At 44.0% G+C, this 72,089-nt stretch overlaps 2 protein-coding genes across 2 annotated transcripts; one reads left to right on the plus strand and one right to left on the minus strand.

Moving 5' to 3' along the window:
- Positions 1-1,337: 1,337 nt before the first annotated feature.
- On the plus strand, positions 1,338-15,846 carry LOC141264876 (anterior gradient protein 2-A-like). Its single transcript, XM_073677266.1, has 8 exons — positions 1,338-1,493; positions 4,494-4,619; positions 6,653-6,716; positions 6,987-7,039; positions 7,503-7,576; positions 10,466-10,529; positions 14,193-14,276; positions 15,607-15,846. The coding sequence occupies exons 2-8, from the start codon at positions 4,502-4,504 to the stop codon at positions 15,654-15,656; spliced, it is 507 nt and encodes a 168-aa protein (XP_073533367.1). The 5' UTR covers positions 1,338-1,493; positions 4,494-4,501; the 3' UTR covers positions 15,657-15,846.
- A 3,288-nt stretch (positions 15,847-19,134) lies between these two features.
- On the minus strand, positions 19,135-51,060 carry TSPAN13 (tetraspanin 13). The gene is made up of 6 exons (XM_073677265.1): positions 50,841-51,060; positions 28,176-28,343; positions 23,781-23,861; positions 23,509-23,622; positions 23,297-23,407; positions 19,135-22,940 (listed from the first exon to the last, which is right to left on the minus strand). Exons 1-6 carry the CDS (start codon positions 50,901-50,903, stop codon positions 22,866-22,868), a joined length of 612 nt encoding a protein of 203 aa, XP_073533366.1. The 5' UTR covers positions 50,904-51,060; the 3' UTR covers positions 19,135-22,865.
- Between the last annotated feature and the right edge of the window lie 21,029 nt (positions 51,061-72,089).

Here is a 72,089-nt window from a genome sequence, read left to right on the forward strand (position 1 = left end):
TTGGTACTGAGATGTGGTCTGTGGACACCACCTGCAGAACCACTCCTTTATTGAGGGTGTCTTGATAATTGCCAATAATTTCCATCTATTGTCTATTCCATTTGCACAACAGCATGTGAAATTGATTGTCAATCAGTGTTGCTTCCTAAGTGGACAGTTTGATTTCACAGAAGTTTGATTCACTTGGAGTTATATTCTGTTGTTTTAGTGTTCCCTTTATTTTTTTGAGCAGTGTATAATGTCCTCCATGTTGCTACTTTTGAACATGCTCTACATAGAGACAGGAGAGCAGGAATCTCTCATGTCTGTGTGCTGTGTATTTGAGACATCATAGTAGCCAGTCTCTTCCCACCAGCTCAGAGACAACTGAAAATTAGAGATCGAGACTGCAGAGAGGAAAACTGGTGAAAAATGCAGAATACAAGTCATATAATGACCAGATCTAGTGTTATCCCTCATGTACACACAGTTTATTCTGGAAAGTAACCTGAAACTACAGGTATGCGGTAAAGTAACGTAACATTACACAGGTTGAATCATCCTCTTTCAGATCGCAGCAGCAGGTGCCAACCAAACATTTACCCACTAGCGGCCACTATAGGAGAAATGCAGTATTACGGGGTAGCTCTTATTCCAGCTTATAATTGGGAGTCCCAAGTAGGGAATGAATTGATGATTATATGCTCTAATAGGACACACACATGGCTTGTCAGGATTATCCACTTTCCATGTACAGTTCTAGGGACTTCCATGTTATTAGAGGGGGGTCTTATGTTCACACTCCTCATCTTTTTGGCCAAAGTAGACAGCGGATCGAGAGAGAGAGAGAGAGAGATAAAGAGGGCGCCTCTCGTTCTGGAGGACCTGTCCTGTCCGGTCAGCATTAGGGTTTGTGCTCACTGAGATTTCTGCAGAAACTCCAAGTTTTCAAGGAGGATTTGGAGAATTTCAGCAAAAAGACTCGGTGTGCGCACAAACCATAACACAGTTATCACATAGATATGATGGGGCACGGTGTAATACTTCATCTCCCCTGTGGAGGCGCTGCAGGAAAATTGAACTCTTACTGATTAGATTGCGGCTGATCTCTGGGGGTCTTTGCAATCATCACTCTGTGATCATCTCATTGTATCCGGACCCCTCTGACAATCGGCGCCAGACAGTAGCCAATATATTAATCAGTGTAGTGGCGGCAGTATACGGCAGTATACAGCTACTACGCTCACAGTCCTGTATCCAATCGCACAAGGACAAATCAGCCTTAGGGCAAACCTCTCTCCTGTCTACCTGCCGCCTGCCTATAACCCTCCCTGCAGAGATTCCTGGGCTTCGAGGGAGTGTCCATCCCCCTGTTATAGTGAGATTAGTGTACACAGCGTTCATATGGAGATGAGGGGTGGGGACAGGTGTGCCCAGGTGAGTATATATAGCGCAGGTGAGCTCCGCAGGTAACTGACTCCTCGCTGTAACCCATCCCTGGCACCGGAGAGCAGGTGAGTCGCTGCCATTGTATTGTCTCATTCTTTCGGCTACTTAGTATTAAGTTACCGCAATTAATGGAGAAACTGCTGGAAGTAACAGACGTTTACTGTCCCGGGAATCAGATCTGATACAAAGAAGCAATTATAGTTCTCTCCTGGATACATTAATTCCAAGTTGCCATGGAGACTGGCATTTAATTAGAACCATATTAAGTTTACTCAGCAGCAGGTGCGCTCACGGATCGGGACGTCCGGAATTCACTGCTCGCGCCAAGAGGGAACTTGTGCATGGCATAAAGTCCTGGCGGCTGACAGATTTAGGAGTTAAAAATAATCTTTAGTCTTATCAGTTTGTAAGAAAGCTGGGTGACAACCGATACTGTCGTCAGCAAGGGTTGTCAGCTGATGGTAAAGTCCCATTTCACTGGGCAGATTTGCCATTTTTAGGGTCTTGTAAAGGTGGGTATCGATGTAATGGTCGTTATGACTGACAAATTTGCCATTCAGGGATGTAAAAAAGCTGAGTAGCCATCTCTATTGGAGTTGCGATAGTTGACTTGTCACCAAACTTTAGGAAAATCCATCGTTTAAGTATATGTTCTTATTTTACTGTATAACTCGAAAGATTTCCCATTCAGGGGTATGGAAAAGTTAGGTGATAATCTTTATGATCAAAGTAATGACGGTCACTCAGTTTTTCTGGGCTCCTGACTATCCATTATACAAGGAAACACTGTCATATCGCTGAATAACTAGACAAGTTTACTATTATAAACATCTAGGAAAGCTGGGTGACAATCCCTATGGAAGCTGTTTTAGTTGTCACCCAACTTTTCTAAGTTTCTGACAATACATTGTAAAGTTATATACATTCATTTACTGTATACCAGACGGATTTTCCATTCAGAAGTCTAGAAAAGTTGTCTGACAATGCTTATGTTATATGTGACGGTTGTCACCCAGCTTCCTTAGACTCCTGACTGTCTATTGCACAGGGATCCATTCTTATTTCACTCTATAACTAGACCAATTTTTCATTCAAAGTTTTGGAACAGTTGGGTGACTATCCCTATGTTAGTTGTAATGGTTGTCACCCAGCTTTCCTAGGTTCCTTACTTTCCATGACACAGTGATAAATTCTAATATTACTGTATAATTCGAGAGATTTACTATTCATGAGTCTAAAAAGGTGAACAGAAATCTTTATAGGAGTTGTATTAGTTGTCACCCAGCTTTTCTAGGCTCCCCACTGTCCGTTATAAAGTGATATACCTTCATTTTAATGTATAACTTTACATATTTACTATTCAGAGTCCTGGAAAAGTTGAGTGACTATCCTTATGTGAGTTGTAATGGTTGTTACCCAGCTTTCCTACAATTCTCATTGCCCATTGTACAATGTTACATTCTGATTTTACTGTATAACAAGACATTTAGGAGTTTGGTCACAATCTTTTGGGCAGATATAACGGTGGTCACCCAGCTTTCCTTGCTTCCTGAACAATGTATAGTTCATGTCTCTCTATATCTGAGCAGACTGTCTATTCTGAGTTCAGAGAGAGCTGGATCGCTGTCCTCTGTGACTGGTTATCGAATACAGATTAGTACAGGGGGCTTTCTGTTTTGTAAGCAGTTTTTGCTGTTTAGTTACATTGTATCACTTTAGTTCCTGATTTGGGTTCTATGGTGGAATCATTGTGTAATGGGTAAAGAACGGCTGCTCTGAGGCGGAGGATCACTGCTCTGGGGCAGAGCATCACAGCTCTGGGGAGGAGCATCACAGCTCTGGGGCGGAGCATTGCATCTCTGGGTCGGGGCATTGCATCTCTGGGTCGGGGCATTGCAGCTCTGGGGCGGGGCATTGCAGCTCTGGGGCAGGGCATTGCAGCTCTGGGGCGGGGCATTGCAGTTCTGGGGCAGAGCATTGCAGCTCTGGGGCAGAGCATTGCAGCTCTGGGGCAGGGCATTGCAGTTCTGGGGTGGAGCATTGCTGTTCTGGGGCAGAGCATCGCAGCTCTAGGGTGGAGTATTGCAGCTCTGGGGCAGGGCATTGCAGCTCTGGGGTGGGGCATTGCAGCTCTGGGGCAGGGCATTGCAGTTCTGAGGCAGAGCATTGCAGTTCTGGGGCAGGGCATTGCAGCTCTGGGGCAGGGCATTGCAGTTCTGGGGTGGAGCATTGCTGTTCTGGGGTGGAGCATCGCAGCTCTGGGGTGGAGCATTGCATCTCTGGGGTGGAGCATTGCAGCTCTGGGGCGGGGCATTGCAGCTCTGGGGCGGGGCATTGCAGTTCTGGGGTGGAGCATTGAAGTTCTGGGGTGGAGCATTGCACTTCTGGGGCGGGGCATTGCACTTCTGGGGCGGGGCATTGCAGCTCTGGGGCGGGGCATTGCAGCTCTGGGGCGGGGCATTGCAGCTCTGGGGCGGGGCATTGCACTTCTGGGGCGGGGCATTGCAGCTCTGGGGCGGGGCATTACAGCTCTGGGGCGGAGCATTGCAGCTCTGGGGCGGGGCATTGCAGCTCTGGAGTGGGTCATTACAGCTCTGGGGTGGGTCATTGCAGCTCTGGGGTGGGGCATCACAGCTCTGGGGCAGAGTATCGCAGCTCCATTCCTCATGGGCGGGGTAAAGTGGTGAAAATGAACCTTTCTTATGGAGCTCTGTGTTGTCTATGACTCTGAGCTCATTAATATCGGAATTACCATCTTTCCCAGTGCAGTCTCCCAAAATGGCAGCTTCAACTTAGGCAACTATAAAATATTGGATGAAACAGGGGCAAAAAATATAAAGATCTTGTGGTCCTAAACAGAAATCCAGATGTGGCTTCCTTAATCCCTCCTTGCCCCTTTTTTGAGGAGGGAGAAGGGGACCTGTTCCTCAGAGCTGCCTCTTTTTCTCCGCCCATGAGGAGCAGTAGGAGACTCTTCCCATGTATTAGATGCCGCAGGGCACAGATGTGACCCCACAAGCCCCCGGACACCACCAGGCTGACTGTACATCTGCTTTTCTTCTCAGCAATCATCATGAAGACTGCACTGAAGTCCGCGGTTCTTGTCATCGTCGCTACCTCACTGTCTCTGGCTAAGGATGTGCCCCCCAAAACCAAACCCGAAGTGACCAAACCTCAGACTCTCTCCAGAGGTAAATACATGAGCATTACAATGCCTCAGATTGCAGATTGTCTCATGTCCACGCAGATGAAGCAGAGCTGAAGTTGTTATTCAGTGTACACAGTGTCTGGACCTCCATCAATCAGGGGATTCTGCTGGTCCTCCGGGGCAGAGCGCCATGTCTGATGCCTTCCCTGGCACACAGAGGGGTTGGTAACAGAGCCGCCTGGACATTGCTGTCTGTGTGCTCTATATGTTTAGGTTATACAGAACCCCTTTAAGATAAGGTATTAGGTTTGCAGTCCCATGTAAAGCCACAAATTAACAAATAACACATGATGATATTACAATGACTTTGTTCTGTTCTTGCAAATTTGACACCATTACATTTGACAAACTCATCTTTACTGCATTTTACAAGCTTAAAGGAGCAGTCCAAGCAACCAAATATGCATTTATGTTATGCTTAGTGCAGGGCTACAGAGGGACAAGCGCAGTGAAATGCAATCCCCATCCCACGTCCCTCCTCAAAACCTGCACCCGGAATAACAGAACTGGGATTCATCTGACAAATGTAACTCTGCTGCATCTAACAATCTCAACTCTGCTTTATCTGACGGATTCAGCACTGATACATTTAAAATTCAAACATTACGCTGCTGACAATCTCAGCTCTGCTGCATTTACCAAGTTTAAAGGAGAACTGAAGCTAAATGTTCATCTTTTAGACAGGAAACAAAGTGAGGCAATGCCGTGCACCCCAGAACCTGCACTAGGCATAGCACAATATTTCATGATGTTTGTTCCTAACAAATTTAATGCTGCTGCACCTGAAAATCCACTATATTGCTCTTGACACATTCAGCTCTGCTACATCTATATGTTTGTTTTAAAGTGTGTGACTCGCAAGTTATTCTGATAGATGAAGCTGCCAAGGATGCACCCATAATCCAGGGCTGGGACCCAGGCAGTGCCATAACTAAAGTCTGATGGGCCCTGGTGCAAAATTTGGACCTGACCCCCACCTTCGTGTTGGTCAGATATACAGGCCTTTGTAGCCTATAAAGACATATATGTTCACCCACCATGTAACAGTGTCCCCTTCCTGTAACAATGTCCCTCAACATGGGCCCTTTTCTGTAATAATGTCCCCCGTCCTGACTTCTTTCGGTAATAATGTCTGCCTGTCCTCGCCCCCCATCCTGTATTAATGTCTCTTGTCCTAGGCCCCTTCCTGGAATAATGTTCCCTGTCCTGGACCTCTTCCTGTTATAATGTCCCCCATCATGGGCCCCTTACTGGTATAATGTCCCTAACCTGAGCCCCTTTCAGTAATAATGTACCCTGCCATCATGGACACCTTCCTGCTATAATATCACCTGTCCTGGGCCCCTTCCTGTAACAATGTCCCTCATCCTGGTATAATGTCCCCCCCATCATGGGTTCCTTCCTAGTATAATGTCTCCCATCCAATAGCAATGTCCCCCATCCTGAAATAATATCTCTTATTCTTGGCCCCTTCCTGTTATTATGTCCCCATCCTGGGCCTCTTTCAGTAATAATTTTCCCACCATCCTGGACCGCTTCCTGGTATAATATCACCTGCCCTGGGCCCCTTCTGTTACAATGTCCCCCATCCTGAGCCCCTTCCTGGTATAATGTCCCCCATCCTATATCAATGTCCCTCATCATAATAATCTGATCCTGGGCGCCTTCCTCCCATCCTGAGTGCCTTCCCGAAATAATGACCCCCATATAATCCAGGTTTGGGATCCAGGTGGGCTGGTGGCATCACTATACTATGGTGTCCCCCTAACCACTGACAATACCAACTTGATGGTCCACTGCTGGATAAATGGGACTGAGCTGCAATACCAAATACAGCCTATAGGCAAGGGTGGAGCTGTTTCTGGAAAAAAAAAAAACTTTTCTAATCTCATTAACCCTTTCAATGATGAATTCTATAGAAACGTTCATCTCATTTACGTCAGTGTCCACTTCCCTGCGCATAATGCAGGCGCTAAGTACACAATCTGTCAGATAACTTTCTACCTCTCCCTGCAGGGTGGGGCGACAACCTTGACTGGGTTCAGACATATGAGGAAGCTCTGTTTAAAGCCAAGAGCGGGTGAGTATCCGGCCAGCCGCGCGAGATGACTACATAGGTCTTGGATCTAGGGCGCCACCTAGCGCCACATTGTCATAGTACTAATCACATAGAGCTCCGAATACGAGAAGACGTAGGAGTCCTGCCTTATCCTATATGGCACCTAATGTACAACTACATTTTTCCTAATTGTAAAGCTATATTTATAGATATTTTTATTATTTTAATTTTTTTTTATTAATTAGCATTTTTCTTTCTGAAAATGAACTTAATATCTCCCTCTACTCACAGAAACAAACCTCTGATGGTCATTAACCACCGAGAAGATTGCCCACACTCTCAAGGTAAGTCGGATGCTGCCATGTGCCCATGTGCCAGTAATATACAGTACTGTGCAAAAGTATTAGGCAGGCGTGGAATAAAATCTGCAAAGGAAGAAAGTCAGTAGAAGTCTTAGTAGTTTATTTGTTTTTATCAGTTAAGCTCCGGGTCTAATAGTTATATGTGATATGATATACAAGTAAAAAAATGAGGAGCGATAAACTTCCCGCATACGGGGTTAATATTGCGTTCAATGGGAATTCAGTATGCAGTCAGCTCCTGAGCTCCCCCTGGTGGTGACTGCACACAGACAGACATGTAATATTTCCCTCTATATGTTTGCAGGAGACACTTTAGCTGTACAAGATACTTTGTGATAATTCCTTGTGACTGTGTTATAGAAATATTGAATCCAGTAATTATATGTATAAGACGTCCCTATATGATATCAATTATTACATTAGGAAATCTGATTATTTCTTACAGCCCTGAAGAAAGTATTTTCCGAACACAAGGGAATTCAGAAAATTGCAGAAAACTTTGTACTCCTCAATGTTATTGTAAGAAAAAAAAGCAGCCTAAATTAATTTATGTATGTGTGTGTGTGTGTGTGTGTGTGTGTGTGTGTGTGTGTGCATATATATATATATATATATATATATATATATATATATATATATATATATATATATATATATATACAGTACAGACCAAAAGTTTGGACACACCTTCTCATTTAAAGATTTTTCTGTATTTTCATGACTATGAAAATTGTACATTCACACTGAAGGCATCAAAACTATGAATTAACACATGTGGAATTATATACTTAACAAAAAAGTGTGAAACAACTGAAAATATGTCTTATATTCTAGGTTCTTCAAAGAAGCCACCTTTTGCTTTGATGACTGCTTTGCACACTCTTGGCATTCTCTTGATGAGCTTCAAGAGGTAGTCGCCGGAAATGGTTTTCACTTCACAGGTGTGCCCTGTCAGGTTTAATAAGTGGGATTTCTTGCCTTATAAATGGGGTTGGGACCATCAGTTGTGTTGTGCAGAAGTCAGGTGGATACACAGCTGATAGTCCTACTGAATAGACTGTTAGAATTTGTATTATGGCAAGAAAAAAGCAGCTAAGCAAAGAAAAACAAGTGGCCATCATTACTTTAAGAAATGAAGGTCAGTCAGTCCGAAAAATTGGGAAAACTTTGAAAGTGTCCCCAAGTGCAGTTGCAAAAACCATCAAGCGCTACAAAGAAACTGGCTCACATGAGGACTGCCCCAGGAAAGGAAGACCAAGAGTCACCTCTGCTTCTGAGGATAAGTTTATCCGAGTCACCAGCCTCAGAAATCGCAGGTTAGCAGCAGCTCAGATTAGAGACCAGGTCAATGCCACACAGAGTTCTAGCAGCAGACACATCTCTACAACAACTGTTAAGAGGAGACTTTGTGCAGCAGGCCTTCATTGTAAAATAGCTGCTAGGAAACCACTGCTAAGGACAGGCAACAAGCAGAAGACACTTGTTTGGGCTAAAGAACACAAGGAATGGACATTAGACCAGTGGAAATCTGTGCTTTGGTCTGATGAGTCCAAATTTGAGATCTTTGGTTCCAACCACCGTCTCTTTGTGCGACGCAGAAAAGGTGAATGGATGGACTCTACATGCCTGGTTCCCACCGTGAAGCATGGAGGAGGAGGTGTGATGGTGTGGGGGTGCTTTGCTGGTGACACTGTTGGGGACTTATTCAAAATTGAAGCATACTGAACCAGCATGGCTACCACAGAATCTTGCAGCGGCATGCTATTCCATCCGGTTTGCGTTTAGTTGGACCATCATTTATTTTTCAACAGGACAATGACCCCAAACACACCTCCAGGCTGTGTAAGGGCTATTTGACCAAGAAGGAGAGTGATGGGGGGCTACGCCAGATGACCTGGCCTCCACAGTCACCAGACCTGAACCCAATCGAGATGGTTTGGGGTGAGCTGGACCGCAGAGTGAAGGCAAAAGGGCCAACAAGTGCTAAGCATCTCTGGGAACTCCTTCAAGATTGTTGGAAGACCATTTCCGGTGACTACCTCTTGAAGCTCATCAAGAGAATGCCAAGAGTGTGCAAAGCAGTCATCAAAGCAAAAGGTGGCTACTTTGAAGAACCTAGAATATAAGACATATTTTCGGTTGTTTCACACTTTTTTGTTAAGTATATAATTCCACATGTGGTAATTCATAGTTTTGATGCCTTCAGTGTGAATGTACAATTTTCATAGTCAGGAAAATACAGAAAAATCTGTAAATGAGAAGGTGTGTCCAAACTTTTGGTCTGTACTATATATATATAATATATATGTATATATATATATATATACACACATACATACAGTGTGTGAAATAAATATTGATTTCTTTGCCTGTGTGGATTATATGGGTTGTTATCAACATCTGTTCAATATTTATCTCACCTGCTGTGATAGATAGATATATATATAAACTGTCTTGCATGTAGACTGTTACTTAGTACATAAAACTATTATCTTAACAATGAACATTAATAAAATAAACAAGGGAAGATGGAAAGTGAGAAAGAAAATTTTAGATGGGAATGTGAAATATAATTAATAAAAAAAAAATGCAAAAATAACATTTTAATAAATAAATAAAATTTTTTAATGATGCAACAGAGAAAAGTAAAGAAAATATTCGCTTTAGGATCCTCTCAATGCCTGAAATCCCTGAACCTGGATTATAGGAGATGGCACAGAGCTCGGCGTGCGTTGGGGTGTAGTATCCGGACTCTTTTGTAGGGTCGTCCTGACACTACACACATTGTAGTCCCTTCCTCAGCCCCAGATAAGGATCGTTTTCTCTCCTGCGTATTATTGGAGCAGGTGGACTGTGAGAAAGGGACAAGGACTCACTTGTGCCCCTTAGACCGAGACGCCATGGAAGCCTCTTGCTCTTTGATCTTGCAAGGAAAGCTTTTTTTCCCACAAGACCATAAAATTTTGAAAACTTTCAAGTCTGACTTAATGTTTAGAGGGTGTGTTTTTACTTTTGCAAAATCCTTTTAAATTGCTGCAATAACTAAATACAAGCTATTTTAATGTTGGCCTTGATTAAAAAAAAAAGTGACTGTTTTACGTTTACAGCTCCTACACAGAGTTATATGTATCCGTAGTTACAGACAAAAAACAAACCCTGTAGTCATGTGTCACACTGCTACATCTGCTAACTATTTCCGATTACAGAAGGTAGAAGAGGCCCAGACAGGGGATTACAGAGGGTAAAGGCAGCGAAGATACATAGTTCTGCATAGGAGCTGTATACACAAAATAGTAGGAGATTCTCAGTCAAGACTTTTTGCATTTTTTTTTCTTTTAGAAAAAAATATTCAACCTCTATAATAACAATGTGCGTGTTAGTAAATTTATTGATATATCTGTCTTTTAGTACGACCCCACAGATAAAAACCTCTTTCTCGATGGACAGTATGTGCCAAAGATTGTATTTGTGGGTAAGTAGATTGTAATGAAAAATGTAAAGTGACCGCGAACCCCCATAATATCATAGGGCAGGATCACTATATGTGCATCTGATCTGAGTATCTTTGTCAATACATTACATTACTGATCCTGAGTTACATCCTGTATTATACTCCAGAGCTGCACTCACTATTCTGCTGGTGCAGTCACTGTGTACATACATTACATTACTGATTCTGTACTGATCCTGAGTTACATCCTGTATTATACTCCAGAGCTGCACTCACTATTCTGCTGGTGCAGTCACTGTGTACATACATTACATTACTGATTCTGTACTGATCCTGAGTTACATCCTGTATTATACTCCAGAGCTGCACTCACTATTCTGCTGGTGCAGTCACTGTGTACATACATTACATTACTGATCCTGAGTTACCTCCTGTATTATACTCCAGAGCTGCACTCACTATTCTGCTGGTGCAGTCACTGTGTACATACATTACATTACTGATCCTGAGTTACATCCTGTATTATACTCCAGAGCTGCACTCACTATTTTGCTGGTGCAGTCACTGTGTACATACATTACATTACTGATCCTGAGTTACATCCTGTATTATACTCCAGAGCTGCACTCACTATTCTGCTGGTGCAGTCACTGTGTACATACATTACATTACTGATCCTGAGTTACATCCTGTATTATACTCCAGAGCTGCACTCACTATTCTGCTGGTGCAGTCACTGTGTACATACATTACATTACTTATCCTGTACTGATCATTAGTTACCTCCTGTATTATACTCCAGAGCTGCACTCACTATTCTGTTGGTGCAGTCACTGTGCACATACATTACATTACTGATCCTGAGTTACATCCTGCATTATACCCCAGAGCTGCACTCACTATTCTGCTGGTGGAGTCATTGTGTACATACATTACATTACTGATCCTGAGTTACATCCTGTATTATACTCCAGAGCTGCACTCACTATTCTGCTGGTGTAGTCACTGTGTACACACATTACATTACTGATCCCTAGTTACATCCAGTATTATACCCCAGAGCTGCACTCACTATTCTGCTGGTGCAGTCAGTGTACATACATTACATTACTGATCCTGAGTTACATCCTGTATTATACTCCAGAGCTTCACTCACTATTCTGCTGATGCAGTCACTGTATACATACATTACATTACTGATCCTGAGTTACATCCAGTATTATACCCCAGAGCTGCACTCATTATTCTGCTGGTGCAGTCAGTGTGTACATACATTACATTACTGATCCTGAGTTACCTCCTGTATTATACCCCAGAGCTGCACTCACTATTCTGCTGGTGCAGTCACTGTGTACATACATTACATTACTGATCCTGAGTTACATCCTGTATTACACTCCAGAGCTGCACTCACTATTCTGCTGGTGCAGTCACTGTGTACATACATTACATTACTGATCCTGTATTAGACTCCAGAGCTGCACTCACTATTCTGCTGGTGCAGTCACTGTGTACATACATTACATTACTGATCCTGAGTTACATCCTGTATTATGCTCCAGAGCTGCACTCACTATTCTGCTGGTGCAGTCCTGTGTACATACATTACATTACTGATCCTGAGTTACATCCTGTATTATACCCCAGAGCTGCACTCACTATTCTGCTGGTGTAGTCACTGTGTACACACATTACATTACTGATCCCTAGTTACATCCAGTATTATACCCCAGAGCTGCACTCACTATTCTGCTGGTGCAGTCACTGTGTACATACATTACATTACTGATCCTGAGTTACATCCTGTATTATACTCCAGAGCTGCACTCACTATTCTGCTGGTGCAGTCAGTGTACATACATTACATTACTGATCCTGAGTTACATCCTGTATTATACTCCAGAGCTGCACTCACTATTCTGCTGATGCAGTCACTGTATACATACATTACATTACTGATCCTGAGTTACATCCTGTATTATACTCCAGAGCGGCACTCACTATTCTGCTGGTGCAGTCACTGCGTACATACATTACATTACTGATCCTGTATTATACTCCAGAGCTGCACTCACTATTCTGCTGGTGCAGTCACTGCGTACATACATTACATTACTGATCCTGTATTAGACTCCAGAGCTGCACTCACTATTCTGCTGGTGCAGTCACTGTGTACATACATTACATTACTGATCCTGAGTTACCTCCTGTATTATACTCCAGAGCTGCACTCACTATTCTGCTGGTGCAGTCACTATGTACATACATTACATTACTGATCCTGAGTTACATCCAGTATTCTACCCCAGAGCTGCACTCATTATTCTGCTGGTGCAGTAAGTGTACATACATTACATTACTGATCCTGAGTTACATCCTGTATTATACTCCAGAGCTGCACTCACTATTCTGCTGGTGCAGTCACTGTGTACATACATTACATTACTGATCCTGAGTTACCTCCTGTATTATACTCCAGAGCTGCACTCACTATTCTGCTGGTGCAGTCACTATGTACATACATTACATTACTGATCCTGAGTTACATCCAGTATTATACCCCAGAGCTGCACTCATTATTCTGCTGGTGCAGTCACTGTGTACATACATTACATTACTGATCCTGAGTTATATCCTGTATTATCCTCCAGAGCTGCACTCACTATTCTGCTGGTACAGTCACTGTGTACATACATTACATTACTGATCCTGAGTTACATCCTGTATTATACTCCAGAGCTGCACTCACTATTCTGCTGGTGCAGTCACTGTGTACATACATTACATTACTGATCCTGAGTTACCTCCTGTATTATACTCCAGAGCTGCACTCACTATTCTGCTGGTGCAGTCACTATGTACATACATTACATTACTGATCCTGAGTTACATCCAGTATTATACCCCAGAGCTGCACTCACTATTCTGCTGGTGCAGTCACTGTGTACATACATTACATTACTGATCCTGAGTTACATCCTGTATTATACTCCAGAGCTGCACTCACTATTCTGCTGGTGCAGTCACTATGTACATACATTACATTACTGATCCTGAGTTACATCCTGTATTATACTCCAGAGCTGCACTCACTATTCTGCTGGTGCACTCACTGTGTACATACATTACATTACTGATCCTGAGTTACATCCTGTATTATACTCCAGAGCTGCACTCACTATTCTGCTGGTGCAGTCACTGCGTACATACATTACATTACTGATCCTGTATTATACTCCAGAGCTGCACTCACTATTCTGCTGGTGCAGTCACTGTGTACGTACATTACATTACTGATCCTGTATTATACTCCAGAGCTGCACTCACTATTCTGCTGGTGCAGTCACTGTGTACATTACATTACTGATCCTGTATTAGACTCCAGAGCTGTCCTTCCCTCTGGTGGTTTCGTGGTGTGCCGCCCTCCCTTGCACCTCGCTGGTTGCTCTTCTGTGCAGTCAGATCCTGCCATCTTGTGTTGTTCCTCAGTCTCTGATCCTCCCTAAGATCACACAGGACGCAGGATCGGGCTATAACACACAGGCACTATTTGGTTGTACATACCCCAGAAGAAAACAATCTCAAAAATAAATGTTGCACTTTAGTTTTAATCAAACTTTCTGAATTACCAGATGCCGGATTAAAAAAAAAAAATTTGGGGGTATTTTTGTGTCTTTTTCACAGATCCTTCCCTTGTAGTCAGAGCTGATATTCCCGGGAAGTACTCCAACCATCGTTACACATATGAGCCGGACGACATTGAGTTTCGTAAGTAGCAATTCCAATACTGGCCAATGTAAGGGCGATCTAATACTCAGAGGCACGGCCTCTTATTTCTGCTCAGGCGGGAAAAAAAATCACTGATATATACACCACTAGGGGGAGCTCTTTACATATTTAGTAATACAGCTCTCATCCCTAGCTGTTCCAATGTGTACAGTGAGCTCCCTCTAGTGGTGGCTGCAGGTAACCAGAATTGTATTATGTATCTTTATAGAAATGTTATATTTATGAGCAGCACAAGATTCCACATCTCTTAAAATAATATTAAATACTAGCATTAACCCATTCACTCACCTATACTAGAAGGAATATTAAATGTTGGAACTTTAATCTGCATCCCCCATAAATCATTAAATTAATCAACACTATGGATATGACAGGAATATTACCCCTACCCCTAAATCTCCCTGTATAAATATGTGCGGTTCATCAATAAGTTTGCAAACTTTTTTTTTGTTGCTATTAGACCAGGGAGCACAGAAATTTTCCTAACTTTTAAACTTTCTCCACATGGAATAACAATGCTATCTGTTGTGTCGCTCTTGCACTGGATTCAATTCTAGATCCATCAATCCTTTCAATATTGAACATTTTCTAAATTTCTGGAAAAAAAAACAAAACAACAAAAAAACAAAAAAAAAAAAAAACTACTAAACATTTAAAATTTAGAAAATACAACATCACCACCTAGAGGAATAAAGTGAGAATTACAGGCGGCTTCTTTCTGCTGTAGAATGGAAATATTTTACAATTATATTTTTATAATACTTTATATTCTCTGGTGTGAATATTCAGAAATCTCTGATTATAAAAGTCCATACCCCCTAACTACTTTCCGCTAACCACATTAAAATTAAATATCTCCCCCAATATTTGCTCTCCAGGTCTCCATCATTTTCTCCTGCTGGAACCATGAGAGATTTAGTGGTTATTCATTTGAAGCCTCAGTTGGTAGAAGTTTTACATATGTCCATGTTTAAGTCTCTGGATGTAAACCATTCATTGACAGCAAGCAGAGATCTTAAAAGTTGTCAGAACTGAAACTCAAAAGTTTATTAGAAAGTTACAAAACTTTTTTTTTTTTTTTTTAATACCACTTTAAAAAATTGATGAATGTAGAGAGTCCATAGACTGTTTCTGGGTGCTTACAGTGTGGCCCTTCAGATCTGAACCCAGGGACCTCCTGATGGTCAGGTCTTGGTGCCCCCAATTTAACACTTGTCTTAAAGGACACATGTTATGATACAAAGGGATTATTCTTTTTTTTTTTTGCTTGTTTCATTGTTTTTTTTTTCCCCCTTTTGTTTGTTTCCAGTGCACGAAAACATGAAGAAAGCGCAAATTCTCCTGAAGACCGAGCTGTAGAGACGTCTAACTGTATATACGTAAATATTCATTGTATGGATGCGACGGACAATCTAATATATATTTTACTGACACTCACATGTAGCGGTGTTGGAAGGTTTAGTTTTTAGCTTTTGTGTTTAAAAAAAAAAAATAATGTGAAATTTTTCTTGACTATTTTGTAATAAATAAATCAACCCGGGGTTATTTATGACGGCGCTTTGTGGATTCTTGGCTGAAATTGCCACTTAACTGAGGTGTCTGCGGTTAATCATTACCTGCTCCTATGGAATGTACAGGTTTGTGAGGTGAGGGGTCAGAATACAGGTCCTAGAAAAAGTATTCACGCCCCTCTGGAGTTGTTGTTTTTAACACTTTTGATTTACACTAAATTCAATATGAATTAAAAAAAAAAAATGTTTAGTGAGGGGGTGAATACTTTTTCAGTGTATATTAATGGATATATTCTACAATTTAAAAGGACTTGTATAGAATGAGAAAAATATAGCCGCTTTCATCTAGAAACAACTCTACAAATGCTAATGGTTTATGACTGATATTGTAGATCAGCTTCATCGGTGTGAACGGGATCGAGCTGCAATACTACACAGAACCTGTGAAAAGTGGTGGCGCTGTTTTAGATTCTTTTCTATGATCTGAAAGACCTAAATTCCCCCCAAAAAATAAATAACATTTTTGCTTACTTCCCGATTCCTGTACAAATCGTAGAGGCCGAATAGGCAGCGGTTGTGGGGCCTATGGAGAAAGGGGGCCTCAATCTGTCCATACGTTCAAGTCAGACATCCATGTGTAATGGTCCATATACTGACCCCAATAGGTGTCCGGACCAACAGCCTCATAGGCCTATATAAGGCTCTTAGTTTGAGCCAGTAGACCCGTGGTCTGTAAAAGAAGTAAAACTTGGACATCTGACTTGAGGCCAAGCATTGACATTAGGTAACAGGACTTACCGCTTGCATTCACTACAGCAAGGAAAGTTTGTTTTTTGGCTTTTTTACACCCTCCAAGTTTTTTATTCACTCACAGCTAGCAGAAATCTTGAAAATTGTTAAGAAATGAAACAAAAGTATATTAAAAAGTTGAAGAACTTTTCATTATAGGATGATTATCGACACGGTGACAACCCTCATTCTAAAAGCAGATGTGCTGGTAGTCAGCTCTGTATTATTCGGGAATGTGAAGGTATCTAGAGATTTACCCCTTGCATCCACCCTATAATAATATTACACAGAGCCCAATCGAAGGAAAAAGCCATGAAGTACATAGTGTCACGCACAGTGTGGGAAAGACTAAGTGTAACATGAAGGGATGAGGGGAGGGTAGCCCAAACACTAGGGAAAGGGGGAAGTGGAGACCCCCTAGCCAGATCTAATATCACCCTACCTGTCCTACCGTCCCTATATAGGTTCTGCACCTATCACCGAACAGGAAACCTAATCCCTGTAAGTCCCTAGAGCTAGGCCCTAGATAGGGAGGGGTGATGAGCACTGGTCAGTCCCCACTATAAACTAAAGACAACAAGAGAGACAAACAAAGGGGGGAAAACTTAGTGTTACACACACGCCCGGACTGACTGCCATGAGCATGATTAGTGATCCCACTGGACCATGAACCGAGGAGTGCCTGGAGGGGCGTTGCTAAGTATCAACTCGGTCCGACCAAGGTCGCACGGTGGCTCAGTCGACTCAGTGAACCAGGGAGGAACCGAGCAGAGGGACCAGGTGCTACTCCAGGGCAGACCCCGGTCACAGCTGTTGACCCACACCGGGGAATGCAGGAACAGGCAAGTTAGGCTGGCATACTGACAAGTGGGTACTTGTAGGCACGGCTGGTATGCAGACAGGTGGGTACTGGCAGGCACGGCTGGTATGCAGACAGGTGGGCACTGGCAGGCACGGCTGGCATGCAGACAGGTGGGCACTGGCAGGCACGGCTGGCATGCAGACAGGCGGGTAGTGGCAGGTAGGAACGCAGACTGGATAGGGACCAGTACAGACTGGGATACAGGAACAGAGCCGCAGGTGCGGTAGACAAGCAGGGCAGAGCAAAACCCGCAGGTGCGGTAGACAAGCAGGGCAGAGCAAAACCCGCAGGTGCGGTAGACAAGCAGGGCAGAGCAAAACCCGCAGGTGCGGTAGACAAGCTGAGCAGAGCAAAACCCGCAGGTGCGGTAAACAAGCAGAGCAGAGCAAAACCCGCAGGTGCGGTAAACAAGTAGAGCAGAGCAAAACCCGCAGGTGCGGCAGACAAACAGAGCAAAACCTGCTGGTGCGGTAGACAAGCAGAGCAAAACCCGCTGGTGCGGTAGACAAGCAGAGCAGAGCAAAACCCGCAGGTGTGGTAGACAAGCAGAGCAGATACACACTAGGTACTTACAATGAAGTAGTGAGTGAACACTAAACTCACAAACAGAAGTACAGAGACAACGAATTGGAGTTAGGTGCAGGTTCAGACACTGCAGGAAAAGGGAAGATATGAACATAGAGACAAACAAGTAACGGGCTAGGACACTGTTCAGACAGGAACTGAACAAGGAACAAGATACAGGAACGAGCCTGGGAACTCAGCCCCCAGGGTGGCGGAAACAGACTAGAAGTCACAGATACAGGTAACAGGCCTGGGTACTCAGCCCCCAGGGTGGCGGAAACAGACAAGATACATCACAAGACCTGGCAACTCAGTTGCACAGAACACACTGAAAGAAAGTGTTGCTCAGGCCCCTCCTACTGGGTGGAGGGGGTTTAAGTATCCAGTGACTCACAACAATAGGCTAGGGACGCATTAGGAGTGCGCACACAGTAACTATAAAAGAATCAGACAGTAACCGCGCCGCCGCCCTAAGCAATCAGACAAGAGACATGCACACAGCAAATACTGAAGCAAAGTGTGCAGCCAGGACTGATAGGTAAGATGGCGGTCTTGCATGGTGGGAGGTGGTAAGCCATGCCAGCACACCGCCAGGGATGTTACACTTAGCTTGAGCAGACACCAGAGCGATAACACCAAACATACTCCAAGGACACCAGAGAGGAAGCTAAGCCGACTGCTAATGCTCCAAGCCTTCACAAGGGAAAATGAGAATATCACCAGCGACTCCCTGAAGCGGAGAGTTTATAAACACCCCGACCAGGGTGTGTCAATCACAGCAGGAGGGAGGCAGCTGCTGGGTCCAAGTGTCAGAAGGATTAAGAAGGCGTGTGCAATGCCAAATGCAGTGATCACCTGCAGCCAGATCCAGAGCGATTGTCTGTTACGTCTGGCACACCTGTGACACATAGTCATACTGAGATTCCAACTCGAAGCCTCATCTTCTGGCTCCTCGAGGACGGATCCAAGGAGGGACCTCCTCCGCTGATGTGCTAAAATGACATATGGAAAGGAGTTAAAGGGACCAAGTCTCAAGGGCTACAAATGACTTTGCACGGCCATCATAATAATAGGTAAGAAGCCCAAAGGATGCAATGAAGACACGAGGCACTTATTTTTATTTTTTAATTTATTTTTACCAGTCATTTCTGCAGTGCAAATCGAGATCTGTAACTAAAAAAAAATAATAATAATAATCCATATTCACAGCATTAAAACTGGACAGAACACCCACAATAATATGTGAACTGAAATACAAAGACAAACAGAATGCAAAAAAATACAAGAAAATAAAGGAGTGATGATGGGGGTAACAATTGTGACGATGGTCTGTTGTATAGCGAGGCCTCTCGTTCATGTGATGTCCCATCATCGCCCCTCTGGAGATCCATCACATGCAATAGGCCAGGTCCGGGTCACGGAACAAAATAGTGGTCTCCAATCTGCAGCTCCCCGACTATTGGGAAACTACAACTTCCAGCAAAAGTTATGCTTGAAGTTGAAGTTGTACAACCACATGCTGCAGAGCAGTGATCTAGGGCATCTAATTAAAGGCTGAAGTGGGGCAAACTTTTTTTTTTTTAATAACATTTAATATACATCTTCCATTATCATTTTATTCTAAAGAGAAACCAACAGATTAAATGATTTTGAGCATTTTCCTAATTTAATTGATAAGGCTGCAGAGCTCCATTTCTTTACTACGCAGCACTGCTGCTTTCTCATAATTCCCCACAGATGACATACCCATTTTCACCACTAGAAGGCGATCTGTACACAACAGAATGTGTGAATAGATGCTGTTGCTGACCCCTAGTGGCAATGACAGGAAACTGAAATCCTAAAGAAATGGAGTCTTATTTATTTATTTACTCACTTATATAGCGCCATTAATTCCACAGCGCTTTACAGACAGCATCAGCACTGTCCCCATTGGGGCTCACAATCTATATTCCCTATCAGTATTTCTTTGGAGTGGGGGAGGAAACCGGAGAACCCGGAGGAAACCCACGCAAACACGGGGAGAACATACAAACTTCTTGCAGATGTTGTCCTTGGTGGGATTTGAACAAAGGACCCCAGCGCTGCAAGGATACAGTGCTAACCACTGAGCCACTGTATACAGTGCTAATAACAGCCACCGTGCTGCACCACGAGTCTTATCAAAGTATATAAGGAGAGCGATCTTTTAGTCTGCTGCTTCACTTTAACAATAAGGTGTTACCCTTGAGTCAGGAAATTGCAGACATATTATATAAAGGACCATTGTTGTCCTCAGGCTGTGTCTCATTCACGTGAATGAGTTGCAATACCTAGCCTATCCTGAAGAAGAGAGTGGCGCTGTTTTTGTTATTAACACACTTTTGCTGTAGACTGTATTGGGGGTCAAATCATGGCGTCAACGTAACGATAGGAACCCTAAAAACTTTTACAGCTTAGGAAGGGTTTTATGACTACAGTAATATCTGAAAAATAACACAAAAAAAGTAGTATCCCATCAAAAGAAAAACAATATTCCAGTCCTACTCTACTTCCCTTAATGCTACCCAGGGAAGGTCGCTTGAATTCATCGCCGTCCCTTTAAATAAGTCTTGTAAGATTTTGTCAAGAAGGAGGTGACACCCTCCAAAGTAGCGAGCGCACATCTGCTGCAAATATTATCTCATAGGTACTTAGTAAATCAGTGCAATGTGTATATCTAAGCCTCGGGGGGTGGGTTCGTGGGATCAGCTTGGGGGGGCTGGAGAGTCCAGAGGTGAATATTAAGGTTGGAACAGATATGGGAAGTGATGTTTGTATGAAATAATTACGTCTAATGCAGATCCTCAGGGGCGGAGCTTACACGGAGCGGACAATGAACTAGGTAGAATACAATGTGTCAGTTTTGATTAGAGTTCTAAGCGGGGGCGGAGACTTTCTGAAGTCAACAGTCCCATAAACCTGACGGTCCAACAAGAACTCAGCCCCCCCCCCTCTCCTCCACTATATTGAAATCGAACGATCATACATAATTTATTTTTTTAAAACATCAATTTTTTGCAAATTTTTCAAAATCCAAAACATCATGAACAAGTTTAAATAAAGGAGCAGGAGCCGTAAAATCCAGTGATTGTCACCTGTCCTCAATCAAAATGTCCTAGAAATGAGATGATCTTACAAAAAAATATGATTTTTTGTTTAATAATTTTTAATTCAAAATTAATAAACGTATTTTGCATTTATTTTGTTTATTTATTTTTTTCCCACTATTTACAAAAATGAAAATAAGCCATTGAAATAAATGACATATATGAAGCAATGGTGCGCCTCTGCCGAGTGCCCTTCCTTCGGCTTCTCAGCTCACAGGTGCCACCACTGTCTTACACTGGTATTACAGTCCATTTTTCCTTAGTCTTCCAGGGTTTTAATCGACAAGCAGAGGAATTTGACTATTGGGAGGGAAATGAGGACAGAGGTAACAAAGCTTCTGAGTTCCAATAACAAATCTGTGCCTGAGACCCCCAACTAATAATGACATGGTCACTTACCAATGCTTAGAAGGCACCAAATTGGGATTTTTCATTTCCTATGGACCACTTAGGCGATTGGGGGGAATGTTCCTATTTTTATGTGGGGTTTGCAGAAGCCACGCACCTTTTCAAGTAAGGTCATAGGATTGTCCTAATAGGGACTGCTGCCAAGTAAGCAAATGCCCCTAAAGTTGTGACCCTGGGAGAGATCAAAAACAAGTCTGTGTACTAAGAAGAGGCAGTCCAGTGTATAGCATAGAGGATATCCGATGACCACCACTGTACATATAGGCAAACGAACCATGATGGTGGTTACCATGGGATAGACCAAAACCATGTCTGTGTACTAAGAAGAGGCAGTCCAATGTATAGCATACAAGATATCCCATGACCACTGCTGTAAGTCTAGGCACAGACTCTGATGGTGGTGAAAAAGGGATGGACCCAAAACAAATCTTTGAACCAAGAAGAGGCAGTCCAGTGTATAGCATACAGAATATCCTGTGACCACCACGCTACATATAGGCACATGGACTAAGATGGTGGTCACAGAGGGACGGATCAAAAACAAGTCTGGGTACGAAGAAGAGGCAGTCCAGTGTATAGCATACAACACGTACAGTGACCACCGCTGTACATGTACTGACACGGTGATCATCAAGACAGGATGTATAGTATTTTCTAGGCAACTGAGACCCAAACCCCTGGCACTAATCAGCTCCAATAATAATAGACCTCATTAATACCCCGCCGCCTGTGCAGGGGCAGCAGAAGATTAAGGCCTCGCCACTCATCACACAGCTCATTCCCGTCCACAGCGCCCACTCCGGAGAAATGATCTGCGGGATCTATTATGATGAAATGTAAGTTTCCATCCAGGAATATTTGCCTTAATATCTTAGAACTTGTAAGATAATGACGGCCCGCAACCCAGAAATGATACCGGTAAGACCCCCCGCCCCCGACAAGTGCCCAATCTCACAAACACAGATATAGGATGATTGTAAATTATACAGGAATGGCGACGTAACAATCATATAATAGATGACTGATCTTAGAAATCTACAGCTAATTCATCATTTTTGTGTTTTTACCAGTAGTTACTTGCTGAGTTTTTATCAAGTCTTTTGTGTTTTATTTTTTTCCTTCGAGCTTTTGACTTACGGTAAACACTTTTTTTTTTTTTTTACATCCCATTTAAAAAGTAGGGAAAAAAAGAAAAAAAAAAAACTAAAAAAGAAGTTTAGTCCGCCAAACAAAACCAACCACAGCAATCAGAGGAGCTGTAGAGTATTCAGCACAAAAGAGAGAGTCCTAGAAAAAGGGATTTCAATCAAAGAAACGCGCTAGGGTTGGCCCGCGGGTCCTTCTGGTTTCTGTATCTGTAGGTCAACCAGACGCCAAGGATCTAGAAATAAAAGATAATAAAAATGTAAAATATTAAAATATCCAAGTTTCGTCAAGATATTGTTCTGTTCATAACAAGTTTCTACATTTCTACACAATGATTGATTGAATAAGCGCAGAGGCTGCTGTAATCACAGGACAACCAGAAATGAAAACCAGCTTCTGCTGGAGTGGACGGGGGTCATTAAAGCAAAAATGACCCCCAAATGAGAAGATTGTCATAGGTCTGCTGATCACAAAGGGGAGGAGCTGCAATAGGAGGAGGAGCCGGGATAATTATGTGCATTTTTCTGCATTGTGTGCAGCATCCATCAGAGCTTAGAAAATAAAACTGAACATTTTGCTTAAGGGACCCACCTCAGTGAAGCTGAAGAAGAAGCCGATCCCCCCCACCACTTTCAAGACGTCCTCCGCGTGCTCCTCGATGATAGATCCACACGTTTTACAGTTCTGAGATACAAAGCAATCCTGGAAGCGAAAAGATACATAAAAGAAGTTATCTATCCGCAAATCAGGAGATGGAGCGGCGGCGCCTCTTGCACTTTGCAGCGTGTCCTGCGTACACTTACTGCAGGGCAAGTGTCGTTCTTATCGAAGTAGTGAAATCCGCAGCAGTTGAAGTTTTTCTCAATGTCGAATTTCGCCGTCTCCGTGTGGTTCCACCCGACTTCCAAAAGCTCATTCTGCAGGAGAACGGGGGTATTTATGAAAAATCTAGAACTATGGATTTGAAAAGGATTGTTCACTTTGTAGACCAACTTAATCTAGTAGTGCGGCACGAGCTTCATCATCCAGGGAGACCATTTATAATAGGATTATAGATAATTAAATAAATAATTACCCGCTGCTGACGGTTTAATGCCAGAGAAGCACACGACACCGAGAACTGGACCACAAACACCAAGAAGAGGATGATCATGTACTGGATACAATAAGTCAAGGATGCCATTTATTATCTATGAACTTCTTGTGTCACCAGGGGTAAAAGATAAAAAAAAGTTTGTGAACCCCAGTTAAAAAAACCTAATTATCCCAACCATTAAAATGTTACAGATTAGACAATTTTCTTTGAACTGAACCCGTCAGATGCACAAATCTCTCCCATCCTTGTAGCTTTCTACAATGTATCAGAGCAGATACAATGCGAACGGATACAACTGTAACAAGCCCTCAGCTGTGTGAAGTACGAGGTCTGTGCAGGCTGGGAGCAAGGTTTCTATTCACTCACAGCAAGCGGCTATGTTGCTCATATTCATCTACAATACTGATCGTTAATTGCTTTATAAACATGAACCCTTTCCCTTTTGTTACATTTGGGTTCAGTCCAATTTTTCAGATATTTCTGTGGGTTGGAAATAACTTTTTAATGTTTTCGGCTATTGATGTGATTTTTTTTTTTTTTTTTTTTTACACACTCTTATTTATTATGATTTTTTTTTTTTTTTTTTTTTTATAACTTTAAATATTAATTTTTTTAGGACGTCCCACCTCTCCCCCCCCCCCCCCCAAAATATAAATAAATAAAATATGACTTTTGGGGGTGATATGTGATCACTTTGTAATTGAGGAGGAGCCAATCATCACCAATTTCAAGGGTTTTTACTTGTTTTTCTTAGAAAATCTTAAAGGGTTAAACAGCCCTGACATGTGACACCAGCTGGGTGGGTGTGTCCTAATAGCATGGTCATAGGACCTGTGACACAGCGATCACGTGACCGCCAGGCTCATACATGAGCACAGTGCATAGCGCCATCGTCGGGGTAGGAATGATAAATGACCGGTTCTGCCTTCTTTGTGGCACACGACCTACAGCTGCAGTTATTTTCGGGCTCCCCTTACAATTCTACAGTAGAAACGTCCATTAAGAGGTTAAAAGTATAGTAGTGCAAGATTAGAAAATCATGTATTGCCTCGTTGTAATAACAGCGCCATGCATGTCTACAGGATGGGTCTGGTATTGCACGTCAGCTCCAATAAAGTCATTTTCAATACCAGACACAACCTGTGCACTAGAGGGGCACTGTTTCTGGAAAAGAACAGCCATATTTTTTCTAGTATAAAGTTCCATAATCAATCCCCCCCCCCACCACTACCTACCCTCACCCACCCCCATCTCTATGCAGAGTACATGTCCTTCTCCTGTGTCGGAGGAATGACTAGCCGGCGTACGATGACCCGGCGCTGTGTGCATTGTACCTGCAGCTGCTCCCACTAACCAAACAGTGCTACATAATGACAAGGTGACTCAGGGCCGCACCTCAGGTCCGCGCCGCCCGCCCGCCCGGGGCCAGTTACTACACGCTGCATTATACACTGTAACCAGTCACACGCGCTGGAAAGAGTCTCTGTGGGATTTACTTCTGTGAATGTTCATTGTAGCAGATTATTGCGGTATTGTCTGAGCGTGCAACACTATATACACAGCAGGATCATACCGCCACACAGTGCAGGGGCTAAAGGGGAAAGCTTAATGGGGTGTCCTTATACTATTAAATGATGATCTATCACAGCACTATGCCATGAATGTATGATTGATAGTGGGAGGACTTAAGATCTCCATTCCTAAAAATGAAGGAGACCACAGGGCTGGTATAGTACTGCATCACCTGGTTCGCTCAGCGGCTCTGAAGGGAGCGCTCCGTCTACACGGGCAGAGCCCTGAGCTCACAAATATGGGAGCAGCACCAAAGACTTATTTTATAACAAACTGCAGCTAAGGGGACATCCCTTTAAGACTGAGGTCACTGGACACAAAAATAAATCAAAATCTACCTGCAGCCACCACTAGGGGGAGCTCATGACATATAGGTTTATACAGCAATCACAAGAGGCGCTCATAAAGATTTGTACAGGCATCACTAGGGGGATTTCACTACATTCACATTTATACAGCCACCACTAGAGGGCGCTCACTACATACAGATTTATACAGCCACCACTAGAGGGAGCTCACTACATACAGATTTATACAGCCACCACTAGAGGGAGCTCACTACATACAGATTTATACAGCCACCACTAGAGGGAGCTCGCTACATACAGATTTATACAGCCACCACTAAAGGGAGCTCGCTACATACAGATTTATACAGCCACCACTAGGGTGAGCTCACTACATACAGATTTATACAGCCACCACTAGGGTGAGCTCACTACATACAGATTTATACAGCCACCACTAGAGAGAGCTCACTACATACAGATTTATACAGCCACCACTAGAGGGAGCTCACTACATACAGATTTATACAGCCACCACTAGAGGGAGCTCACTACATACAGATTTATACAGCCACCACTAGAGGGAGCTCACTACATACAGATTTATACAGCCACCACTAGAGGGAGCTCACTACATACAGATTTATACAGCCACCACTAGAGGGAGCTCACCACATACAGATTTATACAGTCACCACTAGGGGGAGCTCACTACATACAGATTTATACAGCCATCACTAGAGGGAGCTCACTACATACAGATTTATACAGCCACCACTAGAGGGAGCTCACTACATACAGATTTATACAGCCACCACTAGAGGGAGCTCACCACATACAGATTTATACAGCCACCACTAGGGGGAGCTCACTACATACAGATTTATACAGCCACCACTAGAGGGAGCTCACTACATACAGGTTTATACAGTCACCACTAGGGGGAGCTCACTACATACAGATTTATACAGCCACCACTAGAGGGAGCTCACTACATACAGATTTGTACAGGCATCACTAGGGGGATTTCACTACATACAGATTTATACAGCCAACACTAGGGGGGGGGCTCTCTACATACAGATTTATACAGTCACCACTAGGGGGAGCTCTCTACATACAGATTTATACAGTCACCACTAGGTGGCGGATCCAGTTACAGTGTCTTGAAAAGTATTCATACTCTGTGAACTTTCCCACATTTTTTCACATTCCCCCCCTAAGCTTACATGTATTTTATTGGGATTGTATGTGATATACCAACACAAAGTAATTCCTTTACACTTCACAAAAATCTAATGATACAGGGTTTTCTAAATATTTATCTGAATATTATGAGGTGCATTGGTATTCAGCTCCTGAGTCAATGATTTGTAAAACCACCTTTCTCTGTAATTCCTGCTGCAGTCTTTTGGGGTCTGTCTCTCCAGCTTTCTCTGCAGTCTTTTGGGGGTCTGTCTCTCCAGCTTTGCACATCTAGAGGTGACATTTTGCCTCTTCTTTGCACACTCGCTCTCGCCCAGTGAGATTGGATGGAGACGTCTGATCAGCAATTTTCACGTCTTGTCACAGATTCTCTGGGATTTGGGTCTGGACTGTAACGGCGCCGTTCAAACCCATGAATATGCTCTGATCTAAACCCTCCATTGTAGCTCTGGCAGGATGTTTAGGGTCATTGTCCTGCTGGAAGGTGAACCTACACCCCAGTATCAAGTCTTTTGCAGTTTTTAAACAGGTTTTCTTCTAGAATTGCCCGGTATTTAGCTCTATCCATCTTCCCATCAACTCTTACCAGCTTCCCTGCACCTGCTGAAGATAAGCATCCCCACAGCAGGATGCAGCCTCCACCATGTGTGACGGTGGGGATGGTATTTTCAGGGTGATGTGCAGTGTTAGGTCTCCACCACACAAAGCGTTTTGTATTTAGCCCCAGAAGTTCCAGTTTGGTCTCTTCTGACCAGAGCCCCTTGTTCCACATACTTCCTGCGTCACCTACATGGTTCATGGAAGAATCTAGAGTTATTTTGCCAAGAGGAATGAGCAAAAAATTCAGCCTATAGATGTGCAAAGCTGGTATAGAGAGGCCCCAAAAGACTTGCAGCAGTAATTGCAGCGAAAGATGGTCCTGCAAAATATCAGACTACAGGGGGCTGAATACAAATGCACGCCAATTTTCAGATTTACACTTTTAAAATAATTAGAAAACCATGCTTCATTTCCTTGACACTTCACAAATACTTGCTACTATGTGTTGGTATATCGCAATAATATACATTTAAGCTTGTGGGTGTAATGTGGAAAAGTTCACGGGGTATGAATACTTTTCATGGCACTGTATAGTCATGGGTTTCACATTCCGATAGCGCAAACGTGTCATTGAGAATCACCAGTAACCTTAGGATTTAGGTCGACACCTTGGTTGCAGAATTTCCTGACGTTGCATCGGGTATAGATATTGACGTTATAAAGTTCAGACACGTTACGAAACACATGAACGGCGAATGTGAAAGGATACAAAGAACAGTAACACCTGGTGATGTTTAATGGCTCCAATTAACCCTATGAGGGCAATGAGGAACAGGATGATCCCGACAGCAACAGCGACTCCGACCACTCGCAGGCTGGAGATGAGACCAAATTCAATCCCCCAGGCGGCAACGCCAATCAGCAGAAGGCTGACCATCTAGAAAAGAGCAGAGAGAGTCATCTATGTAACTGTAAAGGACACAAAGCTTCTCCGGAATCCTGAATGATAAAATTCGCAAAGTTATGAAGCACTGTAAAGAAGGGAGGATAGATGTATCCTTACTTAAAGGAGTTTTCCTGCACTCAAAAGCTATCCTCTATTCACAAGGTCCTACGATTGGGACCCGCACTGATCACACTGACAGAAAAAAACGGCACTACGACGCCATACAAAGTCCATGGTACTGACGAAGACAGTCGACTCTTGTACTTGGCTTTCTTCATCTTGAGGACTGGTCATAGGTTCCTTTAGTGGGACAACACATTTATCCAGGTATACATGTCATTTAAAAGTCATATCGGGTGCCATTCATCTTTCCAAAAGCAGGTATACAAGAGGATTTACATTTTTAGAACTTTATCATATTTGAAGACTTCAGCCAAGCACTTAAATACTTTCAATTATAATAACTTTTGTTATATTATATTATTAGTAGTAGTGTTGCATTTATACTAATATGACTGTAGTTTTTATAATGTAACAACAAATAGTTTCTTGATGTAACAGAAATAATAATATAGATGTAACCTGCTACATTAGTATTATCCATTACATTCTAACACCACCTGTTGCATTACAATATCTTCTGTTACATGGTTATAACTTCTCCGATAAGGACGGAGTGTCATCTGACACATCAGCCCCGTGTCACTGGATGACCACATACGTGACTCACGGATTCTGCGTTAGCAGGAGGACATCGGCTCCTCATATATTAGCTTTCGTGTCAGTATTTTTGGGGGTACCTGCAGGATAACTCAATTTCTTGGCTTTGAGCCGAAGCTGCATCTAGTCTAGAAAAACTCCCCAGATCCCACACAATCCCCCCCTCCTGCCGTGTTAGTTTTGTTATAATGTATCTGGGGACCAGACAATAACTCACCGAGTATTGTCTAGATTCGATACAATCCCCCCCCCCCCCTCCCACAAATCCAGATGTGACCTCGAATGTCACACTACCCTATTGTCACACCAACATTGAAATAAACCCTCAACTGTGAGAAGTGAACATGCACGCAACGTATTCACAGACAGCAAGGAGAAATCTTGACAACTATGAACAGCGTATTAAAAACTTTTCAGAACTATCCATTGCACAAACTGATATTTCCGCAAAGAGATGCATCAACAATGAAATGTCAAAAATTGCAATGACACATCCAGCTCTGCTACATCAGTCCTGAGCGTTTGCTTAAATAAAAAAAAAGTAAAAACTTCAGTTTCCTGGTCTTGTCCAGCGCCCAGTGATGGATTGCTGGGATCGAGTACATTATGTGGCTGGAGAGGATGTCCTCTTCCCTACAGACATTTCCAGCATTTCCTCTGGAACAGGATAAAAGAGGGACCAGGAGAGACGTCAATTTACATGACGACCCTACGAGACCCCATAGTAACAGTCCTACAGGAACAGCAAAGCAGAACCTTACCGTAACTATAGGGCTCCATTCAAAATCTCAAACATTGTGTAAACAGCTCCTATGCAGAACTATGTGGTACCACGGCGACAGACTACACACTTTGTGTAGTCTGCCCCTGATGTCATTTTTTATGACACAAAGAGGGGAGAATGGAATTGGAATAACACAGGAAGACAAAATTAGACTGCAGGGTTTTTTTTGTAGTCTGCACAGGAGCCACAAAACGAGTTGTTTTTTTCTTTTTTTTTTTTTTACATTTGCAATTGATTATTAGTTGTAAAAGTATAAACACCCTTTAAGAAAACATTTTTTTACTTCCCCTGTTCTACTTTTTATCTATAGGATATTTTATCCTCAATTCACACAGGAAACTAAAATCAGAATTCTGCTGCGACCAGGGAATTATACAATCTGACACTATAGGTCCCATCAGGACTCAGATATAAAACCACATAGAGGTCAAAGTCGGAACCATCCGTCTCTTTGGGTGTGAATGGAGAACAGGGCAGATCAGTACCAGATAAGGAAAGTATTTTCAAGTTACTCATCCTTTTCTTCCTGTAGATTTTAACTGTGAAGAGTTGCCATAAAAAAAAGGAAATTCCCCTTTAAAGGTGAAGATTCTATGATTGCAACTATGTTTCTGTCTCTGTTTATTTACGGACAAATGTTCTCATATTGAAAAATATTATAATCAGAGGTAAATCTCATCCCTGTGACCACAGAGAGGGGGGGGGGGGGGATCGTACGAAAAGTTTCTGAAGGGAAATGCACCGTGAAATAGCACAATCCATCTCAGTCCTGGCCGTCAGGGACAATAGGCGGTTGTGTCTGAACCCGGAATTACAGCACAATAAAGCAGCAGCTTAGTCACAGTCCTCATTCACAGAGGTCATCGCAGGCCTGATCTGCTGCAAATGCCACATTCTGCAGAAATACCAAACAAACTGATAAAGAGCACGAAAAAAAAAATCTCATCTGTCCTGTTTCCGGGAAAGCTGGGTGTCATCCAATGTCACCTTTAGCCATCCTCTATCACTGGGCTTTGTATGGATCCGGAATTGCAAATCTGAGCAGGGAAAGTATCATTACATGGCTAGGTAACTCTGCTACTCAGGACTCTAGGAAAGCTGAGTGAATAAAGGCCAAACACAGATAGAAGTGGGCCCTGCGAAAGAACAATATATGGGCCCTTTACAGTTCATCATAATGCACAAGCCCACCTGCACTGGAGATGAGGGTGGCCCCCTTAACTCTTGGGCCCCTTTGCGACTGCACAGGTTGCAGCAATGATATGTCTGCCCCTGGGCCACACAGCTTTCCCGAATATTAATATATACATGGACAATCTGGCTGCTTTGCCGTTCTGGTGTCTAAGAAAGATGTGCCACTACCTATTAGGCTATGTGCACATGGTGAGTTTTTTTATGCATTTTTTTTCCACGCAGAATTGGCCCCAAAAACATATGTTAATCCTTATTGCCAGCATTGCCTTTGAGAATTTTGAAAATCTGTGTACATGATCAGGAATTTTCCTGACAGGATTTCATGTGCGTTTAAATCTGTCAATTATTTGTTCGTTTTTGCCTGCGTTTTTCCTATGTAATGCATTGGCAAAAATGCATGGTAAAAACGCATCAAACACACACGGAATTTCCGTAGAGTTTTTACCGCCAAGAGGTGCAGAAATTTCTGTACAAAATACTGACCATGCGCACATACCCCAAGGTTCATTTAGATGTCAGTTTTTTTCCGTACAAGTTCTATCAGTGTTTTTCACAGCTGGAATTTGTACCCATTACAGTCTACGTAGCTGTTCACATGTACAGGTATTTTTGCTGACTGAGTGTTCCGCACAAATTAAGGCTGCGTGCCCACTATGCGTTTTTCAAGCGTTTTTTGCCGCGGAATTTCCACAGCGAAAACGCTTAAAAAACGCTTGGTAATACGTGCCCCATGGTCCCCAATGATAATCGGAATGTGCTGTGCACATGCTGCGCAAATTTCCGCTGCGGATTATCATTGCGGAAAAATACGCAGCATGTCCATTAATTTTGCGGACACGCAGCGTAATTGCCGCCATTGACTTGCATTGAAATCGCTTAATATCCGCATGACTACATGTGCACAAGCGGATATTAAGCGATTCTATGTACGGATGGTACCCGGGTTTTGAGAAGAGAAGAGGAGACTCTCCACCAGACCCGAGTACCATGGTATCTGTAAAAAAAAAAAAGAATTAAAAATAAAAGAAAATAAATATTATACTCACCTTCCGATGGCCCCCGGCCTCCTGTACGATGCGTCCAGTCTGTTGTATGGGTCGCGGTGGTGTGTAGGACCTGCCATGACGTCATTCAGTCATGTGACAGGTCACGCGACTGCTGACGTCAGCGGTTGCGTGACCTTGTGAGAGTGTGAAATGTGATAACAGCAGGAGAGCACTAGGACCCTGTGACTTTAGCCTGGCTGGGCTCAGAGGAGGGGCAGTGCTAGAAACTGTGTGTATTCTGAGAGTGTCTGATGTGTGAGTCTAGACAGGAAGTCTGTGAAAAGGAGCTGCAATAAGACGCTGTCTTTACACTCCTCCATGTGGAGTTTGTTTACCCCTTTTCTCTGTTTAAGGACAAGTGCTGAGCTGGGGAAGCTGTGTGGCTCTGTGGAGTTTTGTGGAGGTCCATGCTGAGTGGATTATAGACTTTGTGCTGAAGGAGTCACATGTCGAGTGATGAAGGGACTGAGTAATCCATTTCTGTGACGGAGCACGTGGATGGTGTACTGGATAACAGTGAGAGACTTCGGGAGGAAAGAAGGTTTCTGGTGTCATTTCCACTGAGAGGATATTGACAAGACTTTGTGAAGAGATCTTCCCAGACCTTAATCTGAGGCTACAGGACTAAAGTCCCCGGCGTGTGGGCTCGGCATCGGCCGACAAGACAAGGAATTTTTGCTGTTTTGTGAACTTTGTTTTTGTTTTGGCGCCAAAGTTTTCCGGGACTAGCTGCAGCCACCGTGATTCACAGGCCTGTGATAGACTGCATCTGAGGTTAACGGTACCATAACTTTAAGATATCCGGATATCCTGATAATAAGGGTATAAGAGAAATGGATACAGTTTCATGCATTATTATTGTTCATAGTGGTAGGATTGTATGCAGTGTGCCATCTCAGGGGGTCCCCATAGACCGCCCTCACTAGACTGACATGTTGTTTAGGTAAAATTGTTCCAGATCTCTAGAATAATTCACACAAGCTGGAAACCTTGAGATTGGCACATTGATTTCAGCTCTTGCTGATTGTCTCTACTTAATACACACAGTGTCCCAGGCAGAACCTGAGACTGATTCATGCAATACTGAGTTTTAGTACAATCCCTGTTTTAGTAAAGAAAGTGTTGTTTATTTCTGTCTCTGTCTCGGTTTGTGACTCACTGGATCTCTCTGGGACCTCCGGTCATTACAACCTGTCACATGACTAAATGACGTCATGGCAGGTCCTTTCACACCACCGCGAGCCGTAGAAGAGACCGGAAACGGGAGAAGAAACCACGGGCCATCGGAAGGTAAGTATAATCTTTATTTTTTACCATTCTTATTCTTTTTTTTTTTCTAACTATTACTTGGTCACACTGTCGGTTGCATGGATTTATATAGTGTGGCCAAGTTGTCAAGCACTTTTCCAAGTGATGCTAAAAGCGCTTGATAACCCGCATTCAGAAATGCATGTGAAGAACGCTTGACAAACGCTTCTACTTGGCAGGAAAAACGCATGTAAAATCCGCATGCGTTTTTCCTGCCAGGGAGAAGCGGAAAAAATATGCAGCATTTCTGCATCGTGGGCACATAGCCTCAAGGAGAATTTGTCTCCTGATCTGATTTAGATCTGATCTTGGATCAAACTCGCAAATGCAAGTCTATAGGTCCGTGAAAAAAAAAAAACACACAACACTGATGCCATCCGAGCGCTTTTTGTTTTTCACAGACTGATGGGAGAAGCTGGAGAAACCTCCATCATTTGTTTTTGTTTTTTCATTCGAGAAAAACCTGATGAAACTGATCAAACCGATGGCAAAAACTGACACTGACCAAACTCTGATCAAAAACACAGAAGAGCGCAAGAAAAATCACTGATGTCTGAAGCTCTTAATTTGTTCTCATCACACAGTTTTCCCAAGAACCTTAAAATTAAAAAAAAATGAGAGCAGGGACCCTGCGTCATTAGGGTATGTGCCGGTCCATTCTCCAGGCGACCGCCACTTGGAAGCTGCTCACCATATACATGCTCGCGGTGTAGCCGCTGCAAAAAAACAACTGAACACATGTCAAAGAAGACGCTTTAGAACAAACACAGCCGGCAGTTTCCTGCTTGAAAAAGTTTAAATGACATTGTGTGCACTTAAGGAGTAAAAGTCATTTTAATTTTTATTTCAGACATTAATAGTAGACGTGAAAATAACAAACCTTGTAATCCATTTTATCAGTGAAATCTGCTTCTTTCTTCTGGACTGATCTTTCACTCTCAATTTATAGGTAAAATCTGTATTCAGTGAAGACGGACTTTCCCCATTACTGAGATAGGAGATGACAGTTTGTGCTTTCAAAACTATGGAGTCGAGGGAGGAGCTGGAGGCGACACAGACATTGTGCTGAAAGGTCTCTTGAAATAAACAGTTACAGTTCTTCATAAAACTTCATGAGCACCAACGGTAATCTCTCTCAGTAATGTAACAGTCTGTCTTCACTGAATACAAATTTTACCTGTGAATTGAGAAAGAATGATCAGTCCAGGTGGAGAAAGATTCGGATTTCGGATACTGTATGGAGGACTGCGTGGGGCCCATTATTCCGTATGGAGGACTGCGTGGGGCCCATTATTCCGTATGGAGGACTGCGTGGGGCCCATTATTAAGTATGGAGGACTGCGTGGGGCCCATTATTCCGTATGGAGGACTGCGTGGGGCCCATTATTCCGTATGGAGGACTGCGTGGGGCCCATTATTAAGTATGGAGGACTGCGTGGGGCCCATTATTAAGTATGGAGGACTGCGTGGGGCCCATTATTAAGTATGGAGGACTGCGTGGGGCCCATTATTAAGTATGGAGGACTGTGTGGGGCCCATTATTAAGTATGGAGGACTGTGTGGGGCCCATTATTCTGTATGGAGGACTGTGTGGGGCCCATTATTCTGTATGGAGGACTGTGTGGGGCCCATTATTCTGTATGGAGGACTGTGTGGGGCCCATTATTCTGTATGGAGGACTGTGTGGGGCCCATTATTCTGTATGGAGGACTGTGTGGGGCCCATTATTCTGTATGGAGGACTGTGTGGGGCCCATTATTCTGTATGGAGGACTGTGTGGGGCCCATTATTCTGTATGGAGGACTGTGTGGGGCCCATTATTCTGTATGGAAGGCTGTGTGGGGCCCATTATTCTGTATGGAAGGCTGTGTGGGGCCCATTATTCTGTATGGAGGACTATGTGGGGCCAATTATTCTGTATGGAGGACTATGTGGGGCCAATTATTCTGTATGGAGGACTATGTGGGGCCAATTATTCGTATGGAGGACTGTGTGGGGCCAATTATTAAGTATGGAGGACTGTGTGGGGCCCATTATTCTGTATGGAGGACTGTGTGGGGCCCATTATTCTGTATGGAGGACTGTGTGGGGCCCATTATTCTGTATGGAAGGCTGTGTGGGGCCCATTATTCTGTATGGAAGGCTGTGTGGGGCCCATTATTCTGTATGGAAGGCTGTGTGGGGCCCATTATTCTGTATGGAAGGCTGTGTGGGGCCCATTATTCTGTATGGAAGGCTGTGTGGGGCCCATTATTCTGTATGGAAGGCTGTGTGGGGCCCATTATTCTGTATGGAAGGCTGTGTGGGGCCCATTATTCTGTATGGAAGGCTGTGTGGGGCCCATTATTCTGTATGGAAGGCTGTGTGGGGCCCATTATTCTGTATGGAAGGCTGTGTGGGGCCCATTATTCTGTATGGAAGGCTGTGTGGGGCCCATTATTCTGTATGGAAGGCTGTGTGGGGCCCATTATTCTGTATGGAAGGCTGTGTGGGGCCCATTATTCTGTATGGAAGGCTGTGTGGGGCCCATTATTCTGTATGGAAGGCTGTGTGGGGCCCATTATTCTGTATGGAAGGCTGTGTGGGGCCCATTATTCTGTATGGAAGGCTGTGTGGGTCCCATTATTCTGTATGGAAGGCTGTGTGGGTCCCATTATTAAGTATGGAGGACTGTGTGGGGCCCATTATTCTGTATGGAGGACTGTGTGGGGCCCATTATTCTGTATGGAGGACTGTGTGGGGCCCATTATTCTGTATGGAGGACTATGTGGGGCCAATTATTCTGTATGGAGGACTATGTGGGGCCAATTATTCTGTATGGAGGACTATGTGGGGCCAATTATTCTGTATGGAGGACTATGTGGGGCCAATTATTCTGTATGGAGGACTATGTGGGGCCAATTATTCTGTATGGAGGACTATGTGGGGTCCATTATACTGTATGGAGGACTATGTGGGGCCAATTATTCTGTATGGAGGACTATGTGGGGTCCATTATACTGTATGGAGGACTATGTGGGGTCCATTATACTGTGTGGAGGACAATGTGGGGCCATTATACTGTATGGAGGAATATGTGGGGCCCATTATACTGTATGGAGGACCCATTATACTGTATACTAGTTGGCCCGCGACTTTGTCCAAGTTTTTCATTTTGGCCCTCAGTGTGTTTGAGATCCCTGGTTCAAGGGGGTCTGTATTTGAAATGAAAGTCTGTTTTGAAGTTCATTTATTTATTTCGGGGTTTCTGGTCCAAGGACTGTACTAGTTTAAGGGAGTCTGGTCCGGGGGGTCTTATCTTGAGTCTGTATTTGAAAAGGGGGCCTGGTCCAGGGTCTGTATAAGTTTATGAGGTCTGGTCTGGAGTTGGCATTAGTATAGGAGGTCTTATCTGGGATCTGCATTTCTTTTAAGGGTCTGTTTGTTTTGGGGTATAATGAACAGGTTTGTGCAATACTTATATTTGTGGCACTTATTACACATGGCCACCCCGGTCCAGACTGAGGGCAGTGATAGCTGGTAATGCGGTCGTCACCCAGCTTTCCCATGGCTGCTGGATTATTAGGAGAGGTTTCACCCCGAAGTCTGCAGAGCTGGGTGATAATGGGATTTGGAAGCTGAATGACGGACTGTGGAGAGACTGGGGGTCCATCCAGGGGGTCTGTGGGATGTATGTTCCCAGGTCGGCGCTCGCACAGCGCCCCTCCATTCACTGATACTTAACCTCTCGTCAAAGCCATTTGTGAATGAATCTTTCAGAAGCAGTCACCCATCGACAATGGCTGAATGGTGCGGGGCGTCTCCATGGAAACAACTGCGTGCGCATCCACACACATGACGCCAGCGCTGGTACTGTGGGAACAGAGCCGAGGAAAGTGAGGGGAAAACCTCCTCATGTACTACCACAGCCATGGAAACTCCAATCCAATCAGCTGTAAAGATGCGGTTACCCGTAGCAACCGGAACGTCACCACGAAGATGCTGATGGGTCCCATAGCAACCGGAATGTCACCATGAAGATGCCGGTGTCACCCATAGTAACCAGAATGTCACCACGAAGATGCTGATACAGTGGTGGCCAAAAGTATTGGCACCCCTGCAATTCGGTCAGATAATACTCAGTTTCTTCCTGAAAATGATTGCAATCACAAATTCTTTGGTCTTATTATCTTCATTTAATTTGCTTGCAAGGAAAAATCACAAAAGAGAATGAAGCAAAAATCAAATCATTGATCATTTCACACAAAACTCCAAAAATGGGCCAGACAAAAGTATTGGCACCCTCAGCCTAATACTTGGTTGCACAACCTTTAGCCAAAATAACTGGGAACAACCGCTTCCGGTAACCATCAATGAGTTTCTTACAATGCTCTGCTGGAATTGTAGACCATTCTTCTTTGGCAAACTGCTCCATGTCCCTGATATTTGAAGGGTGCCTTCTCCAAACTGCCATTTTGAGATCTCTCCACAGGTGTTCTATGGGATTCAGGTCTGGACTCATTGCCGGCCACCTTAGAAGTCTCCAGTGCTTTCTCTCAAACCATTTTATAGTGCTTTTGGAAGTGTGTTTTGGGTCATTGTCCTGCTGGAAGACCCATGACCTCTGAGGGAGACCCAGCTTTCTCACACTGGGCCCTACATTATGCTGCAAAATTTGTTGGTAGTCTTCAGACTTCATAATGCCATGCACACGGTCAAGCAGTCCAGTGCCAGAGGCAGCAAAGCATGCCCCAAAACATCAAGGAACCTCCGCCATGTTTGACTGTAGGGACCGTGTTCTTTTCTTTGAATGCCTCTTTTTTTTTTCCTGTACTCTCTATGTTGATGCTTTTTCCCAAAAAGCTCTACTTTTGTCTCATCTGACCAGAGAACATTCTTCCAAAACATTTTAGGCTTTCTCAGGTAAGTTTTGGCAAACTCCAGCCTGGCTTTTTTGTGTCTCTGGGTAAGAAGTGGGGTCTTCCTGGGTATCCTACCATACAGTCCCTTTTCATTCAGACGCTGACGGATAGTACGGGTTGACACTGTTGTACCCTCGGACTGCATAGCAGCTTGAACTTGTTTGGATGTTAGTCGAGGTTCTTTATCCACCATCCGCACAATCTTGCGTTGAAATCTCTCGTCAATTTTTCTTTTCCGTCCACATCTAGGGAGGTTAGCCACAGTGCCATGGGCTTTACACTTCTTGATGACACTGCGCACGGAAGACACAGGAACATTCAGGTCTTTGGAGATGGACTTGTAGCCTTGAGATTGCTCATGCTTCCTCACAATTTGGTTTCTCAAGTCCTCAGACAGTTCTTTGGTCTTCTTTCTTTTCTCCATGCTCAATGTGGTACACACAAGGACACAGGACAGAGGTTGAGTCAACTTTAATCCATGTTAACTGGCTGCAAGTGTGATTTAGTTATTGCCAACACCTGTTAGGTGCCACAGGTAAGTTAACGGTGCTGTTAATTACACGAATTAGAGAAGCATCACATGATTTTTCAAACAGTGCCAATACTTTTGTCCACCCCTTTTTAGGTTTGGTGTGGAATTGTATCCAATTTGGCTTTAGGACAATTCTTTTTGTGTTTTTTCATTGAAGACAAATTAAATGAAGATAATAAGACCAAAGAATTTGTGATTGCAATCATTTTCAGGAAGAAACTGAGTATTATCTGACAGAATTGCAGGGGTGCCAATACTTTTGGCCAGCACTGTAGATCCCATAGCAACCAGAATGTCACCACGAAGATGCTGGTGTCACCCATAGCAACCAGAATGTCACCACGAAGATGCTGATAGATCCCATAGCAACCGGAATGGCACTATAGAGATGCTGATGTTGCCAATAGCAACCAGAATATCAACACATAGGTGCCATTTCATTCATAGCAACCAGGACAACCGAAAAGAGATTTCAACTTCACCCATAGCAACAAGAGCGTCACCACAGAGATGCTAATGTTACACAAAGTCCCCAGACTTTCAGCTATTTTGAGCACTTTGCACCATTGCTCCTCACACGACGCTGCTGGTACGTTCCTCATTGTTGCACGTTATGTGAAAGACGCTGGATATAAGGAACTGTCCAGATATAAGGTTTAGGGCTCATTCTCATCTGTGTATAAATCGGACGAATGCAATCCAAAAATAAATAAACCAGATTTCACTCTGACTAATGTTATTAAATGATTCCCTGCTCATCTGAGATTTTTTTCTCAGCTCGGATCGGACTGAGAAAAAAAAAAATAAACAAATATATATATATATATATATATATATATATATATATATATATATATATATATATATATATATATATATATATATATATATACACACCACAGCATGCCACGAGTGGCCGCTTATATCAGATGAGATTCGCCAATGGTAAAGGGTACGAGAAAAACAATGGCGCAGGGCACACGGACCATTCATGTGCCGTCCGATTTTTACGCACATATCTCAAAGGAAACCAAAACATTTCATCAGCCAAGTATAGTAAATTCAGAGCCCAAACTGTCAGAATAGAATAGATAAAAATAGGTCAGTGAAATATATAATCAGTGCTTTGTATGTATATTTTTCTTTACTTGTATTTAGCTAATAATTAAACATATTAATAAAAAAAAAATGGTGTGAGGTCCCCCTTATTTTTAAATAACCAGTTGAGAGAAAGCAGACAGCTGGGGGCTGGTGGTGTTATCCTGGGAAGGGGCCACTATCCATGGATCTTTCCAGCCCATTAATAACAGCTCATAGCTGTCTGCATAACCTCTACTGGTTATTAAAGAAGGGGTAATCGAAAAAAGAAAATTATGTGGGGTCCCCCCAATTTTTAATAACCAGCAACGAATAAGCAGACAGCTGCAAGCTGATGTTAATAGGCTGGTAAGGGGCCATTGATACTTTTCCCTTTCCAGACTAAGAACACCAGCCCTCAGCCACCCCAGAAATGGTGCATCAATTAAATGTGCCAATTCTTGCGCTTAGCCTCGGCTTTTCCCAATTTCCCTCGTGCATTGGCAATCATGGTAATGGTTTTGGGGTTGATGTCAGCTGTGTATTCTCCGCTGACATCAAGCCCAGGGGTTAGTAATGGAGAGGTGTCTGTCAGGCACCCCCATTACTAACCCTGCAGTCAAACGAAAAGCACACATACGCGAAAAAGTCCTTTAATTGTAAAAAGCACTCCCCGACAATTACCCTCTTTTACCCATTTATTACCATAAAAAAATAAAATAATGCAAAGGGGTTCACTGTAAATCCATAATACGGTTGTCTCAGAGCCGATGAACTGCGATAACCTTACTGATGTCACCGCTTGTCAAAGCTGCCGGATTCACACGCTACTCTTAGTGAGTTCCAGCCTCTGGATGTAGCAGAGTTAGGGATCGTCGTGGGAAATCCAGATTATGGATTTATGGCGGATCTCTTTGGATTATTTTATTATGGTAATAAATGGGTAAAAGAGGGTAATTGTCGGGGAGTGCTTTTTACAATTAAAGGACTTTTTCCGGTGTGTGTTTATTTATTTTGACTATGGGGTTAGTAATGGGGTTGTCTGACAGACACCTCTCCATTACTAACCCCTGGGCTTGATGTCAGCGGACATCAACCCCAAAACCATTACCCTGATTGACAATGCAACAGGGCAATCTGGAAGAGCCAAGGCTAAGCGCAAGGATTGGCACATCTAATAGATGCGCCATTTCTGGGGTGGCTGAGGGCTGGGGTTCTAAGTCTGGGAAGGGGCCAATATCCATGGCCCTTCCCAGTCTATTAATATCAGCCAGCAGCTGTCTTCTTAGCCTTTGCTGGTTATTAAAAAATAGTGTGGACCCCACATCACTTTTTTTTGGGTTTCCCCTTTTTAATAAACAGTAAAGGCTACACAGACAGCTGTGAGCTGTTATTAATAGACTGGGAAGATCCATGGATATGGGCCCCTTCCCAGAATAATAACACCAGCCTGCAGCTGGTTATTAAAAATAAGGGGGAACCCACACCATTTTTTTTTTATTATTTAATAGATTTAAAAAAGCCTAAACAACCTTTAGTGCCACATGAAAGGCACTAAAGGGTGCTAGTTTATTATATGTAGGGGGCTTGAGACATTAAATATCTACAGGATATCTATCCTATTTATTCTATCGATCTATCTATCTATCTATATCTGTATATTAGATTGCTTTATTACTTAGAAAACTGGCTTGAAATGACAGAATTACTGTATGTAACAGCTGATGTTAAAAACACATTGCATCCGGATGCTACTTGAGAAAAATCGCATTGTACTCGCAGGACACTAGTCCTACTTTTTAGGAACAACTTCGGAGAGATTTTATTTATGCAGAGGAGTGCGAGCTCTTACACCATAAATCAGGTCAGGAGTGAACGTCACACCCCAGAGTAGATGTGTGATGACACCGCAGCAGGCTCCACGTTCTGACATGTCACCATGTGGCAGCGACACAGGAGGAGGCGGATTATTTCCTCCTGGTTATCAGATATCAGGTACTTTTCCACATGTCACAGGAGAGGCGACCGCACAAGTGGCGAGCAACCAAGGACCAGGAATGCCCCAAATATCCCTGAGGCTGGAATCACCCACGTCCAAGGACCCGCACAGTACTGTCACCGGATTGGTAGTAGTGGCAGCAATAAATAAAGTCTTAAACCATACTACCAACCCTATATTAAGGCCGATACTATTGTATCACTAACATGGGTCCCCAATAGTGGTGCCCGGCCTGCAGGACCCACCAGAGTGGCGCCCATCCACATATTACTGTCATAGAATTTCATTAGCAGCTTTAGTCCCCTGAGCAGCACCTATAACATATATATTGCTAATACAGCAGTGTCCATCTGCTAAATCATATATGAACTTCTGAAATAGTAACACCAACACATAAGAGCCCACACTGTGCAGCAGTGCCCACACACCCCATATATAGGCAGCCACTACACAGCAGTACCCACACATCATGTATATATAGGCAGCCACTACACAGCAGCGCCCACACACCCCATATATAGGCAGCCACTACACAGCAGTACCCACACATCATGTATATATAGGCAGCCACTATACAGCAGTGCCCACACACCCTATATATAGGCAGCCACTACACAGCAGTGCCCACACACATACATTACACACACACTATATATATATATATATATATATATATATATATATATATATATATTTATTTATTTATTACACACACACACACACACACACACACACACACACACACACACACACACACACACACACACACACACACACACACACACACTACCGTTCAAAAGTTTGGGGTCACCCAGACAGTTTTGTGTTTTCCATGATAACTCATACTTTTATTGATCAAATGAGCTGCAAAATTATTAGAAAATATCGTCCAGACATTGACAAGGTTAGAAATAATGATTTTTGTTAGAAAGAATAATAATTTTCTCCTTCACACTTTGCTTTCGTCACAGAATGCTCCTTTGCAGTAATTCCAGCATTGCGGACCTTTGGCATTCTAGCTGTTAATTTGCTGAGGTCATCTTGAGACATTTCCCCCCCATGCTTCCTGACGCCCCTCCACAAGGTGAATTGGCTTGATGGGCACTTTTTCCGTACCATACGGTGAAGCTGCTCCCACAACAGCTCAATGGGGTTGAGATCTGGTGACTGCGCTGGCCACTCCATTACAGATAGAATACCAGCTGCCTGCTTCTTCTCTAAATAGTTCATGCATAATTTGGAGGTGTGCTTTGGGTCATTGTCCTGTTGTAGGATGAAATTGGCTCCAATCAAGCGCTGTCCACAGGGTATGGCATGGCGTTGCAAAATGGAATGATAGCCTTCCTTATTCAAAATCCCATTTACCGTGTACAAATCTCCCACTTTACCAGCACCAAAGCAACCCCAGACCATCACATTACCTCCACCATGCTTGACAGATGGCGTCAGGCACTCTTCCAGCATCTTTTCAGTTCTGCGTCTCATAAATGTTCTTCTGTGTGATCCAAACACCTCAAACTTTGATTCGTCTGTCCATAAAACTATTTTCCAATCTTCCTGTGTCCAATGTCTGTGTTCTTTTGCCCTTATTAATCTTTTCCTTTTATTAGCCAGCCTCAAATATGGCTTTTTCTTTGCCACTTTTCTCTGAAGGCCAGCATCCCAGAGTCGCGTCTTCCCTGTAGACGTTGACACTGGCTTTTTGCATGTACTATTTAATGAAGCTGCCAGTTGAGGAGCTGTGAGGCGTTGATTTCTCACACTAGAGACTCTAATGTCCTTGTCTTGTTGCTCAGTTGTGCAGCGGGGCTCCCACTTCTGTTTCTACTCTGGTTAGAGCCTGTTTGTGCTCTCCTCTGAAGGGAGTAGTACACACCGTTGTAGGAAATCTTCAGTTTGTTGGCAACTTCTCGCATGGAATAGCCTTAATTTCTAAGAACAAGAATAGACTGTCGAGTTTCACATGAAAGTTCTCTTTTTCGGACCATTTTGAGAGTTTCATAGAACAAACAAATGTAATGCTCCAGATTCTCAACTAGCTCAAAGGAAGGTCAATTTTATAGCTTCTCAAATCAGCCAAACTGTTTTCAGCTGGGCTAACATACTTGTGCAAGGGTTTTCTAAACATCCATTAGCCTTCTTACACAGTTAGCAAACACAATTTATCAATAAAACACTGGAGTGGTGGTTGTTGGAAATGGGCCTCTATACACCTATGTAGATATTGCAATAAAAACAAGACGTTTGCAGCTAGAATAGTCATTTACCACATTAACAATGTATAGAGTGGATTTCTGATTCATTTAATGTTAGCTACATTGAAAAAAAAAATGTGCTTTTCTTTCAAAAATATTGAAATTTCTAAATGACCCCAAACTTTTCAACCGTAGTAATATTATATATATATATATATATATATATATATATACACACACATAGCCAGCCACGACACAGCAGCGCCCACACACACCCTATATATAGGCAGCCACGACACAGCAGCGCCCACACACACCCTATATATAGGCAGCCACTACACAGCAGCGCCCACACACACCCTATATATAGGCAGCCACTACACAGCAGCGCCCACACACACCCTATATATAGGCAGCCGCGACACAGCAGTGCCCACACATCATGTATATATAGGCAGCCGCGACACAGGAGTGCCCACACACCCTATATATAGGCAGCCACTATACAGCAGTGCCGGCACACCCTATATATAGGCAGCCACTAGACAGCAGTGCCCACACACCCTATATATAGGCAGCCACTAGACAGCAGTGCCCACACACCCTATATATAGGCAGCCACTAGACAGCAGTGCCCACACACCCTATATATAGGCAGCCACTAGACAGCAGTGCCCACACACCCTATATATAGGCAGCCACTATACAGCAGTGCCCACACACCCTATATATAGGCAGCCACGACACAGGAGTGCCCACACACCCTATATATAGGCAGCCACTATACAGGAGTGCCCACACACCCTATATATAGGCAGCCACTACACAGGAGTGCCCACACATCATGTATATATAGGCAGCCACTATACAGGAGTGCCCACACACCCTATATATAGGCAGCCACGACACAGGAGTGCCCACACACCCTATATATAGGCAGCCACTATACAGGAGTGCCCACACACCCTATATATAGGCAGCCACTACACAGGAGTGCCCACACATCATGTATATATAGGCAGCCACTATACAGGAGTGCCCACACACCCTATATATAGGCAGCCACTACACAGGAGTGCCCACACACCCTATATATAGGCAGCCACTACACAGGAGTGCCCACACACCCTATATATAGGCAGCCACTATACAGCAGTGCCCACACACCCTATATATAGGCAGCCACGACACAGGAGTGCCCACACACCCTATATATAGGCAGCCACTATACAGCAGTGCCCACACACCCTATATATAGGCAGCCACTATACAGGAGTGCCCACACACCCTATATATAGGCAGCCACTATACAGCAGTGCCCACACACCCTATATATAGGCAGCCACTACACAGGAGTGCCCACACATCATGTATATATAGGCAGCCACTATACAGGAGTGCCCACACACCCTATATATAGGCAGCCACTACACAGGAGTGCCCACACACCCTATATATAGGCAGCCACTATACAGGAGTGCCCACACACCCTATATATAGGCAGCCACTACACAGGAGTGCCCACACACCCTATATATAGGCAGCCACTATACAGCAGTGCCCACACACCCTATATATAGGCAGCCACGACACAGGAGTGCCCACACACCCTATATATAGGCAGCCACTATACAGCAGTGCCCACACACCCTATATATAGGCAGCCACGACACAGGAGTGCCCACACACCCTATATATAGGCAGCCACTATACAGGAGTGCCCACACACCCTATATATAGGCAGCCACTACACAGGAGTGCCCACACACCCTATATATAGGCAGCCACTATACAGCAGTGCCCACACACCCTATATATAGGCAGCCACGACACAGGAGTGCCCACACACCCTATATATAGGCAGCCACTATACAGGAGTGCCCACACACCCTATATATAGGCAGCCACTACACAGGAGTGCCCACACACCCTATATATAGGCAGCCACTATACAGCAGTGCCCACACACCCTATATATAGGCAGCCACTACACAGGAGTGCCCACACACCCTATATATAGGCAGCCACTATACAGCAGTGCCCACACACACCCTATATATAGGCAGCCGCGACACAGCAGTGCCCACACACCCTATATATAGGCAGCCACGACACAGCAGTGCCCACACACCCTATATATAGGCAGCCACTATACAGCAGTGCCCACACAATACATTACACCACTATACAGTAGTTTATATGATCTCGTGATTGTTCTTGCTCCCTGTGCAGCGCAGGGTCACCGTCACATGACGTTACCAGCCGACAGGTCGCAGTCATATGATCGGCTGCTCCCAGGTCACCTCTATGAAGAAGTTTTACTTGCTGACGTTTCCACACTTGCTCAGAACAATCATAAACTGATGGTAATAAGATTCAGAGTCAGCAGCGGTGAGAAGTCCAAGCAGATACCAGACATAGGCCTATATCCAGAATAAAGGAAACCCTGGAATTATCCTTTTCTTTCAATCTCTCCGATTGCCGGGAAAACTGGGTGACAACGACAGAACCTGCTGCCAGCAACTTCACCAAAACTCTGAAGGGTAAATCTATTTCCCTATGTAGTGTCCTCCGTATCATGCAGGACCCATGGAAAGCTGGATGACAATGTATAATAGAGCCAATATGAGGTTCATCCTCTGCTATAGCATGGGACATGGCAATTTAGCAAGGGTTTAGAATTCTCTTATGTTCCGGAACACACAGCTCCTGAAATACTCTGTGCTGCTCTCTAGCTTGATAACACTGCCAGTGCACCATCACATGCAACCCTGCTGGACATGTAAATGCCCTCACCAGACCAGTGCAATTATCTCCTCAAATACTCTGTGCTGCTGTGACCTTCCATTGGTCTCCATTCTTCTCACATATCACTTGTCCCGCACATTACCCTGTTGGACAAGCCACAAGGTCAGAACAATCCTCTCCTGAAATACTCTGCTCTGCTGTAGTCTCATACTGGTCTCTATTTCTTTCATTCCCCGGTCCTGTCCTCACTATCATCATTATGGCTGGATAGGTTACTCCCCCCATCCCCTTACCCAAACACAAGATTGACCTCTGAAATACTCTGTGCTGCATTATGCTTTCGGACGGTCGTGTTACTCCAGTTTTTGAATAGTTGGGCGCTGGCTATGCGGTTTAAGGCTACAGGGAGTCAACAGTTTACTTGCCTTTGGCTAAAGCAACTCTGAATTCTACATAACTGGGTGAGGAGACATAAGTGGGTGCAGAGCCGGGGCTGGACACTTCCAGGAAGCCTGGCTGATGCCGTGACTGCAAATGGCTGTTGTAACTGATTATTAAGAAGTAGTCTGTAATATAACTGGCCGTAATAGGGGGAACGGAGCGTTTATTCACACTGGTATAAACCTGGTCCTGGATCAAGCCGGTATGGCAGCAATGTCACCAAACAGGACAGACCGGGTCCTCAGCCCAGCAGGGTGCAGAGGGGACTGAGCTCATTCTGCACAAATCCACATCAGGAATATTCTGCATTTACTTCATATATAATTATTATAAAGATTTGAGCCCAGAAAAGTGGTGAAACTGGTGACTGCAATGCAAATAGCCACCCTCCCCCGCCTCGTCCTGAGCAAATACTGCGTATCACAGCCCTGCCACATGTCACCCTTATAATGAGATTATACCTATATTATTCCCCCATGACGTGGCAGGGTGAAGCCAGTTTTATACCAAGCAATTGCTTAAAGAGCAATTCCATAAAATAGGTTCTGGGTATAGAGATCACGGACCACCATTGTATTTTAGTCTCAGACTAAAATTATACATTAACAATGGTGGCCCCCGCCCGTTCCAGCCAAATCTACACCACCTTTCATTAAATTTGGCCATATAGATGGAAAACATTAGAAGCAGCCTTTTCGTACTGTTTTCCTGGGTTTATTTTGTTCATTTAGTTTTATCTGTGCAGGACATGCTACTAAGTGGAAACCATCAACGAGCTGCTATTGTACTAATTGGTACCTCTATGTATTGCGCCAAGTGGCCAAATATTGGATAATGACCTGTGCTGCCATACAGTACCTCATTATAGGCACCATACAATATGATGGTAAAATAATACCGCCCTGCATTGGCCATAATAAAACTGCAATATAGGTGTCTAATACGGTATGGCAGCCACCATACACTGCCAAAATTACTGCCATACTGTGCTCAAATAGTACGTAAAATGTGCTCCATACAATCTCTAAATAATACTGCCATGCAATGCTATTAAGATATGTGATGGTCGGTGCCACAAATCAATCATTTCTGCACCATTTTGTGTCCTGTGCTGCAGTTTCTCTTTACAACGTGAAGGTCGGCCCGGAAAATGTAATATGGTGTCCGGCTGCAAATGGGCCATGGGTCTGAATAACACAAGCCATAATAAAAAGTAATGATAAAATCCCTCCTCCTGCTTGCTGATGGTTTCCAGGCAGCAACATCAGTGACAGCGCGGAGATGAGCAGCTGGTAGACAAAGCAGGTGCCGCTTATCTCAAAGGAAAGAAATAGGCGGAATCCATCACGACCTTGTATCCTGCCCCCAATATGCGCAGCATTAGTGCCTCGTGGTGAGGATAGTACGCAGATAGATATCGAAGGAACATTTTCCTAGACGTTCTAGAACCATTTTCTCATTTTACTACTCAGGCTAAAGCGAGAGGTGAAGGAGACATGAGATGAGGACGCTGCCTACTGCGCTCAATAATTCAGGTGAAATACAACCCACCCACTCTGCTACATCACAGACGCCACCAGGCCAAGGGCTGGAAATCACAGGGTGCAGGAGGGAGGGGGACGAGAACTATAGGGGGCGCTATATGCAAGTGAGCAGGTCCTCAGTAAGCCCTCGTCATTGAGAAGTCTTCTATTTCCCTTGGGGTGGTACCATCGGTCCATGTGGAAAATCCGCCATGTTAACCGGCACATTGACTACAATCGCACCGCATGTTTCATCGTTCACACGGACAAAAAAAACACGCTCGTCTGAATGAGCCCCAAAAATAAAGTGTCTGAATCTTTCCAGCATATAGACTGGTCATGGGGCATCTTACACCACCGGCCCAGAACATGACGGATAACTAATCTCTCTTCTAGAAAAGGTTGCCTGCACATTTCATGCTGTAATAATGGCAGCCCCATAAAGGAACTGCTAGAAAAATGGGAGTTTATTTTTATTTTTTTTACCTCCTATGAAAAGAAGAAATAGACACTTGGACTATAAACGGATGAAAATGGAATCCTGCACAATAAAGGCCTCCGACATTAACTTATTTTTTGTGCATAATAAAAGAAAAAACAAAAACATTTTTCATCAGTGTGGGGGAACCGATTATTTTTGGTGCTTGTGCCCGTTTTTTTTTTTTACCATCAGTGCGGCATCCGTCTTTCTTGAATGCAAAAATATAATTCTAAGTGTTTCCTACTCGTAAAGGTTCATTCAGACATCTGTGAGAGATCGGAGCACTAATGTACGGACTTGGCTGGAGGTCTCCCAACCCGAGAAATCTTCATGTGTTACCATAAGACTGTCCTGCTCGTGTTGGGAGAACCGTGGCCAGTCCGTGCATTGCGGTACAATCTCGGACGTCTGAATGCGCCTTAACCAGTAAGCAATGTACACCGCTCCGAGGACACGGCGTCCGTGAGCGGTTTATTTTATTTTTTTTATTGACGGATTCATTGGACATGGCATTTGATTCAAGAGCCGGATCAAAAACAGACTTGTTTTAAATTTTTTTTGGGGGTCTGCAAGAAAAACATAGATATGTGAACACCTCCATAGACTGTTCTATCAATGAAAAACAGACATCTCAATGAGGCCTTAGGCGAGAAGGGGCATGAGAAGGCACGCGGATGGTAAAAATAGACAAAAATGGATGAAGATCGGATCCAGCACACAGATGAAGAAAGGTCCATTTATTTCAAGTATGCAAAAAAAAAAAAAAAGCATCTAAATAAACAGTACAAATCACTGACGTGTGAATCTGGACTAAGGCAGAGCCATGTGCACAAATCTTGCAGATCAGCACATGGAGGATCCCTACAGCTCCTTATCATCAACCCTCCATGTGCCGCCATAGACTGCCTCCATACTGCACCACATTCTCCTATAGAGGCAAGGCTATAAAACACTGCATGCAATGAAACATACAGTATAGGCCTATAGATTCCTATTACTGATCCAAAATAATACAGATCGTTAGATGGAAAGACATTGCTATGGTCTAGATCAGCACTGAATGTGGAAGTGATAAACAAACATAACAGGATACATTGTATCAAGTAAACAAGAGAACTATCTAAGCACTGGGGAATGATAATGTGCTGGTCTAGTGCTGTAAATTCTAGTGATACATATACTATACATACACAGCATATAGTTCTATACTATATACACTCAGACCATATATATTATATATACACTGGAGCAGTAGCAGTTTCTAGAACATGACAGAAACCCCCCATCTCCTGCACCAGGGCTCTGAACAAGGCTGATCTAAAAATACCAGCCTGGTAAGAATATCCTGTTCATCAAGCAGGATATTGATCTGCCTCCCTGCTTCTGATGCAACCCAATCCAGGCAGGCAGAGGGCTGGAGCTCACCCCAGCAGCTGATGAATGGAGGATAATAAGGAGGCAGGTGCAGAGCAGGGAGCCCAGGGTGCTAGGAGTAATCCCACCAGCTCTACGGAGGAAGGGAGGACCCCCAATACTCACAATATACAGCAGGTTGAGGACACATAAGGAGTTCTTGGAGCAGGTGAAGCCACCACACACCATGTTGGCTGCTTGCAAGTTTCAGGCTCCCTCTGTGATGATGTCCTGGGCCAGGCAGAGAGGGAGCTAAAGGTCTGAGGAGCTGTGGGATGCGACAGCTGTGACCAATGTCTCCCCACCTCTTGTCTTAGGTGGAGAATAAAGGAGGAGGGTGGTTCTTTCTCTTACATATAGACCTATTATAATAGCTGGCTGCAGTGGATGAGCGCCCTCTGCAGGCCAACACAGGAAATGCGACCTAGGCTGAGAATGACCTGTTACAAAGTTACCCAATAGGTTGCCTTATATAATGCTGATTATATGTGCACAATGATAATGCTGCACTTTAGGGAAAGTTAATGCAAAGCTATTTACAGTATGTAACTGTTATATTTATTGGAGATTGCAGAAATCCAGACAGCAGCTATAACCCCAGTCAGGTGGATGGGACTGATAAGTGATGCAAGGGGCGGTTTTGAGGGCTGTGGCATCGGCCAGTTTGTCTTTCTTGGAACATCTCATAATTGACTATGGCTATGTCCAGTGGCGTAACTGGAAGCTCATGGACCCCAATGCAAAAGCTCCAATGGGGCCCCCAATTATTTCAAGTCCTTTATACCACTGGTCATTTCATATAGGCCAAAGGGACTTTTTGGGCCCCTTAGGCTCCAGGGCCCAGGTGAGATTGCAACCCCCGCTCCTATTGTCATTACGCCCCTTGCTATGTCTACCTTTACATCTAGCTCTTCTCATTGCTTCAGGGTTTCTAAATTAGAAACTGAAGCACCCAAGTGTATTTTGTGTATACAGCTCCCGTGCTGACTTATGTCTCTACATGGTAACTGACTACAAACAAGTCCTGTGCAGGCTGTTCGTTCCCCTTTCAAAACATTTTTGCCATGTACACACCATGAGCCGCTGAGCTCAGAGATTGGCCGCAGCGCTGTCAACATGACATTGCCACTGCAGCCAAACAGCACAGACCAGGGTAGCTGAAGAGAAAACAAACTGGACCTGGGGAGGGTAAATTTTGATAATTTTTGTTTTTTTTTATACCCAGCTCAGTCTGCAGCGATCTACCCTTTAATGCCAACATACACATAAGATAAGTCATCCAAACCTGCCGTTTTTGTCAGGAGCAGCTGACCAGCTAATGGGTATGGGCACCTTTAATGCTTTCCATTGGTCAGTGAAGATTTGGTGGGGAAGAGGGACGGTGTAGTGACAGTATCCCTTCCTCAGGGTAAGAAATTGTGAGAAGGGGGGGAGAGGAGGAAGATGCAGTTGCAGGGTCTTTCCCTTTATGTCTGTATGATATTGTAAGAAGGAGGAGGAGACACAACTTCAGCTTCTTTTCCTTGTGTGTGATAGACAGCATGCTGTGAGAGAGGAGAAGGAACTCACTGCATACAGATTTATACAACCACCATTAGAGGGAGCTCACTACATACAGATTTATACTGTCACCACTAGGGGGAGCTCACTACATACAGATTTATACAGTCACCACTAGAGGGAGCTCACTACATACAGATTTATACTGCCACCACTAGAGGGAGCTCACTGCATACAGATTTATACAGTCACCACTAGAGGAAGCTCACTACATACAGATTTATACAGCCACCACTAGAGGGAGCTCACTACATACAGATTTATACAGTCACCACTAGAGGGAGCTCACTACATACAGATTTATACAGCCACCACTAGAGGGAGCTCACTACATACAGATTTATACAGCTACCACTAGAGGGAGCTCACTACATACAGATTTATACAGCCACCACTAGAGGGAGCTCACTACATACCGATTTATACACCACCACTAGATGGAGCTCACTACATACAGATTTATACAGTCACCACTAGAGGGAGCTCACTACATACAGATTTATACTGTCACCACTAGAGGAAGTTCACTACATACAGATTTATACAGCCACCACTAGAGGGAGCTCAGTACATACAGATTTATACAGCCACCACTAGAGGGAGCTCACTACATACAGATTTATACAGTCACCACTAGAAGGAGCTCACTACATACAGATTTATGCAGCCACCACTAGAGGGAGCTCACTACATACAGATTTATGCAGCCACCACTAGAGGGAGCTCACTACATACAGATTTATACAGCCACCACTAGAGAGAGCTCACTACATACAGATTTATACAGTCACCACTAGAGGGAGCTCACTACATACAGATTTATACTGTCACCACTAGGGGGAGCTCACTACATACAGATTTATACAGTCACCACTAGAGGGAGCTCACTACATACAGATTTATACAGCCACCACTAGAGGGAGCTCACTGCATACAGATTTATACAGTCACCACTAGAGGGAGCTCACTACATACAGATTTATACAGCCACCACTAGAGGGAGCTCACTACATACAGATTTATACAGCTACCACTAGAGGGAGCTCACTACATGCAGATTTATACAGCCACCACTAGAGGGAGCTCACTACATGCAGATTTATACTGTCACCACTAGAGGAAGTTCACTACATACAGATTTATACAGTCACCACTAGAGGGAGCTCACTACATACAGATTTATACTGTCACCACTAGAGGAAGTTCACTACATACAGATTTATACAGCCACCACTAGAGGGAGCTCACTACATACAGATTTATACAGTCACCACTAGAGGGAGCTCACTGCATACAGATTTATACAGTCACCACTAGAAGGAGCTCACTACATACAGATTTATGCAGCCACCACTAGAGGGAGCTCACTACATACAGATTTATACAGCCACCACTAGAGGGAGCTCACTACATACAGATTTATACAGTCACCACTAGAGGGAGCTCACTACATACAGATTTATACAGTCACCACTAGAGGGAGCTCACTACATACAGATTTATACAGTCACCACTAGAGGGAGATCACTACATACAGATTTATACAGTCACCACTAGAGGGAGCTCACTACATACAGATTTATACAGCCAACACTAGTGGAACCTACCACATATGGATTTGTACAGTCACCACTAGAGGGAACTCACTGCATACAGATTTATACAGCCACCACTAGGGGGAGCTCACTGCATACAGATTTATATAGTCACCACCAGGGACAGTTCTCTACATACATATTAACAGAACCACCACTAGAGGGATCTCACTGCATACAGATATGTACAGCCACCACTAGGGAGAGCTCACTGCCAGGGGTGGATATAAGATTGGTGCAGCTGCACAGGGACACAAGTGGTAAAGGGGCACATTTCCACCTCCAAAGTGATAAACAGCTTCTGTCACAGATTATTGGACTATAAAGCGCCCATATACTGTTCTTGCACAGGGGCCCTCCTCTGTCTGTGTCCACCCCTGCTTAATATATATAGATTTATACAGCTGGTGTTAAATTCAATGAAGACTGTACATTTGCATACAGTTAGCTCCCCTTTGGGCAGATGCAAGTAACCTCCAAGACAGTGTTATGGTAAGTTCAATGCCTTGGCCCTTCCTACTTCCGGCACCCTAACAGTAATATCCCGTTTCTATAGTAGATTGACAGCAACTTTATATGAAACCAAGCAATGTGAACTGAGGTCTAAGATGGTACACATGCAAGAAATAAGAGCATGTTCACACTAGCAAAAAGATACAAAACCTACAAAAGACAAAAAATATATCACATACCCTACCATCATTATATATAAATGTAAAGCAAAGTTGCATATGAAATATAGGATACTTCATGAACTATTTTTTTATTTTTTAATATAGACAGTGTAGGACCGTCCCAATTAGGGTCACCTTGTCACTGGTGGGACGGCTTGTATACTCTTTTTAATCAAAAATAGTTCACTAAGTATCCTATATTTCATATGCAACTTTGCTTTACATTTATATATAATGATGGTAGGGTATGTGATATATTTTTTGTCTTTTGTAAACTTTATATGAAAACTGTATCCTGCTGTCCAAAGGTGATGATGACGCCTATAGATGGTGGCTGACGGTGTGACTGCAGGTAACACATAGCACGGTTAAAGAAGCACTTCCATCAAAGTGTTTATCCTCTTAATATATTGCAATTATCATATTACACAGCTCTGTGTACTTACAATTGCTCATTTTGTCTTTCTACCCAGTTAATTCTGCTCGTTTCGCTGCTCTATGTTGAAACAGGAAGTCTCTTGTCCCTGCATTTATCATTCCCCTCTTCACCTCCTGACCTAGCTGCTCCCTCCTCCCCCTGCCAGGGACTTTTGCAGTGATTCATGACTTGTGCAGAGAAAATTGACCTCCTGTTTCTACATAGAGCTTAGAAGGATTCAGATAATCTGTTTTTAATCACATGAAAACAGAATAATTTTAGCAGGATAGAAAGCCAAAATGAGCAATTGTAAGTACTCAGAGCTGTATAATATGACGATTGCAATATATTAAGAGGATAAACGCTTTGATGGAAGTGCTTCTTTAATTGTGCTAGTTCTTTTTAAGTTCTCTGTCTGGACTTTGGATTGTAGTGTAACTCATTAGCATCATAAATCTTGACAGTTTGTTACAAAGTATAAACACAGGTAAAATGTATCATCCTGGAGTCCAGGATATTCTATACTGTATACTACTATAACAAAACTCAGTTGTGAGTAGTATTAGGTCAGGACGTATTTATGTTCTCTCTGTCGAAAGAAGAATGTTCATATTCACTGACAGCAAACCACGATCTATTGAGGAAAGGTAAGAGACGCTTGCCTTTCACCCCATTCCTTTATCAAGGTGACACTGGTTTGATGGCATATAAAATCCAACAGGACTGACTTCAATTTCCCAGCCACACACAGGGCTGATTACTGCCACACCTGTTCTCACTTAAATAGAACCTGCCTGACAAAGTGAAGTAGACCAAAAGATCCTCAAAAGCTAGACATCATGCTGCGATCCAAAGAAATTCAGGAACAAATGAGAAACAAAGTAATTGAGATCTATCAGTCTGGAAAAGGTTATTATAAAGCCATTTCTAAAGCTTTGGGACTCCAGCAAACCACAGTGAGAGCCATTACCCACAAATGGCAAAAACATGGAACTGTGGTGAACCTTCCCATGAGTGTTCGGCCGACCAAAATTACATCAAGAGCACAGCGACAACTCATCCAAGAGGTCACAAAAGACCCCACAACAACATCCAAAGAAATGCAGGCCTCTCTTGCCTCAGGTAAGGTCAGTGTTCAAGACTCCACCATAAGAAAGAGACTGGGCAGAAATTGCTTGCATGGCAGAGATTCAAGACAAAAACCACTGCTGAGCTAAAAGAACATAAAGGCTCATCTCAGTTTTGCCAGAAAACATCTAGATGATCGCCAAGACTTTTGGGAAAATGCTCTGTGGACTAACAAGACAAAAGTTGAACTTTTTGGATGGTGTATGTCCCATTATATCTGGTGTAAAAGTAACACAGCATTTCAGAAAAGGAACATCATACCAACAGTAAAATATGCTGGTGGTATTGTGATGGTCTGGGGCTGTTTTGCTGTTTCTGGACCTGGAAGACTTGCGGTGGTAAATGGAACCATGAATTCTTTTGTCTATGAAAAAATCCTGAAGGAGAATGTCCGGCCATCTGTTCGTGACCTCAAGCTGAAGCGCACTTGGGTTATGCAGCAGGAAAATGATCCAAAACACACCAGAAAGTCCACCTCCTGAATGGCTTAAGAAAAACAAAATGAAGACTTTGGAGTGGCCTAGTCAAAATCCTGACCTTAATCCGATTGAGAGTCTGTGGCCGGACCTTTAAAAAGGCGATTCGTGCTCGGAAACCCTCCAATGTGCCTGAATTACAACAATTCTACAAAGATGAGCGGCCAAAATTCTTCCAGAGTGTTGTAAAGACTCATTGCCAGTTATCGCAAACGCTTGATTGCAGTTGTTGCTGCTAAGGGCCCAACCAGTTATTAGGTTTAGGGGGCAATCACTTTTTCACACAGGGCCCTGTAGGTTTGAATTTCTTTTTCCCTTAATAATAAAGATCTTAACTTAAAAACTGTATTTTGTGGTTAATTGTGGTTAATTGTGTTATCTTTTTCTAATATTTACATTTGTTTTGTGATCTGAAACATTTAAGTGCAAGAAACATGCAAAAGAATAAGAAATCAGGAAGGGGGCAAACACATTTTCACACCACTGTCCATCCGACCTAAGTATGGCATTCTGGACGCGGTCACTGTGGTGCCACGGTGTCTCCCTGAGGACATAGTATGACCCAATATTGGCACTAGTGTATGTTCTGCATATATTAGGGAACAGATATTTCCGCAGTCTCCTGGTCTATAATGCAGGGACATGTCAAGTTTAACCCTACTTCAGTCTTTCGGGAGGAGATTCATTTTTGTCTGAAGGACTCAGCAGATTTTAGTTTTACTGCATTTTGAGACTCATAACTATTACGTTTCGCTGACAGTGCAGGGCGAGGTCTTGTTTTTCATGTATTTTTGGTATAATATTATTTGTTGTAAGTGGAACTTGCAAAAATATTAGTAGTCCTTTTAAATATCCTTTAAGTGTACCTATCATGTATGATGACTTTTCAGAATAAGCTGTCCTGTGTGTACACATGAGGAATAATACTGTTTCTGGCTATTACCGTGCCTTGAAAAAGTTTTCATACCCTGTGAACTTTTCCACGTTATATGGACGTTACACCCACAAACTTAAATGGGATTTTATATGATATACCAATGCAAAATAACAAGTATTTGTGATGTGTAAAGGAAATCATACCTGGTTTTCTAAATATGTTATAAATATAAATCTGAAAATTTAGAAGTGCATTTGTATTCAGCCCCCCCTATAGTCTGATGCCCCTAAATAAAATCCTGAGTGACCAATCACCCCCAGAAGTCACTTAATTAGTACATTGCGTCCACCTGGGTATACCATAATTTCTTCTCAGTATAACTACAGCTGTTCTATAAAGGCCTCGGAGGTTTATGTGAGAACATTAGGGATCAAACAGCATCATGAAAACCAAGGAGCCCACCAGACGGGTCAGGGATAAAGTTGTGGAAGAAAGTAAAGCAGGGTTAGGTTATAAAAAAAAATAGCCCAAGCTCTGAACATCTCCTCACACAGCACTGTTCAATCCATCATCCAAAAATTAAAGGAGTATGGCACAACTGCAAACCTACAAGACATGGCCGTCCACGTAACCTGACATCCCAAGCAAGGAGAGCACTAATGAGAGAAGCAGCCAAGAGGTCCACTGGAAGAGCTGCAGAGATCCACAGCTCAGGGGGGAGAATCTGTCCACAGGACAACTATTAGTCATATACTCCACAAATCTGGCCTTTATGGAAGAGTGGTAAGAAGAAAGTCATTTTTGAAAGCCAATGAGAAGTCCCATTGGGGTTGCAAAAAGCCAAGTATCAGACACAGCGAGCATGTAGAAGAAGGTGCTCGGGTCAGATGAGACCAAAATAGAACTTTTGGGGCTAAATGCAAAATGCTGTGTGTGGTGTAAAACTAACACTGCGCATCACCCTGAAAACAACATCCCCACCGTCACACATGGTGGAGGCAGCATCCTGCTGTGGGGAGGTTTTACTTCAGCAGGGGCAGGGAAGCTGGTCAGAGATGATAGGAAGATGGATGGAGCTAAATACAAGACAATCTTGGAGGAAAACTTGTTAGAGGCTGCAGAAGATTTGAGACTGGGACGAAGGTTCACCTTCCAGCAAGACAACGACCCTAAACATCCTGCCAGAACCACAATGGAGGGTTCAGACCTGAGCATATTCCTGTGTGTGAACGGCCCAGTCACAGTCCAGACCCAAATCCCACTGAGAATTTGTGTCAAAACGTGAAAATTGTTGATCACAGATGTCTCCATCCGATCTCACTGAGCGAGAGCGAGTGTGCAAAGAAGAAGGGGCAAAATGTCACCTCTAGATGGGCAAAGCTGGAGAGATAGACCCCAAAAGACTGCAGAGAAAGGTGGGAGAGACAGACCTCAAAAGACTGCAGCAGTAACTGCAGAGAAAGGTGGTCCTACAAAGTACTGACTCGGGGGCTGAATACAAATGCATGGAACAATTATCAGATTTAGATTTTTAAAATAATTAGAAAACCTTGTATCATTTCATCACAAGGTATCTCCCCTTGAGAAAGCTACTATACCTTACGCAAAACGCGCGTCAGGGTTTATTTAGGTACCGATTTCCCCTCCTGCACCTTGCTAGGGTAAGACATCATTCCATAAAACTCCCATAAGTCTGACTGCATATAGTTCTGCATTGAACTTGACATGGGGTATATTTAGCGATCTTTACCTGTGATGACTCTTATATGTATGTCCACCTATTGTTTTTTTTTTTTTTTTTTTTATGTCCTGATCTGTTACTTTGGATATGAGATGTTGTCATACAATTCTTGGTGATTATTAAGCACTGAGCACTTTACACTATTATGCAGGAGGGCTCGATCCCCGTGTACATTGTCCTGTTTTTACAGATATTTCTTACTTGATATGATCTTTAATGTTTAATAAAACTTATGTTTTTTTATATCGTATTCTCCAGTTTCTCCCTTGTTTGTTCATGGGCTTATGGAGTGATTTTCAATGAGCCCTGATGCCTGACTGCGGCACCTTGGGTTCATTTATGCAGTATATGGGGCTATTTATTTTCATCTTGTTACTTAGTGTTGTATCACAGAAAATCTAAATTAAAACATTTAAGTTTGTGGGTGTAAGGTGAAAAAATGTGGAAGAGTTTACGGGATATGAATCGTTTTTCAAGGCACTTTATAAGACTTGCATCTTTCACCAGTTTTCCCCTCTGCAGGTCTTTCTCATTTTCAGTTCTCTCTGAACCGGTTGGTGGACCCGAGTTGCTATAATATCTCCCATACACTACACACAGATATTCCTGCTCTATATTCCTTAGTTAGCAGATAGAAGCAGCAGCAGCAACATGGAGGAGATGATATAGCAGCACTCAGATGAGTAGATCTGAATCCAGCGCTGGGGTGAGGTGGAAGACTTGTTAGAAAGCTCAGCACGATCTTTCTGTGTCTCCCTCTGCTCCCCACTATCTTATTCATATCTGACACCACAATGAACGTGTAATCCGTCTGGTCTTGAGCACAACAGATTTATTCGGTTTATTTCAAAGTGGATAGCGAGTACAGGAGGCCGGGGGAGAGGAAGAAGTGGCTCGTAAATGGAGAAAGCAGCAGAATTCTCTGACAAGATATACTGCAAACTTTTCATTACAAAATTTGTTGAGAATACAATTACGATTTTAATGGCTTGTCTAGGATTTCCTGAAAGCTCCGAAGAACCATGAAAAAAAAAAAAAATGTATATATATTTTATGAGCTTTTACTCTTCTGATAAAATTGCCCCGGCTCTAATGGTTCTAGCAATAACATACCTTAGATCATTCATGTGACCACTGCAGCTAATCACTGGCCTAAGTAGTCTCCTACTATATACGCAAACATAACCGCTGAGCCAAGTAATTGGCTACAGCAGGCACGTGAATGATATTTGGCACTGCAGACCTGGCAGAGACCACCCGTGTGCAAGAGTTACAGGGACTTAACAGGTAAAGTTTTCATAGTTTCAAGGTTGAAGGTAGACACAAATCAATCGAGTTCAACCCATCCCCCAACATCTAGATCCAGAGAAAGGAAAATAAAAACATGCGGTAGATGCTATTTTCTGCACAATAGGGGTAGCTTGCTGGATCATCAATCTAGTACACATACCCTGTTAGGTGAATCAACCATTTCAAAGTGGTGTGGCAGAGAGTCCCATAGGCTATGTGCCCACGATGCAGAGAGTCCCATAGGCTATGTGCCCACGATGCAGAGAGTCCCATAGGCTATGTGCCCACGATGCAGAGAGTCCCATAGGCTATGTGCCCACGATGCAGAAAGTCCCATAGGCTATGTGCCCACGATGCAGAGAGTCCCATAGGCTATGTGCCCACGATGCAGAGAGTCCCATAGGCTATGTGCCCACGATGCAGAGAGTCCCATAGGCTATGTGCCCACGATGCAGAGAGTCCCATAGGCTATGTGCCCACGATGCAGAGAGTCCCATAGGCTATGTGCCCACGATGCAGAGAGTCCCATAGGCTATGTGCCCACGATGCAGAGAGTCCCATAGGCTATGTGCCCACGATGCAGAGAGTCCCATAGGCTATGTGCCCACGATGCAGAGAGTCCCATAGGCTATGTGCCCACGATGCAGAGAGTCCCATAGGCTATGTGCCCACGATGCAGAGAGTCCCATAGGCTATGTGCCCACGATGCAGAGAGTCCCATAGGCTATGTGCCCACGATGCAGAGAGTCCCATAGGCTATGTGCCCACGATGCAGAGAGTCCCATAGGCTATGTGCCCACGATGCAGAGAGTCCCATAGGCTATGTGCCCACGATGCAGAGAGTCCCATAGGCTATGTGCCCACGATGCAGAGAGTCCCATAGGCTATGTGCCCACGATGCAGAGAGTCCCATAGGCTATGTGCCCACGATGCAGAGAGTCCCATAGGCTATGTGCCCACGATGCAGAGAGTCCCATAGGCTATGTGCCCACGATGCAGAGAGTCCCATAGGCTATGTGCCCACGATGCAGAAATGAAGCGGAAAATTTTTGCTTCCTTTCTGCATGTCCTTGCCCGGAAAAACACGTGAGGAATTGCCTTGCGTTTTTCTAATGCATTGAGAAGGCAATTCCGAATGCGTAAACGCACGAATAATGGACATGCTGCGGATTTTTCCGCACATCAAAATGGGCATTGAACTTGCGGATTGTCATTGGGGACCATGGGGGACGAATTACCAAGCGTTTTACAAGCGTTTACGCTGCGCAAATTCCGCTTGAAAAACGCATGGTGGGCACGCAGCCCTAAGTCTTACTGCTCTTACAGTAAAGAATCCACAGACTTACTCCATGTACAGAAAAAAAAATCTCTAATTCTACTCCATGTACAGTAAAGAATCCATAGTCGCACTGCTGGAACATTAAAGAATCACTTTATTTTATTTTTAACATTTCAGACATTCCAAATTCCAAGAACTTTCAGAAAGTTAAGTCAAGCTTTTCACAAGTGTGTGCGTGTAATATTATAAATCTAATATTACTCTGATAGATATATCTATATATACACACACGTGAAAGAGCGAGAATACTGTATAGGAAAATATTAAATAAAAAAAAAGCAGCACTCCAGATGAATATATAATGGTGAAAGATTTACCAAATGTGCACCCATGTTCATCTGGTTCAGGGTTGTCCCTTAAAAAGCATAAAAAATCAATTTGTGAGCCTGGCCTTAATTAGACATTAATAGGGCATTGTAATTAGGGCTGTTATCTCATCACTATATGGCGGTATTTATTTGCTGTTATTGAGACATTTTGCACTATGGCATTTTGTTTCTGGTGTATAATCTGTCATAAAATGTTCAGTAAAGAAAAAGCATTGTGTAAATGCAAAAATAAAAAAAAAAAAGACAAAACTTATTGGAAAAAGAAAAAAAAAAAAAAAACTATATAAAAACCTACATAAAATTGCTATCAACAGATGCAGGAAGAATAAAAACAAAAACCTGGAATCTAGGATCAAGATATCTACTAGAACCTGTAACCGCTGTCCTTTCTTGTGTTTTTTTCTGCATTGTGTGTATTCCAAAATGTATACGGTGCAAGCTGCTGAGCTCAGTGATTGCCTGCAGCGCTGATGTGCACAGTCAAAACGGACTGGAGAAGCAGTGAACTTCCGACACTGGACCCAGGGAGAGAGAGAGGACATATGTGTTTATTGTTAAAGGTATAGAAGTGTTTGGGGTCCACTTTAGTTGAAGACCACATTAATGCTCATTCTATACAGTGTCATCTAACACTGCCACCTACTGGCCACCCTTATCTATATATATAATTGTCTGTCTGTCTAGGAAATCCCGTGTCGCTGATTGGTCCAGCCGCAGCCAATCAGCGACGCAGGATTTGAGAAAAGATGGCGGCCGTTAGCGGCTCATCTGCAGGACGGAGGTCAGCGGGGATGCAGCCGGGAGATGAGCGGCGCTAGCCGCTCATCTCCCCGCTGCTGGCAGCACAAGTACCCCGACGGGCGGCGCCGCTGACCTCCATGCGGCTACCGTCAGGAGATCAGCGGCTTGGGCCGCTGATCTCCCGATGGCAAGTGTGAAGGGAGGGACGGCGCCGCTGCCCGGTCCTCAGTAATACGGTTCACTGATTGGTCCCGGCCGCGACCAATCAGCATTATTGGCGCCAAATTTAAACACCGCTCTGCTGATTGGTTGCGGGCGGCCGCGACTAATTAGCAAAATTTGCGCCAAATTTAAACACCGCTCTGCTGATTGGTTGCGGTCGACCACCAGCCGCGACTAATCAGCATTATTGGCGCCAAATTTAAACACAGTTTTGCTGATTACTCGCGGTAGTGACTAATCAGCGATTTTAGCGCCAAATTTAAACAAGCTCTCCGGTCCTCACTAACACAGTTCGCTGATTGGTCGCGGGTGGCGGCCGCGACCAATCACCGATATTGCCGCCAAATTTAAACAACGCTCTGCTGATTATGCGTCCGACCAGGCGCAACTACATATTCTAGAATACCCGATGCGTTCGAATCGGGCCACCAGCTAGTTTATTACATATTCATGTCTGGTAACGACCTCGGCTCCTTGCTGGTTTTTAAAAGTCTGTTTTCATGGAAGAAGAAAGTGAATGTAATTTTTATACCTTTATCTTATGCACTTATTGTGGCGTTTGGTTATTTTATAGGAAACTCTTTTGATATGAGCATCCTTACCTTTACTACGGGATCCTCTTGTATGTATTTATGTATGAAAGAGAAGCCTGTATATAGGAGGGGGAGAGAGGGGTATAACTGGCCTTGTATCTGTATATGGGGGGGGGTAGTATAACTGGCCTTGTATCTGTATATGGGGAGGGGGTAGTATAACTGGCCTTGTATCTGTATATGGGGGGGTAGTATAACTGGCCTTGTATCTGTATATGGGGGGGGGGTAGTATAACTGGCCTTGTATCTGTATATAGGGGGTAGTATAACTGGCCTTGTATCTGTATATGGGGGGGTAGTATAACTGGCCTTGTATCTGTATATGGGGGGGTAGTATAACTGGCCTTGTATCTGTATATGGGGGGGGGGGGTAGTATAACTGGCCTTGTATCTGTATATGGGGGGGGGGGTAGTATAACTGGCCTTGTATCTGTATATAGGGGGTAGTATAACTGGCCTTGTATCTGTATATGGGGGGGTAGTATAACTGGCCTTGTATCTGTATATGGGGGGGGGGGTAGTATAACTGGCCTTGTATCTGTATATGGGGGGGTAGTATAACTGGCCTTGTATTTGTATATGGGGAGAGGGTAGTATAACTGGCCTTGTATCTGTATATGGGGGGGTAGTATAACTGGCCTTGTATCTGTATATGGGGGGGTAGTATAACTGGCCTTGTATCTGTATATGGGGGGGGGGTAGTATAACTGGCCTTGTATCTGTATATGGGGAGGGGGAGAGAGGGGTATAACTGGCCTTGTATCTGTATATGGGGAGGGGGTAGTATAACTGGCCTTGTATCTGTATATGGGGGGGGGTAGTATAACTGGCCTTGTATCTGTATATGGGGAGGGGGAGAGAGGGGTATAACTGGCCTTGTATCTGTATATGGGGGGGATAGTATAACTGGCCTTGTATCTGTATATGGGGGGATAGTATAACTGGCCTTGTATCTGTATATGGGGGGGGGGTAGTATAACTGGCCTTGTATCTGTATAGGGGGGGGTAGCATAACTGGCCTTGTATCTGTATATGGGGGGGGGTAGTATAACTGGCCTTGTATCTGTATATGGGGGGGGGGTAGTATAACTGGCCTTGTATCTGTATATGGGGGGGGTAGTATAACTGGCCTTGTATCTGTATATGGGGGGGGGTAGTATAACTGGCCTTGTATCTGTATATGGGGGGGGTAGTATAACTGGCCTTGTATCTGTATATGGGGGGGGGTAGTATAACTGGCCTTGTATCTGTATATGGGGGGGGTAGTATAACTGGCCTTGTATCTGTACATGGGGGGGGGTAGTATAACTGGCCTTGTATCTGTATATGGGGAGGGGGTAGTATAACTGGCCTTGTATCTGTATATGGGGAGGGGGTAGTATAACTGGCCTTGTATCTGTATATGGGGGGGGGGGGTAGTATAACCGGCCTTGTATCTGTATATGGGGAGGGGGTAGTATAACTGGCCTTGTATCTGTATATGGGGGGGTAGTATAACTGGCCTTGTATCTGTATATGGGGGGGTAGTATAACTGGCCTTGTATCTGTATATGGGGGGTAGTATAACTGGCCTTGTATCTGTATATGGGGGGGTAGTATAACTGGCCTTGTATCTGTATATGGGGGGGTAGTATAACTGGCCTTGTATCTGTATATGGGGGGGTAGTATAACTGGCCTTGTATCTGTATATGGGGAGGGGGTATAACTGGCCTTGTATCTGTATATGGGGAGGGGGTAGTATAACTGGCCTTGTATCTGTATATGGGGAGGGGGTAGTATAACTGGCCTTGTATCTGTATATGGGGAGGGGGTAGTATAACTGGCCTTGTATCTGTATATGGGGGGGGTATAACTGGCCTTGTATCTGTATATGGGGGGTAGTATAACTGGCCTTGTATCTGTATATGGGGAGGGGGTAGTATAACTGGCCTTGTATCTGTATATGGGGAGGGGGTAGTATAACTGGCCTTGTATCTGTATATGGGGAGGGGGTAGTATAACTGGCCTTGTATCTGTATATGGGGAGGGGGTAGTATAACTGGCCTTGTATCTGTATATGGGGAGGGGGTAGTATAACTGGCCTTGTATCTGTATATGGGGAGGGGGTAGTATAACTGGCCTTGTATCTGTATATGGGGAGGGGGTAGTATAACTGGCCTTGTATCTGTATATGGGGAGGGGGTAGTATAACTGGCCTTGTATCTGTATATGGGGGGGGGGTAGTATAACTGGCCTTGTATCTGTATATGGGGGGGGTAGTATAACTGGCCTTGTATCTGTATATGGGGGGGTAGTATAACCGGCCTTGTATCTGTATATGGGGGGGTAGTATAACCGGCCTTGTATCTGTATATGGGGGGGGGTAGTATAACCGGCCTTGTATCTGTATATGGGGAGGGGGTAGTATAACCGGCCTTGTATCTGTATATGGGGAGGGGGTAGTATAACTGGCCTTGTATCTGTATATGGGGAGGGTAGTATAACTGGTCTTGTATCTGTATATAGGGGGTAGTATAACTGGCCTTGTATCTGTATATGGGGGGTAGTATAACTGGCCTTGTATCTGTATATGGGGGGGGGTAGTATAACTGGCCTTGTATCTGTATATGAGGGGGGTAGTATAACTGGCCTTGTATCTGTATATGGGGGGGTAGTATAACTGGCCTTGTATCTGTATATGGGGGGGGGTAGTATAACTGGCCTTGTATCTGTATATGGGGGGGGGGGGTAGTATAACTGGCCTTGTATCTGTATATGGGGGGGTAGTATAACTGGCCTTGTATCTGTATATGGGGGGGTAGTATAACTGGCCTTGTATCTGTATATGGGGGGGGTAGTATAACTGGCCTTGTATCTGTATATGGGGGGGTAGTATAACTGGCCTTGTATCTGTATATGGGGGGGTAGTATAACTGGCCTTGTATCTGTATATGGGGGGGTAGTATAACTGGCCTTGTATCTGTATATGGGGGGGGGTAGTATAACTGGCCTTGTATCTGTATATGGGGGGGGTAGTATAACTGGCCTTCTATCTGTATATGGGGGGGTAGTATAACTGGCCTTGTATCTGTATATGGTGGGGGGGTAGTATAACTGGCCTTGTATCTGTATATGGGGGGGGTAGTATAACTGGCCTTGTATCTGTATATGGGGGGGTAGTATAACTGGCCTTGTATCTGTATATGGGGGGGGTAGTATAACTGGCCTTGTATCTGTATATGGGGGGGTAGTATAACTGGCCTTGTATCTGTATATGGGGGGGGTAGTATAACTGGCCTTGTATCTGTATATGGGGAGGGGGAGAGAGGGGTATAACTGGCCTTGTATCTGTATATCGGGGGGATAGTATAACTGGCCTTGTATCTGTATATGGGGGGATAGTATAACTGGCCTTGTATCTGTATATGGGGGGGGGGGTAGTATAACTGGCCTTGTATCTGTATATGGGGGGGTAGTATAACTGGCCTTGTATCTGTATATGGGGGGGTAGTATAACTGGCCTTGTATCTGTATATGGGGGGGTAGTATAACTGGCCTTGTATCTGTATATGGGGGGGGTAGTATAACTGGCCTTGTATCTGTATATGGGGGGGTAGTATAACTGGCCTTGTATCTGTATATGGGGGGGGGTAGTATAACTGGCCTTGTATCTGTATATGGGGGGGGGTAGTATAACTGGCCTTCTATCTGTATATGGGGGGGTAGTATAACTGGCCTTCTATCTGTATATGGGGGGGTAGTATAACTGGCCTTGTATCTGTATATGGGGGGGTAGTATAACTGGCCTTGTATCTGTATATGGGGGGGGGGTAGTATAACTGGCCTTGTATCTGTATATGGGGGGGGTAGTATAACTGGCCTTGTATCTGTATATGGGGGGGTAGTATAACTGGCCTTGTATCTGTATATGGGGGGGGGGTAGTATAACTGGCCTTGTATCTGTATATGGGGAGGGGGAGAGAGGGGTATAACTGGCCTTGTATCTGTATATCGGGGGGATAGTATAACTGGCCTTGTATCTGTATATGGGGGGATAGTATAACTGGCCTTGTATCTGTATATGGGGGGGGGGTAGTATAACTGGCCTTGTATCTGTATAGGGGGGGGTAGCATAACTGGCCTTGTATCTGTATATGGGGGGGGGTAGTATAACTGGCCTTGTATCTGTATATGGGGGGGGGTAGTATAACTGGCCTTGTATCTGTATATGGGGGGGGGTAGTATAACTGGCCTTGTATCTGTATATGGGGGGGGTAGTATAACTGGCCTTGTATCTGTATATGGGGGGGGGGTAGTATAACTGGCCTTGTATCTGTATATGGGGGGGGGTAGTATAACTGGCCTTGTATCTGTATATGGGGGGGGGTAGTATAACTGGCCTTGTATCTGTACATGGGGGGGTAGTATAACTGGCCTTGTATCTGTACATGGGGGGGGGTAGTATAACTGGCCTTGTATCTGTATATGGGGAGGGGGTAGTATAACTGGCCTTGTATCTGTATATGGGGAGGGGGTAGTATAACTGGCCTTGTATCTGTATATGGGGGGGGGTAGTATAACCGGCCTTGTATCTGTATATGGGGAGGGGGTAGTATAACTGGCCTTGTATCTGTATATGGGGGGGTAGTATAACTGGCCTTGTATCTGTATATGGGGGGGTAGTATAACTGGCCTTGTATCTGTATATGGGGGGTAGTATAACTGGCCTTGTATCTGTATAAGGGGGGGTAGTATAACTGGCCTTGTATCTGTATATGGGGGGTAGTATAACTGGCCTTGTATCTGTATATGGGGGGGTAGTATAACTGGCCTTGTATCTGTATATGGGGAGGGGGTAGTATAACTGGCCTTGTATCTGTATATGGGGAGGGGGTAGTATAACTGGCCTTGTATCTCTATATGGGGAGGGGGTAGTATAACTGGCCTTGTATCTGTATATGGGGAGGGGGTAGTATAACTGGCCTTGTATCTGTATATGGGGAGGGGGTAGTATAACTGGCCTTGTATCTGTATATGGGGGGTAGTATAACTGGCCTTGTATCTGTATATGGGGAGGGGGTAGTATAACTGGCCTTGTATCTGTATATGGGGAGGGGGTAGTATAACTGGCCTTGTATCTGTATATGGGGAGGGGGTAGTATAACTGGCCTTGTATCTGTATATGGGGAGGGGGTAGTATAACTGGCCTTGTATCTGTATATGGGGGGGGTAGTATAACCGGCCTTGTATCTGTATATGGGGGGGTAGTATAACCGGCCTTGTATCTGTATATGGGGGGGGGGGTAGTATAACCGGCCTTGTATCTGTATATGGGGAGGGGGTAGTATAACCGGCCTTGTATCTGTATATGGGGAGGGGGTAGTATAACTGGCCTTGTATCTGTATATGGGGAGGGTAGTATAACTGGTCTTGTATCTGTATATAGGGGGGTAGTATAACTGGCCTTGTATCTGTATATGGGGGGGTAGTATAACTGGCCTTGTATCTGTATATGGGGGGGGTAGTATAACTGGCCTTGTATCTGTATATGGGGGGGTAGTATAACTGGCCTTGTATCTGTATATGGGGGGGGGTAGTATAACTGGCCTTGTATCTGTATATGGGGGGGGTAGTATAACTGGCCTTGTATCTGTATATGGGGGGGTAGTATAACTGGCCTTGTATCTGTATATGGGGGGGTAGTATAACTGGCCTTGTATCTGTATATGGGGGGGTAGTATAACTGGCCTTGTATCTGTATATGGGGGGGTAGTATAACTGGCCTTGTATCTGTATATGGGGGGGTAGTATAACTGGCCTTGTATCTGTATATGGGGAGGGGGAGAGAGGGGTATAACTGGCCTTGTATCTGTATATGGGGGGGGGGTAGTATAACTGGCCTTGTATCTGTATATGGGGGGGGGTAGTATAACTGGCCTTGTATCTGTATATGGGGGGGTAGTATAACTGGCCTTGTATCTGTATATGGGGGGGGTAGTATAGCTGGCCTTGTATCTGTATATGGGGAGGGGGTAGTATAACTGGCCTTGTATCTGTATATGGGGAGGGGGTAGTATAACTGGCCTTGTATCTGTATATGGGGAGGGGGTAGTATAACTGGCCTTGTATCTGTATATGGGGAGGGGGTAGTATAACTGGCCTTGTATCTGTATATGGGGGGTAGTATAACTGGCCTTGTATCTGTATATGGGGAGGGGGTAGTATAACTGGCCTTGTATCTGTATATGGGGAGGGGGTAGTATAACTGGCCTTGTATCTGTTTAAGGGGAGGGGGTAGTATAACTGGCCTTGTATCTGTATATGGGGAGGGGGTAGTATAACTGGCCTTGTATCTGTATATGGGGAGGGGGTAGTATAACTGGCCTTGTATCTGTATATGGGGGGGTATAACTGGCCTTGTATCTGTATATGGGGAGGGGGGTATAACTGGCCTTGTATCTGTATATGGGGGGTAGTATAACTGGCCTTGTATCTGTATATGGGGAGGGGGTAGTATAACTGGCCTTGTATCTGTATATGGGGAGGGGGTAGTATAACTGGCCTTGTATCTGTTTAAGGGGAGGGGGTAGTATAACTGGCCTTGTATCTGTATATGGGGAGGGGGTAGTATAACTGGCCTTGTATCTGTATATGGGGAGGGGGTAGTATAACTGGCCTTGTATCTGTATATGGGGGGGTATAACTGGCCTTGTATCTGTATATGGGGGGGGGGTAGTATAACTGGCCTTGTATCTGTTTAAGGGGAGGGGGTAGTATAACTGGCCTTGTATCTGTATATGGGGAGGGGTAGTATAACTGGCCTTGTATCTGTATATGGGGAGGGGGTAGTATAACTGGCCTTGTATCTGTATATGGGGAGGGGGAAGTATAACTGGCCTTGTATCTGTATATGGGGAAGGGGGTAGTATAACTGGCCTTGTATCTGTATATGGGGGGGTAGTATAACTGGCCTTGTATCTGTATATGGGGAGGGGGTAGTATAACTGGCCTTGTATCTGTATATGGGAGGGGGTAGTATAACTGGCCTTGTATCTGTATATGGGGAGGGGGTAGTATAACTGGCCTTGTATCTGTATATGGGGAGGGGGTAGTATAACTGGCCTTGTATCTGTATATGGGGGGGGGTAGTATAACTGGCCTTGTATCTGTATATGGGGGGGTAGTATAACTGGCCTTGTATCTGTATATGGGGGGGGTAGTATAACTGGCCTTGTATCTGTATATGGGGGGGGTAGTATAACTGGCCTTGTATCTGTATATGGGGGGGGTAGTATAACTGGCCTTGTATCTGTATATGGGGGGGGTAGTATAACTGGCCTTGTATCTGTATATGGGGGGGTAGTATAACTGGCCTTGTATCTGTATATGGGGGGGGGGTAGTATAACTGGCCTTGTATCTGTATATGGGGGGGGTAGTATAACTGGCCTTGTATCTGTATATGGGGGGGGGTAGGGGTAGTATAACTGGCCTTGTATCTGTATATGGGGGGGTAGTATAACTGGCCTTGTATCTGTATATGGTGGGGGGGTAGTATAACTGGCCTTGTATCTGTATATGGGGGGGGGTAGTATAACTGGCCTTGTATCTGTATATGGGGGGGGTAGTATAACTGGCCTTGTATCTGTATATGGGGGGTAGTATAACTGGCCTTGTATCTGTATATGGGGGGGGTAGTATAACTGGCCTTGTATCTGTATATGGGGGGGTAGTATAACTGGCCTTGTATCTGTATATGGGGGGGGTAGTATAACTGGCCTTGTATCTGTATATGGGGGGGTAGTATAACTGGCCTTGTATCTGTATATGGGGGGGTAGTATAACTGGCCTTGTATCTGTATATGGGGGGGGGGTAGTATAACTGGCCTTGTATCTGTATATGGGGGGGGTAGTATAACTGGCCTTGTATCTGTATATGGGGGGGTTAGATAACTGGCCTTGTATCTGTATATGGGGGGGTAGTATAACTGGCCTTGTATCTGTATATGGGGGGGTAGTATAACTGGCCTTGTATCTGTATATGGGGGGGTAGTATAACTGGCCTTGTATCTGTATATGGGGGGGGTAGTATAACTGGCCTTGTATCTGTATATGGGGGGGGTAGTATAACTGGCCTTGTATCTGTATATGGGGGGGGGTAGTATAACTGGCCTTGTATCTGTATATGGGGGGGGTAGTATAACTGGCCTTGTATCTGTATATGGGGGGGTATAACTGGCCTTGTATCTGTATATGGGGGGGGGGGTAGTATAACTGGCCTTGTATCTGTATATGGGGGGGGTAGTATAACTGGCCTTGTATCTGTATATGGGGGGGGGGTAGTATAACTGGCCTTGTATCTGTATATGGGGGGGTAGTATAACTGGCCTTGTATCTGTATATGGGGGGGGGAG

Source organism: Phyllobates terribilis, unplaced genomic scaffold, assembly GCF_046119375.1.
Source record: "Phyllobates terribilis strain yellow unplaced genomic scaffold, ASM4611937v1 Scaffold_4__5_contigs__length_816908805, whole genome shotgun sequence".
Classification (NCBI taxonomy): Eukaryota; Metazoa; Chordata; class Amphibia; order Anura; family Dendrobatidae; genus Phyllobates; species Phyllobates terribilis.

Coding starts and splice junctions, on each gene's coding strand:
- LOC141264876 (XM_073677266.1), top strand. CDS start 4,502: ATGAAGACTGCACTGAAGTCCGCGGTTCTTGTCATCGTCGCTACCTCA. Junction 7,040..7,502: donor AGATTGCCCACACTCTCAAG/GTAAGTCGGATG, acceptor TATTTCTTACAG/CCCTGAAGAAAGTATTTTCC. Junction 14,277..15,606: donor GCCGGACGACATTGAGTTTC/GTAAGTAGCAAT, acceptor GTTTGTTTCCAG/TGCACGAAAACATGAAGAAA.
- TSPAN13 (XM_073677265.1), bottom strand. CDS start 50,903: ATGGTGTGTGGTGGCTTCACCTGCTCCAAGAACTCCTTATGTGTCCTC. Junction 23,623..23,780: donor CATTAAACCGTCAGCAGCGG/GTAATTATTTAT, acceptor GTTCTCCTGCAG/AATGAGCTTTTGGAAGTCGG. Junction 23,408..23,508: donor AGAACGACACTTGCCCTGCA/GTAAGTGTACGC, acceptor TTTCGCTTCCAG/GATTGCTTTGTATCTCAGAA.